Genomic DNA, 70869 nt, shown 5'->3' with positions numbered 1-70869 from the left:
TATAACAGATATTTTCTAACTAGATGTGGTTTATCAAAATGTATCTATTTAGAACTAAGCAAACTTGGAAATTTCTTGGTTTCCTAAACTGATTTTTACAAGAACTAGACCTGAACCTCTCTTTTATATTCATCATCATGGGTTGTGAATTCTAGGTCCCAATTCACCCATAAGCCTGAACAAACTTCATCTACCTCAAGCACGACCTTAGGATAGCTGGAAACATATTGCTAGAGGCTAGAAACATATTACTGCCCTGCTTTCTCCATATCATTGTAGAATCTCAAAAGACTGAGCCCTAAAATGTGCATTCTACCTCTTTAATTTCTAAATTCTCTAAAAGATTGGGGAATGGTGACAAGGGGAAAGGAAGGGAAAGGGAATTCCTAGAGTCATTTTACTTTTAAATGAAACAATTTTTAAAAATAGTTTCAATGATTATAAGTTTAAGAAAATAAGCAAATATTCTCTGACAACTTAAGTCTTATTTCTGTGTATATCCAATTTCCTACATTCCTAAACCTAAAAGCAAATTACACAGGCTATCGTTCACAGTGTTTTCTGTGAAACTTACAGACTGTTTTGAAATGGTTCATACCTACCACATTATTAATTAAATAAGGATAAACCAACGAATCTTATATGTAAATGAAGAAACTCTTAAGGAGGAATTATTGAAAAATAGAGGTAGTGTCCTTAATTTTCTTCTGTATCCCTTAGGTTCATTCTTCTTTTGAGCCCCTCCTGATTCCAATTCTCTGCAAGTTACTTGTTCTCTAATTTATCTTTCCTTTGCATTCTGGGCTTGTTGTTGTTACCTTTCTACTGTTTTTGTGCTACACCAAAATTCTACGGGGGACAAAGGTTTTGTTAAACAAACTTCCCCCAGCTCTGACCCATAAGCCCCCCGGGAGTGAAAAAGTAAATTCAGCCCAGAGAACTAGAGAAGGGATTCCAAGGAGAACTGGTGACCCATCCTCCTGTCCACCTGCCTAAGGTTAAAGGAAACCAGAAAGAGACCTGGCCAGTGTTTGGAGAAACTATAGAGGCTCTTGGGACGTTCAAATCTGCATCCTCAGACTGTGGCTTGAGTTTGTGCTTCTCTGGTCAACACCATCCTTTTGGAACAAAGTAAACACTCCACTCACCCAAAGGAATGACACTCCCTAAAGGGAGTACTTCAAATGCCCCAGTTCTTTTTAATTTGTCCTCTCTGTTACTAGAGTTCTACCTGCCACAGAAATTAAGCCCTGGAAATTTGTGATGTGTTGCCATCTTGATGGCAAAGAAAGGAATGTGGAAAATTCTGAAGCCAGCTAGGAAACAAAGCCAAGGGAAGTTCATTTTTTTTCTCCTATGTCAAAGTTCAGGGAAAGGCAGCCCAGCCCTCTAAATCATTTCGGATCTACAAAGTACTAGTTTAAAAAAAGGGTTTGAACCAATTTTAGATTTCCACAAGATGTTTTTCTCCACCTGCTAAAGTATTTAGTTTTATTGGAGGAAGTATTCAGAACCATAAAGCTCAAAAGTCGAGAAAACTTCCCCAGTCCCACAGGGTTCCTGGGGCCCCAGAGAGCTTCTTCACTCTCATGGCTCCTCCAGGAACAATAAATCCTCCAGGATCTTCGGGTTCCTTTCCTAAACCTCCCCATTACCAACTGTCCTAAGCATTAGTCCCCCAGTTCTCCCCACTGTTCCCCTCTCTTCCTTTATCCACTCCCCATCTTTGTGGAAACGTCATTTGTAGGAAAACTAGTCTTGTGTCATGGGTGTAATCAAACAAGAATTTCTTGACTCCCCCAAATATAAACTTTCCTCCACTACCAGTTTTGTTTCCTGATTATCTTATTGACTATTTGAAGAGGGGAAGAAAGAAAAGACCAGAGAGAGATGTGTATCCCACACCCGAACTTTCTTCTATTTAACTAGCAACTAGCAATCATCCGACATTAATTTATACGGTTTGCACAAATACCTAAGCTATTTAAAAGGCTGCTCTGGGTCGTGCGTGGCAGGGAACATCTATCTGGTGAATAGGCAGTGTCACACGGTAGCATGCTCCCTTGTCAAGGCCGATTGTGTTTTAGGCAAACATTTGCGCAAACATAAAGGCAAAGGTCAAGGACTGTTCAGTCCCAGTATGTGCTAATTCACCTAGCGAACCAATGGGGCAAAAGTTGCATTTTATATGCTCGCCCCGCCAGACCCAAGAGCAAGAGTCGCGCCTGCTAATGAACAAAATCGCCTCCGATCCGCGATCAGCTCTCTTGTCAACTTCTCTCTGGCTTCCTAAGTCAGTTTCTCTGGGCTTCCTCAGCAATAACTGGCAAAGATTTGTTTGCCAACAACTGGATCGGCTCTGCCCAACCTTTGGCGCAGCTCGCGTTTCTTCCACTCTGCTAAGTAGGGGAGAACTAAAACTGATTAAAATCTGGCTCATGGAAGACGCAAGCAGATTACTGTTCAGCGCGTCAATGAACGACCACTCAGCACGGATCCCTAAATATTCGTGTCATGAAATACACAGCAGACCAACAATATTATTCAAACCACAAATCCGAATCCCAGAGCCGCGAGTTCGCGACAGTAAAGTGCATACAAGTACGCATCTCCAACACATATCTGTGGAAATGTGTGTACGCGTGCTGGGAGCCGCTTTTCCAGTTTCTATGGGGCCACTTTTCTACAATTCAGCGAACATGGGGTATCGCTTTCCGGTGAGATGTGTCTCTCACACTAATACATGTCTACACCATCTCCCACAGATCACTCCTAGTTATTTTTCCCACCCCTGGAAAAAAAAAAAAAATACAAGCGATTTCGAGTGGAAGTCAGCGTAACCAATTCGGAAGTGGAAGACTTTTAGGGTTAAAGAAACGCGCCCGCGCTCCAACCCGTAGGGTTCACTTTGCATCAATAATCATCTGGGCGAGAACCAATGGCTGACTTTTTCGAAACCCTCCATTTAAGGGGAGAGTTTTTTCCCCTGATAAACCGGAGAGTCTCAGCTGTGCGCATCCACAGGCAAATAGTTTACACGTGCAAAATTCATTCCTGCGAAGCAAGTCCCTGGCTCAGCTGCGGAGCGGCGCGGCGCTCGCCCGGGGCTAGAGGCCAGGACTTGTTGCCTCTGCGGCCCTAGCGGCTCTCCAAACCCTTGACACCCTGGGCTCCGGGGCCTCTGGGACGTGATGACAGGGATCGGGAAGAAAACGCTTCCCTGTAAAACACCCGCAAAAACAGAGCAAAGTAGCAGGAGGCAGCCATCCCAGGAGGGAACCTGGAGTTAGTTTCTTTTCCCTAGAAACAACAGGAAAAACTCTCCCCGAAGTGCATTTTTACTGCTATGTAAAACCAAAGAGAACATAGGAGAGGGAAAAAAAAAAAAAGTAACTTACCCCGACCTGCCACAATACTACATTTTAGGCGTCCTTTTAACACTTTGATTCTTCTTTTAATGCTGCAGCATTTTCTTTCCTCTTGCCAGAAACCAACTTTCAAACTAGCTACAATGTAAAAAATAAAAAAACCAACAAAAACTAAATAAAACCGAGTTTCACCCTTCTCACATCTTGCCAGTTAGGATCTGCCTCAAGTACTTCTTCCTTCATTCTTTCTTTACCCAAATTTCCTAAACACCACCTGGGCAGCTTCACAAAGCTTAAAGTTTGTGTGGTTTGTGTGCGCAAATGTGCTAGTGTGTGTGTGTGTGTGTGTGTGTGTGTGTGTGTGTGCGCGCGCGCGCGCCCGCGCGGGTGTGGGAGTTAGTTGCTTTTAAAAAGACGTCGTTGTCATTCAGAGTAATAAAAGTGTGGCCCCCATCTTTGGGTGTGGGTTTTTACATGCACCTCTCATTTCAGTTAACTTTTTTCGAGCTGAGAAAAGCTGCTAGCTTACTTTTGGGAGACTTTGCTCGTTATTCATCTGTTTAGTCGCCTCAGAGGCACAAAAGCCGATCCGCGGCGTTATGAAAAATGGCCTGGGCGCGGAGAATGTCACAGTGGTCGGCGTATTATTTTAGCCTTCTTAAAAAAAAAAAAAAACCTCAGGGAAAGTTTGCTTTTGATGAATTCAATAAAAGCGAAGCTGCAACGGAAGAGATTTTCAGCTAAAATCATACAGCATGGGGCAGAGCTTAAAACAGCCAGATGGCCAAAGGTAGATAGACTCAGTTTCAAAACCCAGATCTGGAATTCCGCCGGCTGAGCTTCTTAGTTTATTTAATCCCGCATGTATCTTTCTTTCTTTTTTTTTTTTTTCAATTGATTTCCCTAGCTCTTTTTTTCACCTCACTTGTGGTCCCCCACCCCACTATCCACCCCAGAGCTGCTGGCGAGACCCCGTCTTGGGATTTGCAGAAGTCACTTTGCAGTTTCCCCTTTGATAATAGAGTTAAACTTTGCAGCGCACGCAGCCTGGAGAGAAGCTAACTCTGAAGGCGGTAGGCCCGCTGTTTGTGACCCATCGTCAGGTTCTTAGTTCAAATGCTGCGGCCTTTGACAGCTAAGGCCTTTGAATATAAGGAGAGCTGTGTTCATCCCACCCTGCCGGACAGCGCCCCTCCCCCATCCGCAACCGCGGAAAATCAGAAGAGTTCGGCTTACTCAGTTTTTCACCCTCATGGGTCCCTCCCATACGATCCCAGCCTGAACAGCGTTAGAGTCCCATGTAAATTTCTTAAGGGTCTCCTATAATATCCTTAGGAACTCCTATAATATCCTTAGGGTCTCCTATAATATCAAAGCGGAACAGACTGGAATGGCCACTGTCTTCATTCCGACTTGGAAGGGGAGTTGTGAGATTAACATATATCCTATTTAAACCTTGTTCTTGAAGTCTGATGTTGGCTAAGCAGAAAACTTGGGGAGGGGACAGTGAAAACGGATGACAGGACTTAACACCTGCGCCCCTCCTCTCAACATGTAAGGCAGGATCAGAAACCACCCAGGATCCCATTCCTCAGACTCGGCCTTCACAGGATTTAATTTGGTTTGCTGGTTTGACCACCGCCTCCAGGAAGGCCTCCAGATGAACTCTGTCCTAGAATCACTGAGACTCTCCAGGCTGAGGTGGGTGTGAAGAGGGCGGGTCTTCAGAAGGCATTGGCGAATTGGGCACCTCCTCTTCTAGTCTAAACCCAGAAAACACCCCCCCCTCGCCCACATACACATGGCAGCCGGTTAGGGGCACGGCTGGAAAAGTGGACAGGATCCAGAGGAACAAGGATTAGCACTGGAGATTCAACTGGATTAGCACTGGAGATCCTGCGGAGGCAGAGAAAGGGGAGGCACCCCCTGATGTGCCCCACCTCCCCAAGCCAAAGGGGAGATGCAGCCCAGGAAAGGAGAACCCTGGGTCCTTCAGGGACCCCCTGCTCCTAGTACCTGCTGTGCCACTTCATAAGGGTCCCTGAATAAAGTCTCAGCCCTCTGTTTCCTTGTGGCTCAGCTGGTAAAGAATCCACCTACAATGGGGCAGACCTAGGTTCGATCCCTGGTTTGGGAAGATACCCTGAAGAAGGGAAAGGCTACCCACTCCAGTATTCTGGCCTGGAGAATTTCATGGACTGTATAGTCCATGGGGTCGCAAAGAGTCAGACGCGACTAAACAACTTTCACTTCTGTTTCCTCATCTCTAAAATGGGCATAAAAGTAGACTCTGTTTCAAACCGGAGTTTTGGTTCGTTCGTTTTAAATAGGACTGAGAGTGCAAAGCGCAGTAGAGGAGCACAATAAACATTTACTGCCCTGTTGTCAGGGTTACTTCTGCTGTTTTTGATATAAATGCTGAGGTAGGCTTTGTCAGGACAGTACCTTGAAGCATAGGCTCCCAACAAGCGGGTCTCTGTACCCACGTTCTCCCTCTCCCGCTGGAAATCCAGGATCAGGTCCCTGGAAACTGACAGAAACCTCGACAATCCTGGGGTTGGACTGGCTGTCCCCTCCCGTGTCAACCTAGTTCTAGTGGCTGCCTGGCTGTCCCCCTCCTTTCCCTGCAGAAAGCCAGGGAAACCACATGCCTCTGGGAAGGCCTGGAGTGTCCCCCAACCTGGTCTCTCAACAGTGCCCAGACTCCAGAGAAAGCCTACAGCACGGATTGGAAAAGAGAGGCGTTTGCTTTCCTTTTGGAAGTGAAGGGAAACAAGTGGGAAAGGGGAACTGGTGGAAAGACGTAGGGGTGGCTGAGAGGCTCAGGCTAGGCACCCGCTCACTCCAGGTTAACACCTCGGAGCTTCCCTTGCAAGTGTTTTTTGCAGGGGATGCCTTTTTGCTTTCTTTCTTTTTTTCTTTTTTGCAGAGGGAGGAAACCTCTGCTGCGGGCCCCCCAGACCTGAGGGCAAGAGGGCGGAGAGGAGGGGGCTGGGCCATCCGGAATGAAAGTTGTAGCCCCCAACGGCTCCAGGACCATGGAGGAAAGCAGCAGATTGGAATCCAGACTTCATCTCTGAAATAACTATTATAATCAACGTCCCAGTCTTGTGGGACAAACCGAACTAAAAATCCACAAGACCTGAGGCTGGTTCACATCAACCAGCTTTAAGGGACACATAGGCAACAAGCCCCTTTACCTCCACTTGGAGTCCTCCACTCCTTTGTGGTGTTGAAAGTTGAGAAAGGTGATTCCTGGTCCCCACCTGGTCTGAAGAGGCAATGAGAACCAGAGTTACGTCAGTGTTTTCCCTACTTTGGGCATCTTGCACTTCAGACCTAAATTAGAGCACTCCCATGGGCCCTCAAGAGAAGGGGGTACTTAAAGAGGAGGGGTACCTCAAGAGAAGGGGATACAACAAAGTCCAACTGAGGCCTCGGGTTCTCGCTCCTACAGGGGAAGCTGACTCAAGCATCCCTGACTTTAGGGCGGGGTCTGCTCCCTCCTCTCCTCTCCTCGCTGCTGCCCCGTTCTTTCTCAGGCGGGTGACAGCGTTCCTGGTCACGCATCACCTCGAATATTTACACCCTCAAGAAGGACGGCGGGAGCGAGGGGGATTCCAGGACTGACTTCTGTGCCTAGGTTGCTCCGAAATGGGGGGAGTCTATTGGCTTACTTCTGAAGATTTCTGTAGTTTTCACTCAGAAAAACAAACTGCCTGTGGCCAATAGACATTTGTGGGGGTGGGGTGGAGCCGATTTACATAACTGTCCTAACACACCTCTGACCTCTGGGCTGAAGATTTCATATGATTGATGAACAGCCTCTGCTTTGTGCTTTACAATTATAATTACACCTGTCCATTTCTGACGTGATGAACCGTATGGTCTGTCCAAGGCACTTGCTTAACCTCAGCTTTTAGGGCACTCCATTCAGACAACACCACTGGGCCAATGTTTACTCACGACATATTTCACCTCCATTCCCTACCCGAAATATCCCTCTTTCTTTTATCCTGTCTCTCTCTCTCTCTCTCTCCCCCTCTCTCTCAATTCTCCATGTCTTCGGCTTTCTATGTCTGGCAAGTATCCATAGAAAGGAACTTGGGCGCAGGGTGGATGACTTTCCCACCGAAGTGGAGCTCTCGCATTAAATTGTCCCAATAAATTGAGATATAGTGTGCATAATGCAACGGAACAATATGGTTATAGTCCACGTGTATGACTTAATTAAGCTATTTGCAGCTTGATGCTGCAAGTCAACGGGTGTGCAAGTGGATTAACAATTGCCTGCTCCCTTATCCTCAGGATGGCGCATAATTACTTTACTAGCGGTACATATCAATTTTTGATGATTGCGGAAGCCATGCTCGCTTCACCAAGAAGCCGCTTAATAACTCTCCGTTGTGTATTAAAAAAGTAGTGTTTGGAAATATTTTGAAGTCGCTCCCAACGTTTTTATAGGTACTGATGGTGGCCTTTAATGGACTGCCGTTTTATTCCTGATGTATATTTTATAAAGGGGCAAAGGCTAAACTCCTAAGGCCCTGCACCGAGAGAGAATTGAAGTCCCCCTCCTTCTCTCCACCCAGCGGACGCCTCGCGCTTCGCTCCAAGCCGAGTTGGCTGATGGGTACGCTGCGGATCCCTATAAAGGCCGGGGCAGCGTCCTTTAAAATCTCTTTCAGATTCCCCGCGCGCTCTCTCTGTCACACACACACGCGCGCGCGCGCGCGCACAAACACACACACACACACACAATCTCTTTCTACTTAAAGATGATTCAGAGTGACTATGAGCTCCCTCTCCTTTCCGGAGCCTCATCTCAGCTCCACAAACACCTCTGTGTCCTGAAGGATGTATGCCCTCATGGGTAAGCCTAAGAAAAGCAAGGCGTCTGGTGGCCCAGCGGGGAAGTATGTATAACACGGGTTGATAAAATTTGCAAGAGGGCTAATAAAATTACACAACCTGATGACAGAGACATTGACATTTTGACTTCCTCAGTTCCTTGCCCTTTGTTTGGAGTAAGATGGCGCCAAAACCCCCCACCCCCACCCCTCACTTCCATCCTGGTGGCCTGCTGGTTGGGGATGGTGATGACGATGTGCATTTGTTTCCTGTGATTTACTATTTGAATCTTAAGTCAAGGCTGATCGTTTGACCTCTCTGGATTGAACTAAATTCATCACCTATAATTTTATTAAAAAGCCTCGTGGCCATCAATCATAATGAGAGCATTGAGAGCCAACGTTTTCCAGGGAAATGTGTCAACTTCACAGACACATGGCACTTACACCATCCCTTTCAAGCTGTCCTGAACTGAGCAGGCATGCACCTAGGGTTCCCTCTGAGGACACAAGGTTAATTTGGCTCCCATGGGTGATGACATTTGAAAAGAGGAGCTCTTTGCTTGCTTAAGACCAAAGCTGAGTGAGATGATGCCAAGATTTAGGCTGAGTTCTAAATGAGTCCCCTTCCTTTGGACTCAAGAGATGGTTTAGGAACTGTGCGCCCATCCTCAGTCCAAAGAAAATTTTAAAACATCCCCCAAATTCCTGTGAAATCAGGATCAGAGTTGATCTCCCTCATTCTTAATATTGCTGCTGTAAACCACTTTGAAACTACAGTCTATCTCAGCCCTACATCTTTTTGATTCTCCATGTTACTGCCTTCTAGTGAAACAACTGTTACATCAGTCTCTTTAAAACAGTTAAGAAGGGTAAAATTTCCAGTGGTCTTTAGACCCAACTCAACATTAATTCTTAAAACTAAGGTGACATAGCCCCTATTCTGGAGGTTTCTTGGTTGAAGTCTATTTGTTCTTCTACCTGAAGCAGGTGATGTTTCAGCAGAGACATCTGAATGACAGCAGGAGTGGAAGACAAATCTAATAAAGCCTAATAAAGCATGAGCATCGAAATGTCATTAAACTTACAAAGATGAGACTCAGAATCACCAAAAAGGTAAATGTCTTCATTAGTCTGATCTCTGAAGACTGTCGAACATTTCATTAATTTATAATTTATGATTGTTTGACAAATATTGAAAAGTATGTAAATATGAGCCGGGTAATGTCTTTTCTGCGGGAGATGAGGAAATGACCCAAACTGTACGTGCCTGCAAGATTACACACAGGACCCAGCTCTCTGTTATCAAACTGTGCCGCCCCTTTAGCCAACATATTGTGCAAGTGACAAGTGAAATAGTGCAGATAAACCAATGGTTTAAAACGTAATAAAGACAACAGCCATTTGCATTTTTTACATTTTATTACAAAGGTAATTTACTATGACACATTTCTGAATGTAATTTATGAAAACATGTTAAAGCAATTACTTCGCATATACAGCCCTCAGAGCTACAAAATTCAGATAAATAATATTATAGACCTTCAGAGACTTTCACTATTGAAAACATATCCTTTATTTCAAAAATGGGTTGTACAGAAGAAAATAATGGCATTAAATTTTTCAATTAAGAATAAAAGCTTAGAGAATAGAAAGTAAATGAATAATATTCTTTGCTGGAGTTGAAAAATTAAACCTTTATGATGACAATGTGTTTATTTCACAGGGTTTATTATCAAGTTTGTTTATTTGTTTGTTTTTTCCCTCTCCTTCCTGGAGTCAATGTTAAGTGCAAAGTATTAAAGGTTTTGGGGGAGAGAGCAACAAGAGGAATGTCTGTTTCCTCTTTCAAACTTCTGAGCTCATTCCTTCACCCCATTTCTCTTTTCCTAAGCACAGGACTGTGCCAGCTTTGAAAACTAAAGAAAAATCCATTCCCTGAAGGTCAGTACTGTCTGAGCTGATCCTTCAAGCAGATTTTCTACACTAGCCTGTCATGAGTTATCAGAATGGGAGAAGATTCTGTGGGGGAAAGGAAGAGGAAAGTTTATATACCAGAACAGGAAATAAAAATTGAAATTAACCAGGAAATGTTTAATTTCTGCTCCCATTTCCCAGACACTAATTTATTTCATAATAACTTCATATTATGTTTTAAATCTGGAATGCACAGTTAGATACTTAAGAATCAGCCTCCAACTATTCTTATCAACTTTGGCGGGGGAGGTGGGATCTGCCTTCCTTTTGTTTTTATAGGTAAAATGTTTTGCAAATGCGTTAGCTTTAAAACTCAATGATAAAAGCAAGCCTGAAACGGGCCCTTTACCTACCTGTGTGGGGAATGCCGTAGGTTTATTCTGCACCCTTGAGACTATCTGCAAGGCCTGTTGTATATTTCCTTGTTTTGCTTGGAAGATCCCTTAGGCAGTGTTATCTGCCATGATGGACTTATAGCCACAATTTCCCTCCCAGTCCTATTAAACCTTCAACTTGAAGGAAAAACAAAAAGACCTTGACACAACTCAAATCTGAATTTGGGGGCACTGAAAGCATATAAGAATTGTGCCCAGCCCTTTTTCAATTGGGAAATGTAACCGGCCTCCAAAATTTCCCCCATGCCTCCCTGTTGGACGGCTCAACACACTCAGGTGGATGCACAGCTACAAGGGTTCTTGAAGGGGGCCCACAGAGTGCTGTCCAGTTGCCACACGTGGACCGTCGCTGAATGTGGCACAGCACTTGAGGGGAGTGGGCAAGTGAGGCCCCTGTTTAGTGACCTGGACTCGAAAACTCTCTGCTCACGAACTTGTGCTCTGCCCCTCCCCCTACTATACAGAGCACGTGCCTGATGTTCCTTCCACCTTCAAGAAGATGGCATGGGGATGCTCCTCCGCCAAACATCCCACAGGCTGATGTCACTGATGAACAGACCAGCAATTATCCCCCTACCCTACCCTTTCAGTGCCCTGGGTCGCCCTTCTACCCGGCTTTGGAGAGAATTCTCACTTTAACGCCAGAAATCGCCCCCACCAGCGATCCCAAGTGCAGCCAAGGCTGAGGCCTAAGTCTGTTAGTCCCTGGCCCTAGCCGGGTCTCGGTACCCCTCTTTGGCTCCAGAGCTGGACAGGGCCAAGGGAGGTGGGCTGTGGGTTAGTTTTCACCAGGGTTAAGTCAGTCCTCGGTTCCAGCCTTTGTCTCTCTTGAAATGTTTAGGGGCTGCATATGCTTTCGTGTTGCAAACACCAAGCGGGGTCCCCAGGAGTCCCTAAGCCCATGCCTTGACGCGAGCACAGTTTCCCTGGACGACTGTGACTCGGTGGGCTTCCGGGTGATGGTCTTGAGCACGCACATTGCCACGCATATCCGAGCCAGGGCAGACAGGCGGCTCCCGCCGCTCGCGTACACACAGATAGTTCCTAACTAAGTAATTTAAGGATGAATTGCACTGAGGATGAACTCTCTGAATTCAGGGACTAGATGGAGGGCAATATAATCAGGGAGGGGATCAATAAAGAGAAGGGGCAGAGGGAAAAAAATACCTGCTGATGTGTCAACTGCAACGGGCAAACACTCTTCTAACAAATGAAACAATGAAAGGGCTGCATTGTTTCCTGTTAAGCGCTCCATCCATGACCCCGTTTCTATCTGCACAGCCGTGTTTTGATGACTTCGAGTATATGCAAAAACAAACTTTCCCGTGGCGTTATTTTTTTTCCCTCCTTCTACTCTGCTTGTCAAGCTTTTCTTTCCAAACAGTCAGATGATTTTAAAAAGAAGGCAAAGGAGAAGAAGCCGGGTGGGGAGGGAACTCCACCACCATCTCTACCCAAGAAATGATAAATAGCTTCGAATAGCTAATCGCTGGAGGGCGCGTTTACCAATTCATAATCATTTATTCTGGGTGATGTATGGCTCTTACTCTTAAATCTGAAAAGCTTCTATTTGAAGGTGTAAATAGCTTTTTTTCTTTCCTGCAGTAAACCTTCCTGCATTAGCAGTGATTGATCTCATGTACAATTCGTCCCAGAGTGCTATTTTACAGGGGGAACACTAGCTTTTGGAGATTAACTGGGGAGTCTGTTACATATTAATGAAGCCGGGAGATATACTAACGTTTTGGTAATTTAGTTATTTGTGTCTATAGCTATCGTCGTTATTTTCTTTTAGACCCCTGCGGTTGTTATCCATCGAATTAAAAAGTGGTCCTTAGAATTATTTTTTTTTCCACTGGCGACTAAACGCCATTTAATGTGAAAAACAAATGTTGACTTCTCTCTTGAAGGAAGTGTGTTTCTTGGCAAGACATCAAAGTGTTTTAAACTGTATTAGTGGATGATGTTAGTTTTTTTACTCCGCGGAGCCTGCGCTGAAGTAATAGCTAGCTAGAGGAAAAAGAAGTCTTGGCTTGTCTCTGTCTTAGAAAAATTATTTGATCTTCTAGGAGAGGGGGAGGTTAAAACTCTAGGATAAATGCGTTCCTGGCAAAGGGTCCCCCAAAACATTTGGAAATCCAAATCAGTGTTGGGAATGAAGGTGGGGGAGGAGGGGCGGAGATTGCTCATTGATTTACAACTTGATAATTAATATCCCATCAAATGAGACATCAACGTCATTAATGCCTGTGTATTCCCAGAGAGAGACTTAGTGAATTGCAAACCCGAATAAAAGCCACGTTCAGCAAAGAAATTGCTTCATGGCCCGGGATAAAATAGCACTACTTCTGTTTTCTTGTAGGGTTTTTATGGGGAAGTATGTTTCCTAAAATGCTCTGGATTCCCACCGAAGATCTGGGGGAATGTCTTCGGGCAGGAAGTCTCTCCTGACACACCCCAACTTCCCAGGGTCTGTTGGAAACGCGGGACCACTGCCGACTGCGGAAGCAGGGATAGGAGAGAAGAAAAACGGTTGCGGAAAGCTTTGGAGAGAGCGAGCGAATCGGTTTTGCATAGGAAAAAGTGGATCATCCATGTCCACTTCCGGGAATTGCCTGCTGAGTTCAGGAGCGGCCAGGAAGTGGCATAACATCCCCAAGGGACACAACTGACCCCTGGGTCCTGACCGTTTGAATCTTAGCCCCTTGGCCCTTGGGATCGCCTGCCACTGACCGGTGCGTCTCCCCTACCCCAAAGGGAGTCCCCTCTACATTCCCTTGGCGTAACCCCTAGCCACTCTCCTTCCAGAAGCCCGGATCTGGAGCTCTAGATGATTGGGGCCTTCCAGCGCATCGTTTGCAGTGAGGGTAGCTTCTAGACGCAACAAACTTTCTAGAACCGCGAAACACTGAAGCGTGATGGCGCCAGTTGGCCGGGACGCGCCCCTTTTGTTTTCGGGGGGCGATTTATGTTCTTTATAAAAATGTGGTTTGGAAAAATAGAAAGGGCCTTGAAAACGTTGTTACAATGAAAAAGAACAAATTAGAAGACATTTTCCGTGATCAAAGGCGGGAGGGTGAGCGCGCATGGACATTCACAAAGCTTGACTTATTCACTCCCCTCTTTTGCAAGCCGGGGCAACAAGCGTGTCCCCCATTGACAAGGCGCCCTATTCAGACTGCAGGTGCGAAGTGGGCCGGCGCGCCCGGCCACATTATGTCAAGGTTGTTGGAGATTAGTGTTCGGCCTTAATAACTAAAGCGCTTGATTTACATTGGAAAAAAGCCCCCTCAGCCGTGAAAACAAAATCGTTGAACGCGTGATCATTGCGAGGGCGGCTGATATCCTAATACTCGCATTGTTCTCAGCTGGGCCCAGGCCTCCCTGGCCTCCTCAGGAAGGGCAGAGCCCAAGTTTCTGGCCTTGGACCAGGTCTCCCAATAATACTGTCTGGGTTCTGGAAGAAAAGGCGATGGATAGGAGTTTTACAGGGGCCCATGGGAGACAGAGTGGGGGAGTCCCTAGGAGTCCAGATTTGGGCCCCCAATTTTGGCAAAACCTGGGATGGAAGAATCCTGGGGGATTGACGGCTTCAGGCCCAATGGTGAGGTGTCTTAAGGCTGAAGGGCCTCCAGTGTAACTTTAGTGGGACAGCCAGGGGTGTCATAGGCAAGAACAGTCTTACTCCAAGGTGAGGATTCTTTGGAAGTGACTAGAGAGCTGAAGGAACTTAGGAAGGACTAAGACACGCCCACCAATTTGGACTGCTCCAGGCTAAGTGACTGAACTTAGCTGAGTTGAACTCAATTGAGGAAGGCCAAAGTGTTCAGGCCAAATCACTTCTTCAAAGGAGAGCCCACTTCCAAGACATCCAGAACTGGTTGGAGGCCCTACCTTGCTTTTCCTGCACTTTCCTTATTTTCCCACACTTTCCTTGTTTTAGTTTCCCAGAGATGGAGGGGAGGGGAGCCGTGTCCACCTTGGCCTTGGTCCTGCTTCCTCCTGTGTGGATATTTTAGGGCAGATTCTCTCCTCACCCTCATATACTACTATATTTGGGCCTCCTAAACTTCCCCCTCCCCCACCCATGAAAAGGAATGCAGAAAACAAGAGATAAGTGGTTGGGCCCTGAGATATGGATATGTATCTATTCTAATTGCAGTATCTTTTTTAGAAGTCTAGCTACTTAAGGCAGTTTCCCTAAGATCTGTGCTAGAAGAATAGGTTTGGTGGGGACAAGGTGAGAAAGCTGTTAACTATTGTCTGACCCTGAAAAGGTCGTAAGTCAGCGCCTTGGTAGCTGACCTGTCAGAGGAAGGTATAAAGGCCTTATTCATGCAGTCGCTGCAATGTTCTCAGCTCTCACAAAAGTGTTTTTTATGATTCGATTCTCTTACCTCCTTTCTTAATTAAAAAGCTGAACCATTAGAATAGCACCTGCATCATGTCCTGATGGGGCCTGCATACTAATTCCAGAGCCTTTACAACACGTAATTATAACATAAAATCAGAGATTGAATAAAACAGAAGGATTTTGCTCCCAAAGCCCTGCTAATCCCCTTTTAAAAGGGTCTGGTGAAATAATTCAGAACAGTATCCGGAAGTTGGATTACTGCTCCTTTATTTTTTTTACCTTTATACAATGAAATGATATTTCACATTTAAAGGAAGTTCTGTTTGTCTATAACAGTTTGTGTGTGTGTGTGTGTGTGTGTAAGAAAGTTGGCAGGTTCTTTGAATGATACAAAGCATTTGACTATGGATTCCTTGCTTACTAAATGCAGTGCCAGAAAATGTAGAGGAAATTTGTAGCGACAGGTTTGAAACACATTTTCTCAGGTGAAAGTGGCTGCAATGTGATTGAGAATTGCATATGTGCATCAGGCAATTGTTCTCCCTTCTCTCAGAGGAAATAAGCGAATCTTTTGGGGTGATATGCTTGTTTTTTGTGACTCAGAATATGCACATTTCAGGCAAAACACTTTTCACTAAGATACTGGGCGTAGTTTTTTATAACGCTTAATGAATACATCCTTGAGTTCACAAAAGCTATATGCCTCCATTAAACCCTGAGCAAGACCTTGCTGTGGCATAAGCCAAGGACCTTGAGCTATCTGCAGTTTCTCCCCAGTTCTGGCAAAGAACATTATCCTCATCTGGCTAATCTGATCTTTCATGGGCCAGTCGTCAGTTGCAGACAAGAGAAAACTGGTTATCCTTCTGATTTTCTGTATGAATCATCTGATAATATTGTGTTTGGGGTTTCCCCCTTTCTTCTTCCCATTATTCTACAATCACGTGGCACAGACAAAACCATAGAAATTTACCCAATTTGGGTTTCTTTTCTCTGCACAGACATTTCTCAAGCCTGCCCATTTATTATTGAGGTTCAAAAGCATGCAGAGCCTGCTTGACTTGTTTTGAATTGATGAATATTTTTGCCCTGCATGTTGGCTCACACAGAGTCTAAATTGGATCTAAAGAAGCCAAAAACGCAAGACAGGTTTCAAGTTCATCTCCCTGGTCCTATTTATATTTTATCAACTTACATCCTGAAGTAATTTTTTTTCTTCCGTTCTCTCTCTCATTTCTTTTCTTCCGTTCTCTCTCTCATTTCTTTTCTTACACAGCTGTTTTGGATGTTTGGAAAACCACTGGAAGGTTCAGAGGCAAACGCCAAGAACTCTCTTTGTTGTCTAATGAGATTCTCTTTTTCTTAAATAATGTTGGGGTCTGGACTTGGTAATGTTCCTAGAAAACTCTCAGGCATTTTCCTCATTGAAGATATTTGGCTAAAAAGGCAATGCTGTCCTGATGCCCAGACAGGAAGTTGGTGACAAGTAGAACATGTTATTGTGGGATTCTCAGTCACTTGGTGACAAAGATGTTATTAATTTTCTCAGAACAAGAATGAGACTTCAGCATGAAAAGTGATTCAGCATTTCAATGAAGATTCAGCATTTTAAACAACTATGATTATTTTTTTAAAAAGGTTCTGATGCCTTCCTGGAAAGAATGTGCCTTTGTGTGACTTTTGCCCCAAACTGCTCTGTCCTAGGTTGCTCACTTTTACCCCCCACTTGCACATTCCCGCCCTGCACACCTGGGCCATGAAAAGGCCACCATCTGGATTCAAAGTAACCGCAGAATTATGGTTAAAAAAAATAAATCAACATCTGGGCCGGCTGCAGTGTTAGTGTCTTAACAAGTCATGGGAGTGACATTAAGACGATCGGGTTTCTCCTGCTTAGTTTTGCACAGAAATAAACTCGATTCCCTCTCATTTTTCTTGAGCTTTTAAAAACAAATGGTGTCTCTGCCTCTGTGCTCTCCTCCCTCCCCCACTGCACTAGCATCTAGAACTCTCAGAGTACAGACACTCATGCTGTTTCAGGACCCTCAGCTAGCCTAGGTGCTGCCTGGAAAGACACACCCTGCTCTGGAGCTTGAGACCTTTGCAAGTGCCTCCCTTTCTAGGAGGGTCTGGAGACCTAATTCAAGGAGGAGCTAAGTGATGTGTCTGAAAGATGGAGTCTTGTAAGTGGGCCTAATAACAACAATGTTTACAACAAGCACTTGACACCTACACTCTAAATGGTTTCAAGGATTATCCTATTTACTGCTCCAGGCAAACTTGTGAAGACAATTCTTGGAAATTCTCTTTCAGCAGACGAGGAAACTGAAGCACAGGGCCACGGGTGGACAAGCCTAGCCAGTCTTCCCCTCTTACTCGCACTTTCCAGTTGGTGCTCGCATTGGAAGTAGCGAAGAGGCTAAGGCGTCCCCAATCTTCTTTCGAGGCACCCAGTGTAGGATAGGAGGTGGGCAACTTCCCTCAAGATTTTCTCTAGGGTGAACTAGCCAGGGGCACTCGGGCACCAGTGACCACCCACCCCTCTGCCAAAGGTCACACCATTCAACTTTTCTGCCAAAAATAACTTTTCTCCCAAGGAAACCCGAGCACTCTTAGGGGCAGCGGCACGCAGGTGCCCCAGCACACTTGGCCTTGTCCTCTCCTTCCCTCTCGAACCTGGCCGGTTCAATCTCGGGTTTTCCGCCAGAGACCCGCGTGGAGGGGTGGGGGAGATGGGGGCAAGGGCAGCTGCCCTCTCCACATCTCCTCTCGGCTCCGAGGGAAGGCTGGGCTACGACTCCCCCGGCGACCCCGCGGGCACAGCGTGGTCCGGGGCGGGATTAGGGAGGCGTAGCTGGAAGGTCCGTGGTCTCCTCTGGCGGCCGTGGGGAATCCAGGCAGGGGACCAGGCCCAGGGTGCCCCGGGCCTTTCTCATACTCACTTGTTCCCCCAACAAGGATTCCGTCGGTGAACCGGTTTTACTGAGTGCCCTCTCCCACAGGGGCAGGGTTCAGAGATCCAAACAGCTGGAGAGGCTTTACCTCGGCCCAGAGCCGGAGGAGGGGGACCTTTCCGCGAGAAGGACGGGAGGGGGCGCTCACCCCAGGACTAAAGTCCAGGAACCTCTTCCCCTGCGTCGCCCACTGACTGCGACGTGTCGCGGCTGTTCCAGGCGCCGTTCCCTCGGGGCTGTCTTTCCACACTCGCGTGTCGCCCTGGCACCTTTGCGCGCCGGGGTCCCTCCCGCAACCTTCTCTGCAGGCCTGCCACCCTAGCCCTACGAGTTGGTTCTCTCAAGGTGTTCTCGAAGGGAACAGCCAGACCCCAAGAGCCGTTGTCGTCCCACTCACTAAGCTCATCTCAAGCCCCAGCCAGGCCCGCGAAACCTAATTTCTCTTTCATCAGGAAGGGGTCCGACGGATGCTGTGCTTGCGCGTTAGGAGGGAAGGAGCAAGGCACGCGGGTGACCAGAGGTTCCGTGACCGCAGGGGAGGGAGGAAGAAGGCTCTGGTGGTTCAGATGGTACTGATATATCTGAAATAATTTATCCAGTGGCCGGACGGGATAGTAGCTTCTCCATCAGATGCTAAAACTCAGTGAATCCCAACCTCCCAATTGGGGATCAGAGAAGAGTCCTGTGGGCTGTAGCCACACAATCTTCGGGGAGGTGAACGGTCTGAGCGCCGGCTACTCTCAGGGGAATGACGTCCGCTGGGAAGACTCCTGCGGGCAACTGTACTCGAAGTACCCTCGCAAGGGTTTATGTTCTGTGCTGCGCTGCTTAGTTACTCGGTCGTGTCCAGCTTTGCGACCCCCGTGGACTGTAGCCCGCTAGGCTCCTCTGTTCATGGGATTTCCCAAGCAAGAATACTCGATTGTGTTACCATCCCATCCTCCAGGGGATCTTCTCAACCCAGGGATCGAACCCACTTCTCCCGCATTGCAGGAGGATTCTTTACCGTCTGAGCCACCAGGGAAGCCCCATCGGGGCTTAAGGAAGACTTGGAGGCAGCCTGCCCTCTCTTTTTCTTTGTTTTATTCCTGCCAGGTACCAGTCATCTCTCTAGGAAGTTAGAGGTGGTTTGTGAGAAGTTGTGGTACAATTGCAAGACAGCCCCTGCCAGGAACACACTGAAAGCATCGGCCTACCTTTTCCCCTTCCGCGATGGGAACCAGTTAATGAGTGCCAATGTTACTGGGGTGAAATTGGGGGCGAGAGAAGTCTTCTTTAAGAAGGGCTGCTTTGGTGGGTCCTTCTGTTTTTGCTGCTCCGAACGACAAGACTTTGGAGATGTATCTGGAAGTCGTGACGGATGGCAGGGAAAAGGAGGGATGCTGCTGGGCGGGCCCCAAATCTCCCCAAGACGACGAAGCAATAACAGGACACTCGAATTTCAAAGGGAAAGGGGAACATCACATCGTTTATTTCCAAAGAAAATAGGGAAGTGTATCTCCATGTACACAAAAATCTTTGGAGGGAAAAGGAATCACGGGTTTAATTCATTTTTACATATTTACAGCAGATTAAACCACAGGTTTCAACTATATTTTCATTCAACAATCACTTTCAGTGAAATACATAACAACTTTTTTCCTTTCAAGTTAGTTCATAATTTAAGGATGCTAAGGGGACAGATGATAAATCACTAACAGTGTGGGTAGAGAGGGTACCAAATAGTCTAAGGTTTCAGCCAGGCTTTCTTGCGTGAGTAAATTACGATCACAAAACATTTGCCTGTCTGTATAATTCACATTCATTACAATCATTACATTTTCCCATAAATTAGCAATATAAACAAACATGTGGGGACCTTCAGTAAACAAATAAAAATCAATATAAGAGACAACATTTTGTAGCAACTATAATAACAGCATGGGTTACAGCTTGGGGAAACTTCTTTACAAACCATTTAGTCAGCACACACGGGGGTAGGGAGGCTGGAACATCCTCCTTTTTGTAAAACACCTTTAAAACCACATGAAAATGTCTGCGGAAAGCTGGACTGGGTAAAAGTTTCTCTCTTTTTCCTGGGCACAATATGAAATGAAGGACTGCACATGTGGATGGGGGAGCGGGACGTTTGCATGCACTTTGGGGTCCACGACCTTCTGAACTCCAATTGCCAAGATGCTGAAGAAAACAGGAAATTATAAAAATGTCTCTCTCCCTCAAGCCCCTCTTCTTTCTACTAATGGCAGAAAGGGCTTGCTGATAGCTGCTAGTGGAAGAAACACACAATGGGTCTATTTTTAGCTGAGATTGTCTTTGAAGGAGCAGGAAATATGAACAATTGCTCCGCTGCAGCTTTAGGTTCCAAGGACAGGGAACAAGAATAGTGGGAGCTTGAGGGGTCCCCAGGTGACCTGACTTGGACTGATTGAGTGCAGAGCAGCAAAGAGAGAAGCAGACCCACAGTGTGGGCTTAGGGTGTCTACCCTCTGCCTGCACTGTCTCTGCATTCTTTCCCTCGTGTCCCAGAGCCTGGGCAAAGAGCCCCCTCAACATCTGCACACCTCCACAGGCTCTGGACCTGATGTCGCTGCAATGCTTTTGTTTTCCCTTTGGCAGGACTTAGCCCTAAGTTACCAGTTAGTGTAGTGTGCATGTATTTTTTTTTTTAAAGAAGTTAGATTTTATCTCTTTAGAAACGGTTTGAAACTAACGGGGGCAGAGGGAGTTTGACAGAGAGGAGAACAAATCGCTGACAAAGAACCTTTTACGTTTCATCAGCGTTGTTAGGACGACAAGGAGGAATGTCTCAGATAATAACTCCCACTTCAAAGATTTCTCAGCTGAATAGAAAGCGGACCATCCTTTTTATTCAGCCACAAGGACTGGCACTAAAGAAGACTCCACTGTTTGATTTTTTTTTTCCACCGTGTTTATTTTTCCCCTATTCACTGGGGTACTTGGATAAAATAAACAACAAGACAATTAAGAGAACATGGACTTCTAACTTTCCTTCCATCTTCCCTATCCCCTTGGCCTTGGGCTCTTGAATCTGTGCCCAGGCCAGCCAGGCCTGAGGGGTTCCCTACCACCCACCCTGGGGAGAAACAAGTTTGGGTGTGTGTGAGAAACTTCTCGGACAGAGAGGCCGAATCAGCTGTGCTGGGGGCCAGGGTGAAATGTCCCAAAGGCACAGTCTGAACTCCCCAGACTCATCCAGGGCGGTTCCTGCTCCTTCCCCCAAGTCCCATTTAAATTCAGGCCTCCAACCTGCTCTAGAGGCGGAGAGCTGCTTGGCACAAAACCGAGCTGGGGATGCTCATTTGTTAAGCTTCCGAGCTAGCCCTAAAGTTATTTACTCCTGACCCTGGAGCCTCTTCAGGGCGCAGTCAAGATGCACGGAGTCCGGCTCCTCCCTTTCCTGAAAGCGTCCCTGGTGTCAAGCGCCCCTCCCCCGCATCAGAGTGCAAGGTGAACCCCTAAACGCTGGCGAGGCAGGTCCTAAGGAGGAAGTATATACTGGAGAGCACAGTGACAGTATTAAATGGCGTGAAAGCAAAGGTCAGCGCAAATGTATCTTAATAGAGTGTCTGCAGTGAAGTGTGCCGCCTTTGAAGCGGCCGCTCCCCGCGCGTATTTCCATGGCGAGCCTAACGCAGCATGCTGATGCATCGTCAAACTCACACTTTCAACCCCAAAACCCGACTCTTTGAACAACCCGAGTTTGATTAGACCTTTCTCCTTTTCTTTCCCCTCTTACAAACCATTTCCTCGCCTTTAGAAACTCGCCATCAAACCCAAATGCGCCCTCTGATCACCGCAGAAAGCAGAAACAAAGGGGGCTGAGCGGCGATTCAAGCGGCCCTTTTCTTCCCTCACATTATTATCCATTTTTATTATGATCGGGAACAAGTGCCCATTCGCGTGGGTTTTGTTTACCGGAAATTAAATGAAAATGATTTAGTCCGCGTCAAACAAAAATATATACTTGTATACACAAGAAAAAAGGCCTGTTAGACGTAAATATTATGTCCTTAATGAAAAGCCTGGACGGGCTCCAGGCTCGGCCTTTCAGGATTTCAGTGCGACTTGCCCATTGCCATAGAAATCCTAACTTACCATGAAGATGCACCGTGGCGAAGAAACATTGCTTTGTGCGCGGCCCCTTTGATGTCGCAGGCGCGAGATGCGGGCGCTCAGCTGCGCCGGGCGAGATTACCTTGCGAGCAACGCGGTGGACATCTGTAACAAGCAAATGAAAAATTAAAGGCGATTAGTGATCGACTACGCATTTTTTATTTTATTTCATTATTTTGCATGGGGGTGGAAGGAAAAATGGGGCCTAGAAAAGCAAGAGAAAGAAAGGAGTCCTCTTTGGAGACTGGGACATTTTTTAACATCTTCAGAAGAAGCAAGTTCCCCAGATGTCCCCTGCACCTTGGCGGCGGGGCGGGAATTGCTGGATGGGAGAGAACCCTTTGCAGCCGACCTCCAGCCCTTGGCCAGACGGCCTCTGGGCCCTGTTGTAGTGGGGGCAGGGTGGGAAGAGGACTGCAGAGCCCCTTCCACAAGGGCGGATTCACTAGAGATGTATTTGGAAGATTCTGGTTTTTATTAGAGCTAATGAAAACAGTCCCTCTCCAGTTAGGACGTTATTTATCTGATGGACGTGTATGGCGATGGGGCAGGAGTGACAATCTTCCAATGGTGTCTGAAGAGGAACAACAGAAGAAAAGCCAACAGAGTGGGAGAATCTGGGCTGGTTTGCTGTGTCCAGCTTTTTAACTGAGCTCTTTGGGGGTTCCCCATAGGTAGGAGTATCACACCTCTACTTATCTCCAAATTCTTAAGGGCCTGGGATGGGTCTACCAAAACTTTTCCCTGTCTTTTTTATCTGCCCCTCCCCCCAAATCTTGGCAAGAATTTTGAGGCAGCACCATCCTTCCCTTCAGAGGGTAACTGATTGGGAACCAGGCCCTGATCTTTCCTCCCCCTTGGCAACAATTGCAGACTTTTCCTTTTCCCTGCCCCCAACATCTGGTTCTTTTTCAGGGGATTTGGTACCCAGCACATCAAATACACATTCAATCTAGACCCATTGGGTGTTTGCCTTCAAAATATTTATTCTTGCAGTTTGTCTCTTGTCCCACGCGTCCCCTCCCGCCCCTTTTTAAACAAAACCAACATTGTGTGATTTTTGACAAAGACCATCACAGAATTGCCGCGATTCACCCAGACACTGTCGCCTAGGCGGGATCCCTTTGCTGTGGAGGCCTAGGCTCAGTGACGTCATTGGTCCACTCTGCATCCCAAACCGCCAAGCACCCACAAGATTCCACAGGCAGCTCCTGGACCAAGGTGGGACGTGAGGACAGCGTGACTGGTCTGTGGAGTCCTCAGAGCATTGAATCCCAAAGCCCCTTTAGCACACTTTCTTTTGTATTTCCTGTGTTGGGACTTCTTTCCTACCCCCGGTATATAATGCATACCGCAGCCGCAGACAAGTCCGCAGACAGTGTGCCTGGGCCAGTCTTTGGAGGAGGGGCATATAGTCCGCAGGGAAGGTGCTTAACCTCCCCCTCCCACACCCCTACCCCCCACTTCCCTATCGTGTCCTTTACAGAAGTGGTTGGAAAATTTTCGATCTGGGACTTGAACAGCAGGGGGAGGGGAAGTGTAGGGAGGCAAAAGAGGAAGAAAACAGGAGGGAAGATAATGGCTCATGAGTTTCCTCTGCCATCTTCCCGCGTAGGAATTCCGAGGAGGCTCCGACTGGAAACTGGGAAGGGAGAAAGGGTCGCAGTTGGAGAGGCCCAGGCCTCGAGGAAAACATTTCCCATTCTGTGAACCACACAGGGCTTACTTTTGCCACCTGCAGTTGCCAAGATTGCGCAGAAACTCTCCTAAGATGTTTGTTTGTTTAACCTTCTGCCTCTTTCTCTATTTACCTTACCCCAACCCTGGCTTCACGCAACACAGTCGAGGGCATCTGGGTGGGTGGGTAGGGTGCTGGATGTGACTGCAGAATCCATGTGGGTACCATATAGATATTTTGAGACAATGTACATTATTTCGGCAGATTCGGTGAGCTCTACCCCCTATTAATGGTGACCTTCTTCCCTTCCTGCTTCCCTCGCTGACTTCCTCACTCTCTCTTCAAGCCCCAGTAACCCAACCTGCACCTGCCAGTCAGTGGACGCGGAAGCAGCACCCACAGCAGCAACCTTAGCACAGGCGGCGGCGGCGGCGATAGCGGCGGGGCCAAGCGGTGGCGCGGGGCTTGGGGGAGCCGCGGGGGCAGCCGCTGCGGGGCCCGAGCCCTGACACACGTACCATTCGCTCAGGTCGGCGCCCCGCGCCGCCACCGCCGCCGAGGAGGCCGCCGGGGGCTCGCGACCGAAGTCCGACGAGGGCGACACGAGGGCAGACGGCGTGGCCGAGTCGTAGCCAGAGCTGGGCGGCGGCGGCGAGCGCCCGTGCACTTTCATGTGCTTGCGCAGCGAGCTGGGGTGCGTGTAGCACTTGTCGCAGCCGCGCACTTTGCACGTGTAGGGCTTGTCACTCGTGTGAACGTGCGAGTGCTTCTTGCGGTCGCTGCTGTTGGCAAAGCGCCGTTCGCAGCCCTCGAACTCGCACCTGAAGGGCTTCTCCCCTGGTGGAGACAACAGAGACATTAGTGCGCGTGGGTAACATCGTTACCCTTTCCCAGTTTCTCTTCCATTTTGGGGAAGAGGGCCACACCAAAAAATTCAGAAACCTTTTTCCCCAGTGCAGCAGGCCCGGCACCCCCTTCCCCCCACTCGGAGCGCGCCCCCTGAGCTCTCCTGCAAGCCTCCAGCCCTCCCCCTCTCCTGCCTGGGCCTGGGGGGAGGGGAGGGAGGAGGAGCGACAAAGGCTCCATCTTAGTCGAGTTGCCTTCCTTGGAACATCCCGATCCACTCCGGTTGTTTTCCTCCAAATTTTCTCTACTCGGAGCCAGAAGCACCTTTGCCCGGAGAATAGAGTTGACTGAGGAGCTCGCATCTGCTCAATTTAAAGTTGTTGTTCCAGCCAAGCGTCTCTGCTCGCCCCCTGCTCCCCGCCCAGTGGTCCACCCCGCACACATCCAGTTCTGGCCCACATTGTTTCCTAAAGTAGGTTTTGTGCAAACGCCAAGACGATGGAATAATTTCAGGATGCGCAGCTGATGCACACGGCGTGTGCCTAATGTGGACTCGTGTTGCAGGGAAAGGTATTCTGAGAAATGATTCACTTCAGACGCGATTTTTACGGGAAATGGAGCCCCCTCCCCCTTCCCCTTTACCCCCCGAGGGCAAACATTTAGCAGCATTCTTCAAATCTTGCCTAAACTGTCCCGGATCCCTCCAGATACGCGCGCAGGCAATAATATTTTATTACGCTGCTCCAGCGGCCTCCTGGAGACTGTGCCTCGGGCAGCCGTCTCTCCCAGTCCAAACTGACTGTGAGAGGTCGAGCAGCCTCCACAGACCACCCACGGCCCACGGTCCGGTCTCCCGGGCCTGAGCAGAGAAACCAGCAAGGCAGATTCTGCGCGGGCCAAGCAGGATCTATGGCCTCTCCAGTAATCCCACCCTTGGTCGCGGCGGCTTCAGGATGAGCGCAGCTGCTGCGGTCAGGCCAGGCCTGGCTTGGTGGACCGGAGGGCAAGCGGGCAGCCACGGTAGACCCGGGAGGGCTCAGCCTGCTCCGCGGTGCGATGCCCTGTAGAGCCGCGGGAAGGCGCGAGAGCGCGTTAGGGTGGAAATACTGGCCGCGAATCGAGCCCCAGTCTGGGAGCTCACAGCCCGCTGGATTCGCTAGCGTCTGGGGGAGGAAAGGACCCCAAGAATCCGGAAGCCCAGGTTTCTGCTGGAGCTGCAGATGCTGCGGGAAGGAGGGGAAGAAATGTCCGGGCGCTTTAAACAAATAGAGGCTGTCGGGCTCCCTGGGTTGAGGGAGAGGCTACCAAGCGTCTGGCTAAGGAGGAAGAGATGCACGGCTGGAGGACTGTTTGCCTTTGTGGTCCTTCTCCCGCCGCTTCCAGGAGAGATGAGTGTTTTGGGGCAGGTTTGAATAAACAAAGCCCCTGTTCCCGAATCCCGTGGGCTTAGGCTGAACCAGAGGTTTGCGTACAACCCTCGCCTCCGCCAGGCAGCGGGTTAGAAGCCCAGGGCCCCCTCACCGCGCGGCCGCTGTGAGTTCACACTGCAGGAGTATTGTTAGTTCAGTGGAAACACTGGAAAGTGCTGGCGTCTGCCGTTTCTCGGCACACTTGTATAATTTTATTTTTTTTTAAAGTAGAACGATGCAGAATAAACCAGTGTCCCGATATGCCTCTCCTTTTCTCCCTTCTGCTCCCTGTTAGCATCTGCAAAACTAAAACTTTTCTTCCTCCCTTTCTTCCATCTTTTCCTTCTAAGATCACTTACAAAAACCATGTAATTCAGAGCCTGCAAAAGAAAGCAAGATTTGCTAAGACAACAGAGGAGAAATAGAATTTGAGGTTGATTGCAACCCCCAATATTGCTTCCCTCCCCAGCCCATCTTGTGAGCACTTTGTTGAACATTCACGTAAAACAGAAACAATGATTTCGTCCCAGACGAGGTACTGAGGCGAAAAAAGCAGGGCACTGAAGGTGATACGGGCAGGCTGGTAGTTCGCAGGCCCAGGGGAGGCCAGGTGAGGCCGCGCCCCGGCGTCCTCCCGGCCTCTCCCCAGCAGCAGGAGGAGCCCCGGACTCCTCGCCTAACTCTGCACACCCCATCCTACCCCGCCCCTACACCCAACACGCAGCCTCCCGCCCTCTCCCTCCCACCAGATCTGGGCGCTGCGCCCTGGGTGGGTGGGTGGATAGATGTGGGGAAGCACGGTTGGGCCGGGGTCCTGCAGCCCGCCCAGAGCAGCCTGGGCCTGAGGCTGAGTCCTGAAAGGCCGGCAGTCTCCTCCCAGAGGCTCAGCCGCCGAGACAGCCCTCCTTCCCCGGCCCGGCGCCAGGCCCGCCGACAAAGTTGGGCAGCGGCGGGGCTGTTCGGCTCGCGCCATTTTCTCGCATTTGTGGCTGGCCGGCCTGTCCGAGCATCAGCCCCGGCGTGGTCTCTTCTCTGCCTTGGATCCCAGCCCTGCCTCCCTCTACCGTTAGCCTGGGAAAGTAGGGCGAGCCACCGGCCCAGGGATCCGGGGAAGGGCGCCGGGCAGCCGGCCCGAGTCTCCCTCGCGGCAGCACCATTGTTCCGAGATCGCTGTGACCACCGCGAAGAGAAAGCTTTCGGAGTGGGCTCGGAGCCGCTGCTTCTGAAGCCGGGCCCGGCATTCGGATCCGAGAAAATCTCAACTCCCAAGAAAGCGGCTCCTGATTGCCGCTTCCGCGACTCAAGGAAATGAAACGCCATTAATATTTGAAAAGGCAATTATTTTCCTGTTGAATCGAGAACTGTCTTCATGAATAATTTGTAGTGAGGTCTATTGCCATTTCAGAAACATTTTGGTGTTGTTGTTGTTTCTCCTCTTTTCATTACTTAGGAGGAGGGTTTGAGGGAAACGCCAAGGCAGAAGCTCTGTAAAGAAAAAAATTTTTAACTCTTTGATAATGAATCAGGACTGCCAGTAGAAAGGGAAAGGATGCACTTAGAATTGTGTTCTGAATAGACGCAAACCTGAGCCAGCTCGGGCGCACTGAACTTGCTTCTCTGCTGTAGGTCGATTGCACTGAGAATTTAACCATTTTCTGCTTCACGGACTTCAAACAGTAGGCCGGCAAAGAGCAGTAAAAGTTTGTTTGTTTAAAACCCCCTGTCATTAAAAATGAGTTCCTTCTCTGGCTCAGGACTCGAGTCTACCTTCCCGGTGCGGGTCGCCAGCTCCAAGAATAGCTAGCCTGAGGGCGGCGATCTGGGTCTCACTTCTCTCCTTCTTCCCCTGGATAAAAATCGGAGGGGGCGGGGAACAAACTCTTGCACGAGATTGTGGCGAGGGGTGGATCCTGGAAACGGCTCGGATAAACCGTACGTTTCCGGAAATAAAGTAGGAGACTAACAGTGGACTTTTCTTGCCTCCGAGTGTGCCAGTGTCCTGACGAAGACCTTCCCCAAAGCTGCAGGGTTTGGGGGGAGAAAGTGGGATCTTAGCAAGCTTTTTTTCCTGGGTAGTGCCAGCTTGGGGGAATTCTTTGATAATTGCTGATGTTTCCACCAAGAATAGAGGTAAGTCAGAGTGCCAGGGAGTAGAAAGGGGCACTAAGCTGAAACTTATTTCATCCTTTCTGTCTCTCCCATACGTGCCTTTCTCCGGCCCCCAAAATGGAGGAGGGTAGATGTTGACTTCATAAACTTTGAGGAAGCAGGAGAAGAAAACCCTAGCTAAGGAGAGCGAAAACACTGGCTGCTAAACTAATTAATATAACTTCACAGGCTTTTCTGGGAAGTGTGAAAACTTTCTCCTTGCAATTGCATTAATTAGAGATGCTTCTGGCCAGTGGAGTTCAACTTTTCAGGCTCTTGAGCTCGCTCCTTTTCTTTCTGTTAACTAGAACTAACAGATGTTGTTGACACATGTCCCCATCTCACTTAACAGCTCAGTAAATGACATTTAAGGCAGATGAGTCTCCTTGGGTCTCTGCTAAAGCAAAAGGGTCTGTGAAACACCCGGAGTATGGGTGGCCAAGGCTTCAAAATAGAGGCAAAGTTAGCCCATGAGACTCCCAAATCCTAAAGAAGGCACCAAGGGCCTGGTGAGCTTTCAGTCCAGGTGGCAGTCAGGTTGTCAGGCTGACCACTGGAGAGTACTCCCCACACAATTCCAAAGGGACCAGGAAAACAAATTGTTCCTAAGTCTTTACGACTCTGATGAACAGTGCCCTTCAAAGTACCTTAATATAAAACTCGATAAGCAGGGACCACACATTTGCACACACAGAAACTCAAGCACCCTCCCCCCCCCCCCCCACCCCCGGCCCAGCAGAAATCTCACACTATCCTTCCCACACACAGCCTCGGGAAACTTCTGCGATTCTAATAGAAGGGCATAATTAATATTTTATGAACGTGGCTCATGGAAACACCAAAATATTCCTCCTCCCCCCAGGTGGAACTTGAGGAAATCCAGCTCGAAGGCCCCTTTTCCCCCAGAAGGTCCGCACGAAACAGACAGTGCCGAATACTGACCTGTGTGAGTTCTTTTGTGTATTTTGAGATTTTCTGATCTAGCAAAGACTTTCCCACACCCCGGGAAAGGACAGGGGAAGGGCTTCTCGCCCGTGTGCACGCGGATGTGATTTACAAGTTTGTATTTGGCTTTAAAGGGCTTGCCCTGGCGCGGACACTCCTCCCAGAAGCAGATGTGGTTGGCCTGCTCAGGGCCTCCGACGTGCTCCACGGTGACGTGCGTGACCAACTCGTGCATGGTGCTGAAAGTTTTGGAGCAAAGGCGCGGGGGCATGGGGCCGTCGGCCGCCAGCCACTTGCAGATGAGCTCCTGTTTGATGGGCTGGCGCATGTAGCGGAAGAAGGCGCCGGGACCGTGCGGCGCGGCGAGGTTCATGGTCAGGTTCATGCCCCCGTAGCTGTGCAGGGCTGCGGCAGCTGCCAGGGCGTCGCTGCGGGACACAGGTCCCGGCGGGAAGGGTTCAGGTCGCGCGTACATGTCTCCGGGGAGCCCCAGACGCAGGAGTCCATTCAGAGCGCCGCTAGGGGAGGCCTGGGGAGGCTGCTCGTGAAGGCCCGGGAACATCGAGGGGCTGGAGGCGGCAGCGAGCTGGGGGCCATGGTGTCCGGAACTGCTACCTGTTGTTGAGACAAATAGTGCGAATGAGAACGTGTGGCGTGGGCTGAGCGTTCTACCGGGCCCCAGGGGGCAGGCCCAGCCCAGCCACACCACGGCCTCTGCGGTCAACGCCGGGACCGAGAGTCAGATGGCAGCGGTTGCGACCTGGGTGGACAACGCGGGGCAAGCGCCGCCACCGCGGTTCGGCTGGGCGGCTGTTTCGTAGAGCCCCCTGCGGCTTCACGAGCAGGAGAGTGATTGTGGCGGCGGGGTAGATGGACGGGGTAGTGGGGTGCGCAAAGCTGAGTCTGTGGGTTGCTGGGGGTCCCCGGGCTCTGCTCCAAAGGGGTCCGACCGGCCGCTCCGAGTGCGCTTTGGCGGTCAGCTCCCCGGGGGAGTGGAGGTGGGAGAAGTGGCGATGTTGTAAGTGGCGGTGGTGCCCAAGCGCCCCGGCCATATATACGGATTTTAGCGCCCAGATCGGCTGAGAGAAGGAGGCTTGCTGCATCCCGGCCGGGGCTCCCTGGAGCTCCTTGGGTCGGGGCACTCACGCCACCGTCACCTAAAAGCGCGGAGGGGAGAGAACAATCACAAACAACTTCTGCAGAGTTCTCCCCCCCGCCCCCCGCCCCTCAAGTTTTGGGTTGTGACTTTTTTTTTTTCCTTCCTCTCTCTTTCGGTCTTTAATGTCTACTTGAAATCCCTTACACTACAGAGGCAGCAGCGGGGCGCGTGAGGAAGTGAATAGAGATTCGGGGCCGTGGCCCGGGCCCGCCGAGAGGAACAATCGCCTAGGTCGCCCATTGGCCCGCGGCCCGGTCCGACGTCAGCGATGACAGGTCTCTCCGCACGGGGGACTCACACACAGACACACACGTACAGAGTCACAACTGCTGGCGCTCCCCTCCCCACCCCCCATCTCGCGCCCCTACTGCTCATGCGCTTTGACCCGGGCACGGATTCTTTTCTCTATTCGCGAACCCCCTCCCCCTTCGCTCCCGAAAGCTAGGCAGATCTGCTCGGCCTCCGCGCTCTCGGAAGCGAACGAGGCTGGGTTTTGCCTCTAGTCACCAAGATTTCGGGGAGGGGGCGTTGCGACGTGCGTCATGTCCTCCTGGCGGCCCGGAGCCCCCAACTCTGCCACCGCCGGCGCGCGGGGACTGCGGCCTGCTTCGGCAGCTGGTCCCAGGTGTCGGGAGGAGGCGAGGGCCAGGGATCCTGGGAGGAAAGGCGGCTGCAGATTAGGAGGCCGAGAGCAGGGGAGCTCCCGGGCTAGCAGCCCTTGCCCCTAATTTTGTTTTCTCGCTTTCTCCGAATTTGCTCGTGTCGCTCAGCTTTCTCTCTCTAGCTCTTTCTCCAGCTCTCGCTCTCAATTCCACGAGCCTTCTGACCACACTTCGCCTTCCTACTTAGATCCTTTCTTCTCCGTTCCTCCTCTCTCTTCACTCCACTCCATATTTTTCCCGTTTAGCCTTGTCGGCCCCTCTTCCCGGGTGCCTGGAACGCTTAGAGACGGGCGGACTCTAGAATCGGGCCCGGAACCGAGCCCCAGGAATGGGCCAGAGACGGTGATGACCTAGGAGAGGCTGGTTTCGAACCCACGCCGCCCTCCGGAGAGGGCCTAAGGATCCTTCCTCCCCGAAGCAAATCACAGCGAGCCGCGGGTCAATGGGCCACAAAGACAAAGGCGAGGGGAGCGCAGCGAAGAGGGCGGGTCCTCGACCGCAGGTCTCTTCCCTCGGTTCGTTTGCGGTCCTGAACTAGGTACCCAGCCGCCAGACGGAGCCCCTGGGAAAGGAGACTTAAGAATCACTTCCACTCTGAGCGCCCTCAGGCCACTTGTTGCCCGCGGTCGGAGTCTGTCCTCTACTAGCTTTCCTAGAGCCAAGGGCACGTTTTCCGGCCGGGCTGTGAGAGCCACGGCCGGCCACGGCCTCCTCTCCCCGGACGCCCTCCCGGGCTGCGGGTTCCGCTGTCTTGGGGTGGGAAGTCGGCGGTGGAAGAAGCCTTCAGTCTTCATTCCCTGCCCAGCCGAGTGAGGCCTCAACGGGGGCGGAGGGAGGGTGGGGAGCGGTTCTTTGTTTGTGCCGACCGGTTGGGGCCGGCTGCAGCACCCGGCGATTTAAAGGGCCGCTTGCCTTCAAGCCGGCCTTGCACTCAGTAGCCGAAAATGCCAACCTAAGTTCTCTCGGGCCTCCCCGGCGGCCACAGAAAGCGTCCTCAAAGCAGTGAAAGACTTAAGAGAAGTTTTAAGGATTGGGTAAAATACCCGGCTCGCCTAGGAGGGGGTGAGGAGTTTGGACATGTTACAGGGGACCCTGATGGAGTTGACTGAGTTGTCTCAGCCAACCTCAGCAGCAAGGACTATTCTTAAACATTTCCTGGTCAGTCAAGAAGGATTTCTTTTAAATTTTTTAAAATAATTAACTTATGAATAATGGTTGGCAGAGTCTTTGAGACTTTATTCATTTAATGCATTGTTCCTTGCTTAGGGCCGCAATTTGGTGAGGGATTAACTTCCACAACGATTTCCCTCGGCTTTGACAAGTCCAGGTCTTTCTGCTACTCTGGCCGGAAGAGCTTAAGCAAGCTACCAATAGATGCTGCGTTAGCATTACAAAAAAAAGAAGAAGCTGAAGGAGAGCGTTTGACAGCCGGACCCCTTCTGCTCTGAAACCAAGGGCTTCCACCCAGTAGTGCTGAGGCTAGACTCGGACGATTTGTCTCCTTTCCCGAGATTTCACCCTCTCCCACACTCTCCCTTGCCGGATTTTATCCCCTCTGCCCACAGGTGCCTCCTTTCCGTATGCCCGCCCCCCATTTTCCCTTCCACAAAGAGCTGGTTTCAAGGCGTCCCACCGAGAAGGTGTCTTTTGAATGGTACAGTGGTCTAGGCAAACCCACGAACCCATGACGGGTTCTGAAAACATAGTCCAAAAACAAAACCAGTGTTTTCCTTTTTGGGACCTCTGGCCCAAAGGCTCTTTCTCCTAATAACCATTTATCACCATAGAACTTAGATCATCCTGTAGCATTCAGGCCTAAGTGTAGGGGCACTGCTGCAGTAGTCCAGCAATTAAATAATTAGATTTTCTTTCCCATCCAAAAGTAGGTGATCTACAACCTAATGTTCAGGTTGTCTGTCAAACTAACCATCTACTTTGGCTTCCATTAAAACTGATTTGCACAAAGAGGAACCACTTAGTATAGGCGCTGTGACCCCATCTGTGTCAAAAGCTTTGAATAACAGCACAGAACAGGAGTATTCAGGTTGGTCTTTGGTTGTGGACTCTTTTGGAAACCTGGTGAAGCTAGTGGACTTTAATAATCCTGTGTTTGTTGCCCACACTCATAGCATATAACATTCCATTAGAAGGTGGTGAAAATAAAGATGCTTTTTTTTTTTTTCCCCCTTTTGACCATCTGAGTTTGTGGATACTTCTTCCCCTGGAATTCTAAGCACTTCCACAGAAGCCAGGGATAAGAAGCCAGGTTTTACATACATTGACTGTAACTATACCACACAGTGTCTCTTAATAATTTTACCCTTGAAAAGCTTTGAACATGTGTATGACTTTTTGTGCCAACAGTGAAAGGGCAGATGCATTTGATTCAGCCAAATTCATGGACAGTAACTCGGTCCCATGGAGCTCCTTCCCAGATGCAGCCTTCTCTTGAAGCACTGAAAACATCTGGATGCATCCTGGGTAGATGCTTCTTGAGAAGTCAGGGGTCAGTTGACCTAAGGTCACTAAGGTTGCTTAATCTTTGCAAGTGCCTTGGTTCACACTTTGATTGGCTAAACACAGAATGGGACCATGCATTCTCCCAGAGGGACATTTCCCCAGGAATAGATATAGGGAGGGAAAAAATCCATTTTACTCACTATTATTTATAAAGAGGGACATTTGGGGTGATTACATAAGGGTCTTCAGGGTGATTCTCTGAAATAAACCCCAAAGCAGTATCCAGCTAGTCATAGATGACAGATGGGGCACCGAAATCAGGGAGGCATATTTTAGTTTTCAATTCTCTTTCTCTGAGTCTTTCAGAACCCAGGAAGCAAGGATTCCAGGTTCCATTGACTATTGATTGGGCAGGTTGAGTAGTGGTGTCCCTCAGTAATGCTCAGAATTTTTCTTTCAGAAAGTTATCTCACCACACTTACCCCAAATACCAAATGCTTGACTGGAGCAGTCTACTAACCATGCTGGGGAGTATAGCATTGTTGAGTCCACATTTCTGCTTAATATACAGAAGGAAAAAAGATACATTCTGCAGCTCAGAGGTCTTCAGCAGAGTTTCAAGAAGCACTGGGGATTTTCATAGGAGCCTGTTCGGAGCAAGTTCCACCACCAGACTCCAAACATCCTTCCAGACCTCAGAATCATGCCCTAAGCATGGTTTACTCCAGCCATGATAAAGCAACATCATATTAAAGTGATTTTCTAGTCCTGCTGGATAGAAACATATTTGGTGACCCTACCATCTGCCATAGCTCCTCACATCACTGGCTTAAGTGGGCAAAGGTCTAATTTCTCTTCCTTAGAGAGAAAAAAAAAGAGAGAGAGATGTACAGTCAATAGCTGGGCTATTTTTTCTATTTTGATCTTTTCATCAATGCTAAGTGATGATCTCTTGCAGGTTATGTTGAAAGCCAGGATCCCCAAACCTGAGGGCCACTGCACAGAGCCTGGCCAAAGCATTAACTTTGTTGGCTGAATATTCTGCATCTCGGTCTGCAGAGTCACTGGTTTAATCTTTTCTTCTCTGTTTCTAGCTAGGGTCACACCCAAAGCAGGAGGGCAAATCCTTTCATAGGTTATTCACAGACAGAATTCAAGATTCCTAGAGTGAGAAGCTGTCTCTAGTCTTAAGGGTGGGAAAAATACCTTAAGCCCCTGAAGCCTTCTATGGGTCCATGATCACAGTATAAGAGGAGGTGAGATCTATCAGGATTGTGAAGATAAAGGAAGATACTCCTCCCCTCTGCTATGGAAGTTTGGGGTTTAATTATCATTAGTGGAAGTGCCTATGAAAGAAAACATGCTTGGATAAAATTTAATTTCCAAACAAACCATCTTTTGACAAATGATTAGTAAACATGGTTAAAGGATCTTCCAGAACAGCACTGAGGAATTAAAACAACGGAATTTACATAATAACCACATTTCTCTAGAGAATTCTGCCATCAAATCCTCCCAAAATAATAGAAGAGAGTCATTTCGTAAGTTGTCCATTTAGCTTTTGTTAAGAAGGTTGCTTTTCCTACCAACAAGGCAGCTGTTGGTATTGGAAGAAACCTCAGCTGGTAGTGTAGTTGAAATGAGGCAGACTAGATGCCTGAAAGGGGAAACTCTCAACCCTAAATCATATGCTTATTCTAAATGGAATATTAAATTAAATTCTTCACAATGAAGGTATTCCTGACAGAGCGGCTGTCAGTCACTTCCCGTTCAGACACCACATTGTGGGAACATCGTGGCTGCCACATTGCAGAAGGCTGGTGTCCCTGGTAAAGATGATGCATATCATGTAAACCCCATCACCAAGATCAAAGTCTGCTCCTTTCATGGAAGCCAATACATGTCAAACCTCATTCCAATCAAATCGTCCGGAAATGAATTCAAGATGAATATGTCATAGAATAATGTGACAGTGGAACTGCAGAAGGTCAGGGGTTGTTGTTTCAATGAGAGAGTCATCAAATATTAATTCTAGAACGTCCAGATGAGTAGACATTGAGGGGGATTAGCTGGTTGCTGGTGGAAAGTTGTGTTGTTGATTTGTATGCAAATGCATCAAACACTAAGGTGGTGTTTTAAGTTTCACTGAAACTCAAGAAACACCCCAAACTCACAACCAGCATAACCAAAAATCAACAACAAAAACACACAAAAGTAACCTACTTCCGACTTAAAAAATAACTTCAGCACACTAATATTCAAATGAGGATACTAACTTACTCGACTCTTTCAGGGCGTTTCGGTAAAGCCGTATTCGTTTCCTCATCACCAAAGAAGTCTTGGATCTCATTTTCTGACTTTGAGCCTGTTTGGGAAGAAAAGACAGTCACTAGTTAAATGATTTCCTAACACATTTGTATGGCAAGGCTGTGTGGACTGAATGTATGAGTGAAAGAAAGTGCTGGTCTGAAGAGCTTTTCATTGTTTCTTTGAATATTTTCAAATTTGGAAGTGAAAGAATTCTGCTGAGAACTATCCCTCTTTACAGCAAAATAATATATCCTGGGTGATGAAAAATATTAAGAAAACATCATTTTCCAACTAGATTTTTATATGTAACTTATTTGTGGGTCTCTTTGCAAATAGAGTTACGCACCCTTTCCATCAGCCAATGTTCAAACATGTCTCATGCCAGAAACTGAAATTTTTTAAATCTGAGAAGCCCCCATCATTTTCTTTAAACTTATTAATTAATTAAGTTTAGCGAGAAGGCAGGCTGGGTGTCCTTTGGGAGGTGAGCAGGTTAAAATTGAGTTGTAAGTGTTGAAACTGATAGGAGAGGGAGTTTTTTGCAGGTGCGTAGCTCCTGTTATGCCCAAGGTGATGTGGAATCCCTAAACCGCATATGGCTTGCACCTCCTCACCCATTTGGAAGCCGTAGCTGTTGGTTTTTCAAAGTTCATGTAAAATTCATCGGATTTCGGGGAGATGTTTTCTATCATTTGGTCCTGGCTGTCCACATTTTTTACTCAAGAAGCTCAGAAATAACCCACCCCACCCCCAAAATATTCGCATTCCTTATCAGATTCACTTTGTGGATACAGCTACCCAGTCTTTGGCCATCTTAAAGACTTAAACCCATCCTGGGGAATCTTTGCATCTGTCAGGCAAGGCTGAAAGCAGTGGAGCAGCCAAACAGGCGATTCACCCAGCCCCAACCCTCAATTTGGACTAGAAAGACAAACAGTCATTGAAAAGTTCTCAGGCTGGACAAACACAGCAAGCTCTCTGTCAATGAGGACGTCTGCCTGTCTTGACACTCCAGCCCACAGAACAAGCAGTTGTTTAACTTGTTGAACCACAGGCCAAATCCAAGTGGGGCTCTGCTATCTCAAAGGCTTTCCAGTTCTCTGTCCTCAAAGATCTCTTTCTCTAGCCTTCAGTCCCCAACCCGGGCTTGAACTGGCTTAGGTGTTTTCACCCTTCCCTCTCCCTTCTTTTCTAGGTTCAAGTCTGAGGGGTGGGGGTAGGGGGTTAGACTCACCTTTTCCCAGAGTGTTTTATTTATTTTCAATTCTTTCTAACCAAAAGGCATCTGTCCCCAAAGGTAATAAGCTCCTTCCCGCACAGATCAGGAAAGAAAGGAAGCCCAACTTCGCATTCCTACAGAAGGGCGGCATGCTGGGAGTCCTTGCTCTAAAATTTCCTCATGGCAGGATGTCTGGCACAGGAAAAGTCCTGGTTGGTTGGAACTAATAGAATTTACTTTTTTGCTTCAGAGGGAAATGGGTGTGAGTTTCCCTAGAGACCTCTGTCCACCCACAATGCTGCCCAAGCCCTCCCTTTGAGAGGCTTGGGTCACTTCTACCCCCAGTCCTGGCGGTCCTTTGTGCATTATAAACTCAAAGGCATGCAAACAAATGTTTCAGAGGCTGGACTTCAGGCAGGCAACTGGGACCGACCTTAGGCTGCTCCTGTAGCAGCTCCATGACCAGCCTGTGCACCGAACCCGGGTGAATATCTTCTCCTTTGGTTCAAACTCTGACCCCACTTAGCAAGCCAGTCATCTCACTGAAGGAGGGGTAAGAGAATCTAGGAGCTGTCCCTGGGCCCCTAGACCTCAGATTCTTGCCAACCCTGGGATCTAAAAGCCCTGAAAATTCTCGGCTTGGTTTCCTCCAAATGGTTGCTCCTGACTTGTCTCCTTACCCCAGCCTGGGCACTGAATCTCCAGCCGGGAGCACAACCTGGAAACTTATTAGAATCTGCCTTTCTTCTCTTGAGACAAGGAAGGGGTGCCAATGAGCATCGGTAATTCATCGTGTTAGTGGAGAGCCACGAAAGTGGGGCCAGTGGGTACGGGCAAAAGGCATCATTTTTCTTTGCGGGGGAACACAAAGGCTGCACGTTGTGGGGTCGTGAAATCCAAAGGGAGTTTCCTGCCCAAGGTCAGAGGTCGTCTTCAGCCTGCTTCCCAAGCCAGCGACCTCAGTCTCGGAGCCTTCCCCGCTGCTCCACTCTGATTACCCCGCAGGCACTCCGGCAAAGGGATGCCCGCCTCTCGGCCACAGCTCAGCCAGCGGGGCAGGTGCAGAGCAGGGGGCGGAGCGGGGGGGGGGGGGCGCGGGTTGGCTGCAGGATGCCTAGGAGCGTCCCGGCTAAAGGCGAAACGGCTCCCGGCCTCTGCCCGCGGTCTGCGCTCGCCAGCTGCACCCGGCACCTCCCGGGCTCCCCTCCGTCGGGCCCTCAGGCGCCAGGAAGTTGGGCTGCGAGGCTGAGTTGTGCGACGGCCTTGGCTCATTCTTCTGTTTCCTAGAGGGAAAAGCTAGGGTTCTTCCAGCTGGGGGCTGAAGCCTGGGCGACCTCCGTGTGCCCAGAATAGAATCTGCGTTAGTGGGTCCCTTAAAGGACCAGCCTGGACATTGAACCTTCCCTTTGAATCGCCCCCCGCCTCCAAGCTGCCGGCGGCTAAAGTGGAAGGGTACGTGGTGCCTCTTCGCAGGTCGCTCTGAGGCCATTGCTGTCGGAAAAGGGGTAGAAATATGACCTTAAAGTCCAAAGGGAGTTTCCTGCAGACGGTGCAGGCCAAGTTGCGGCCCCTCCAACGCCCCTTCTCCATTCCTAAGACCTCGCTGGCTCCCAGCTGTCCCCACGGACTATTCATCAACTCCAAACTTTCCTATTAAACCTTTGGAACGGTGCTAGATTTCTTTCACAGTCTGACTGTTCCCGCCCCACTGGTCCCTAATTTCTAGGGCCTCTAGATGTCTAGGGTAGTGCCGAGAACCCCAGATAGCTGCGGCCTTCTCCCTTGGGAGCTAGTCCTAGTCCTGGTTCGCATCCGGGAGAAAGAAAGCCAAGTCCCCATTCCACGGGAGGCCGCGCGCAGAAAGTGGATCTCAGCGGTCAGCGTCCCGAGGCAGGACCAGACCGCACAAGGGCGAGGATGCGGGCCCCGCAGCTGACCCAGCCGGCATCTCCCGGCAGGTTGGGTCGGAGAGGCTCCATCATCTTGCAGCCAGCCGGCCTAACTCGGCTCCTTTGACCCCGGAGAGGGGAAGCCAAGTCCTTCCCCACCGTCCTGGGTGGAGGTGGAGGGGGCAGGACGGAGAAGCTGCTTACAGGGTCCCCCCTCCTGCGCCGGCCTGGGGTCGAGGGAAGCTCAGGGCCATGACTCCCCTTCTGGTGCCAACGGTGGGGCACTCAGGCGATTTACAAAGAAGGGAGGGAAGGCGGGCAGGCAACGATCTGATCTTGGTCCGAGTGCCAGTGGGAGCCCCATTCAACCCCCTTGCCCACCCCACTCTGAGAAGAAGGGATGGACTCATCCCCAGCGTAGCCTCTCCGCGGAAGGGCCCCCTCCTCCCCTCAATGTCAGTGGGGTGGGGCCTATACCCACAGTTGGGGGGCTAAGGTGCGGGGGATGGGGAAAAACGTCTAGCTGGGCCTTTTACCCCAGAGGGGTTTGGGTGCCAATGGCCGAGATAAGGGTGCGTTCTACCCCGCGGCTGGGGGTACAGGTCCGGTCAGCTTGCCCCCCGGACTCACGCACTTACCCTGCTCCACCTGTTGCCGGGATCGCCTCATTTCTGCACATCACTTTGGGGTGGCGGAGGGGGGACCACAGAACCCTCCAAGCCTCTCTTTTGTGGTTCCAGCGAGGCGGTCATCTTTCATTTCTCCTTTTCCAGCTTTCGGGGAGCAGTTAGGGAATGTATGATGAAGCAGAAATGAGCCGTCAGGATGATATTTTAATGGCTTATATGTCACGTTGGTGCATGTGGCTTTGAACTGGAGCCGCTTGCGTTTCCTGCAGAGAGCGCCGCAAATCCCACTTGATAACTTCTACAACCCACAACTTTTTTTTTTCTCTCTCACATTCACTCTTACTCTGTATATTTGGACGCGTTTCCTAAAAATACCCTCTTGTCAACGTCCCCCTTGGATATTCCACGGACTGGAGAGGAGAGGACTGACTTTTCTTTTTTGAAGAATTATTTTCGCTCTTCCCCCCTCCCAACCGCTACCCTTCTCTCCTCAGTTCCCCTCCCTTGTTTTTTCTTTTCTTTCTTTTTTTTTTTTTTTTGAAAGGCAAGCGAGGTGGGTTCAATATTTGTTCTCCCTGGTGAAAGCAGTACAGCCTCTAGAGAAAACTTCACCTTGCAGATAAGATTTTTATGACTACCGTGAGGCAGGATCCAAATTCCCCTTACAGGAAACAGAAAAGACTCTGAGTGGCTCCACTATATCTTTTTTGAACAAAGTGTATGGCAGTTAAAACAAACAAACCCTCAATCCCTTTGCCTCCATTCCGTATCCCAGTTCTACTCAAAGTTGGCAGGGGATTCGGGGGCTGCTGCACTCAGACTTGTTGCTGGGGACTGAATATTTGATTTTTTTTCTTTCTTTCTCAAATTTCTGTTTCCCAGCACAACAAGCTCAAATGCTCAGCCAGGTTCCCTCAGACACCAGGAAATCATCCCAACTAACAGAAGTACAGTTTTGAGGAGGGAGAACCCAGGAAAAGAGCAGCTCAGCTCACCAACCCCAAGCAGGAGTCTAGTTGGTGAAAAGACCAGAAAACCAGAAAGGAGGAGAGGCCGACTCTGACCCTGCCTTCCTGCAGCCAGTGCAGCCTGAGCAGACGGCTGGGCAAAAATATTCATTTTCATTTTCCTCTAGCCCAGGCACTGGTGAGTTTCCTAACCGGGCCGCCTGTGAAAGGATGAGTTGAGGTCTCTTTGTCTGAGAAAAGAGTTTAGGGCTCTGATTCAGCTGCAAAGAAGCCAAATGAAGTTAGAAACAAAGGGCAAATTGAAGGATTCCGACTCTTGGCTTTTTGTGTTTTCCTTACTAGAAAATAATTAGACCTAATGAATATGCAGACGCTTCTGCTAAACCCTCGGCCCGGGCTGCTGGGTTTTAAACAGAGCTGCGGAGAAATGCAACCTTCATCCCCCAACCCCCGTAACTGCATGCATTTTTTGAAATGCATAAATGTTGCTCGCCTTAATTGATTGAGTCACAGGGATTTTTTCCCCCTGCTTTTAAGTGCCATACTCCTCTACCTTTCAACAATCATTTTAATATATAGTCAATGGCTCTTTGTGGACGGGACAAAAAGCAACTACGCACAGTTGTTGAATAGACTTTGCGCTGGGCAAAGACAGGTTAATCGAGGGCCGCATCGCGAAAACAAGCGAGTGTTGTATGTTTGCACTGAATCCAAATGTCTGCATTTTCCTAACTAAATCAAAGGGAGTGTTATTTCTTTTTCTGCTCACTCATCTGAAGGTAAGTAAATTTTCTCTGGCGATCAAAAGCCTGGTCGGCAACAAAGACCGCGCCCGCTTTTTCCACCGTCCTGGTGTGGCGAGTTGGGGAATTTCAATAACTGTGACAAGGGTGACTGATTTGTGAACTAGAAAAGGTTTGAATGTCACAAAATTTACATTGGTCCTATCTATCGGAGATTTAAATACCAAAAAAAGTATTCGGGGATTTCTAGGGAGCTCTGGGCAATCCTGAAGAACAATGGCACATTGGGAAATTTACAGTTTTACCTGAATGAAAGGGGCCCGGGTTGGGAACACGAGTGCAGAGGGAGGGGTTAGCGGGAGGGGCAGACAAGGGAGACTAGGGGAAAGGGAGAAAAGAAAAGAACACAGGAAAGGAAAATCGGCAATAATGTTTTTAATTTGCTTAAAACAAAAACAAAAATCAGACATCAACCAGGAAAGTTAGAGCTCTGATCCACCTGAGGTTTTTATTTTTCGGGGGGGGGGGTGGTGGTGGTGGTGGGTAGGGCACAAAAAGCCCGATTGATTTAATAACAGTGAGAAAAATCGAGGCAACCGCTCATCCTGAGAAATAACATTTCTTGTGAAGAGAGAGTGGAGTGTCTGTGTGCTCCCGCGATCTTAAATTATAAGCAGGAGGGGGACGAAGCAAGAGGGAAGCAAACTTCAAAAGGACCAAATAACAAAAGCCTCCTTTGCTTCTCTTCAAGGCGGGGACAGGGGAAAAGAAAGAAAAGAAAGTTGCTGAATCGGGACATTCTGGAAGTGCCTTAGCTGTGTTTACCAGCCCCATCCCCGCCTCTTGTTCTCGGAGACGCCCGAAGTCGCTAATCGCTCAGCTAAGAGCAGGTTTGCAGAAGGACAAGATAAAGAGAGAGGTGGAGAGCGAGAGGGGTACGAATAAAAACAGAGAGAATGAATATGAGCGCGAAAAGAAAAAGAAATAGTGGCAAAATTTTTTTTGCATGAGAAGAGGGAAAAATTTGGCTAAAAAAAAAAAAAAAAGTTGCTACTCCTGGCAGCCCTGTTTGTCAAAAGGGGATGTCAAGCGCTTTACAATACCTGGGATTGATGAGGCGGGCGGGCCAATGAACGGCGCGCGGCGCCTCGGCGCGCCCTCCGTTGGCGCGGCGGCTGCGGGCGGGGGGAGTGCCGGCACACCAATGGGCGCCCGCGTCAGCAGCACGTGATGCCTCCCCCTGCTCCCATTCATCAAGGGGGGGACGGTGTCGTCCTTTCAATTCATTTATCTGCAGGAATGATTGCTGCTATCAGTCTCGCGCTCACCGCCCGGCTGAGGAGGTGAAAGTTTCTCCCCAGGAAGATAAACCGCAAAAGACAATATTGTGCATGATTTGCGCCTTTTCTTTGGCTTTTTCTTTCTTTCTTTTTTCTCCCCCTCCCCCCCTTTTTTTTTTGCAAAAAGCAGAGGGGGAAAAAGGAGAGTGAAGGAGCGAGGAGGCGAGCCTGAGAGAAAGGAGAGAGAGAGAAAAGAAAGGGCGAGGGGCTAGTGGAGAAGTGAGGAGGGGCGTACGGAGCGAGGCGGAGAGAGAGCGAGCAGTCGCGGCTCCGGCGCTCACATTCCTCTATGCTACAAATCCGGGAGGAAGTTTTTTTGGGGGGCTGAGATGCTCCATGCCTTTCCCCGGGCAGCCTTGACGCGGGGTCCTCTCGGCAGAAACTGAGCGACGAGAAAGTGAGAGCCGGGCCGGCGGGGTCCGCTCGGCGGGCGCCGGAGCCCGCTTTGCTCGCGGCCCGCAGCCGTCCGGCTTCCCTGCGCTTGGCCAGGCGGGCGCCCCGGCGCGCCGCGCCGCTGCCTGCGGGCTAGGACTTCGCGAGGTGGGTCGACTCCTCCTCCCTCCTCTTCTTCTTCCTCCTCTTCCTCCGCCTCCGGTTCCTCCTCCTCCTCCACCACCACCTCCTCCTCCTCCTAATTTTCCCTCCTCGGCGGGCGAGGGTGGGGGGGGCGGGGGAGGCCGGGGCTCGCCCCGAGCAGCCACGATGCTCCTGGACGCCGGCCCCCAGTACCCCGCGATCGGCGTGACCACTTTTGGCGCGTCCCGCCACCACTCGGCGGGCGACGTGGCCGAGAGAGACGTGGGCCTGGGCATCAACCCGTTCGCCGACGGCATGGGTGCCTTCAAGCTCAACCCCAGCTCGCACGAGCTGGCCTCCGCGGGCCAGACAGCCTTCACATCCCAGGCTCCCGGCTACGCGGCTGCGGCGGCCCTGGGACATCACCACCACCCGGGCCACGTCGGCTCCTATTCGAGCGCAGCCTTCAACTCCACGCGGGACTTTCTGTTCCGCAACCGGGGCTTTGGCGACGCGGCGGCTGCAGCCAGCGCGCAACACAGTCTGTTCGCGGCTTCGGCCGGGAGCTTCGGGGGCCCACACGGCCACACGGACGCCGCGGGCCACCTCCTCTTCCCCGGCCTTCACGAGCAGGCGGCGGGCCATGCATCGCCCAATGTGGTCAACGGGCAGATGAGGCTTGGCTTCTCGGGGGACATGTACCCGCGGCCCGAGCAGTACGGCCAGGTGACCAGTCCGCGTTCAGAGCACTATGCCGCGCCGCAGCTGCACGGCTACGGGCCTATGAACGTGAACATGGCCGCTCACCACGGCGCTGGCGCCTTCTTCCGCTACATGCGCCAGCCCATCAAACAGGAGCTCATCTGCAAGTGGATCGAGCCTGAGCAGCTGGCCAACCCCAAAAAGTCGTGCAACAAAACTTTCAGCACCATGCACGAGCTGGTCACGCACGTCACTGTGGAGCACGTCGGCGGACCGGAGCAGAGTAACCACATCTGCTTCTGGGAGGAGTGTCCGCGCGAGGGCAAGCCTTTCAAAGCCAAATACAAACTGGTCAACCACATCCGCGTGCACACGGGAGAGAAGCCCTTCCCCTGCCCCTTCCCTGGCTGCGGCAAGGTCTTCGCCCGTTCTGAGAACTTAAAGATCCACAAAAGGACGCACACAGGTACGGAAACGGCTGTCCCAGACAGCCCTCGGTTCCCTATCCCGGCCCTGAGACCCGCAATTCACAAGTCAGCGGCGGGGGCGCGCAAACCCGGCCTCGGTTGGGTCTGGAAGTCAGATTTCAGCAGACAGCGAAAGTGTGCTCTGGGTTTTAGTTTGAGGCTTGAAAGTCTAATAAAGTATAGAGAAGGTTGGAGGAGAAGAATCTGGGCATATAGATTTTTAAATAAGACCTAAAAAAGGCTGGGAGAGCTAAGAGACAAACCGGCTTTGGGGAGTCCTTGGTGCGCGAGAAGACAGGAGAGGTGGCTGGCTCCCGGCGGCGGTGGAGGCGGAGGCGCCAACCGCTTCAGCTGCAGGCAAATCTAAACGTTTGCTTCCAGCCAACATCCCCTCTCTACGCACCTTAGTGAGGACTTTGCCAAAGGGAGGAATTGAGGAAACTGGAGGAGATCGGATGAAAGGGCATAGAAACAAAAAGAGACAGAATAGAGGGGGTGGCGTTGGTGAAAGCAAGTCAGTCGGGCCTGTGGAGGCTTTTGGAGGTTTATGCATATTTAAAGAGCCCCGAATTTAATAATGACTTGTTTGTAAGTAGATTCGAGGAGTCGGGAGAATCGGCAAAAGGCGGAGAATTCCTTTTTGTCAATTAGATTCTGTGAGGACGTTTTCAAAACACCGAATACCTTGAGATGGTCTTTAAAAATAAAGAGACCAGTCGGGAGCAGTTAAAAGAAAAGTTCGCAGCGAGCTTAGGGCTGCAATCTGGGTCGGGCAGGCCGTTCTGGGCTTCTTGGGCCAACAAAGCCGGGAATGCTGCTTCATGGTTCTGGTGGGCCTGGGTGATTTCTGAGAATCGCGTTTGGAACTTGGCGTTTAACGCCTGAGTCAGAGAGGAACTTGCAGTGCTGAACTCTCGGCCCAGATTATCCTATAAAATGTGTGTATAGGAGGTGGGGTGGGGTGGGGGCGGCGACGGCGACGAGGAGGGTGCGGAGCGTTGAGGAGGGGGTAAGGGGAGGAGAGAAGAGCCAAACCGTAGGAGAATCAGCCCGGAATGTGAAAATTAGAAACCGAGACCTAGGTAGAAGCTTTCCGGAGTCGTCTGTATAGCCCCGGGCCTAAAAACCTGCAGCCAGACCTGCTGCCACTCTGGGATCTAAAAAACTACCACCACCACCACCAATAATAATAATAAAATAGTAAAATCTGGATCTAATTGGATTGAGTTAAAATATTTCAGATGTTTATAATTCCAACGCAGATATATGATTTCATAAACGACCCGGGTTTTGAGCTTGAAAAGTGCTAACCCTGAGCCGCTGCTTTTTTTCATTTTTGTCTTTACTTTTTTTTTTTTTTTTTTAAGAGCCGCGGGGTTTGTTCTAATCAGACCTGTCTGTTTCTCGCCTTTTGCACCAGGGGAGAAGCCCTTCAAGTGCGAGTTCGAGGGCTGCGACCGACGCTTTGCCAACAGCAGCGATCGCAAGAAGCACATGCACGTGCATACGAGCGACAAGCCCTATCTTTGCAAGATGTGCGACAAGTCCTACACGCACCCCAGCTCGCTGCGCAAACACATGAAGGTAATCGCCGCGCTCTCGCCGCCCGCCTTGGAGCCAGGAGCCCTCGCAGCTCTTCGGCCGGGGTCGGGCGGCGAGTGGCAGCTGGGCGGTGGCAGGAGCCGGCAGAGGCGGAAAGGCCACGATTCCTTTCTGCAGACTTCGCAGAAAGCGCGGGGGCTGGAAAAGGGGATGTGGGTACCCAAAGCCCTTCTAAATTTACTGTTTAATAATGAGAGTCAAAAGAAGGGAGCAGCGGCTGCAACTGAGGGGGAGCCAGGACAGTCCCGGCGGGATGATGCTGCCGAAGCTGCGGCCTCGGCGGCTTGGCTGGCAGCGCCTGCACGGAGTTGGGGTCTTGCACGCGAGCCTGAGCGCTGGCTCACCTAACCCTGAGCCAGCAAATTTCAGCGGCTGCTGGGGAGCGTGTGTGTGTGGGGGTGGACACCATCTCGGGCTCTGGCCTCACATCCAGCCTCCTGCTTCCCAGATCTCTCTTCTTTTGTGAGTCGGGGGTGTGGGGGGCACTGTCCTTTTCCAGAGCTGGGTCTCTGCAGCGCCGAGGCGGGGCAACCAAGCCTAAGTCCCACGGGTCGGGCCTCCCTGGAGTTCAAGGGGATCCAGGGCTCCGGAGTAGGGGGTTGGGGGACGGCAGGCAGCGCTCAGCCTTCATGCTCCCTAAACGGCCGCCGTGGCGGCTCTTTATCTCCGTAAAAACGCGACTTTATTCCCGCAGGTCCATGAATCCTCCTCGCAGGGGTCGCAACCTTCGCCTGCCGCCAGCTCGGGCTACGAGTCCTCCACGCCGCCCACCATCGTGTCTCCCTCCACAGACAACCCGACCACCAGCTCCCTGTCGCCCTCATCCTCCGCGGTCCACCACACAGCCGGCCACAGCGCGCTCTCTTCCAATTTTAACGAATGGTACGTTTAAAATCAGAAACAAAACACCGAACAAAACCCTATTTAAGAGACTGAGCACACACGCGTATACAACACATAACTGAAAGAACCCTGAGCATCAAAACAGCATCCCCACCCACCCCCCAATCCTGTTTTTTTCTAAACCTGCCGGTAGAACCAGGACCGAGTGAGAGAAAGCACCAAACCTTTACTTTTTTTTCTTTTCTTTTTTGGCAAAGGCTTGGTAGCCAACGGGTGGGAGGGTGGGCATGGAGAAGGCGGCCGCCTGACCAAATGCCGCCAACCCCGAAGGCCGGTTTCTCCTGGGAATCGGAACAGGCTCTCTGGGATTCGGCCTTTTTTTTTTTTTTTTTTTGCTTTGCATTCTTGTAAATACAGAATTATTAGCTTAAAACTGTACTGTTGGATTCTGTATATAGTTATATCTCGGTTGGAACGGGCGGGTGGGATCGTGGCGTTGTGGTCTTTGCATTGGGGGAGGGGGGAGGGGCCGGGCGGGAGCGGGAGGGGGAGGGGAAGGGGGGTTGGGAGGCCGAAAGCCAACTGTTTGTACTGAATGGCAAGAATGTTCTAGTAAATGTGTACCAAAATGTGAATTACTTTGTACGATTACAGTCTCCACGTCGACCTAACAGAATATTATTGGTATTAATGTGCTTTTTTTGTATAAAGTGCAAACATTTCGTCCCAAAGTCTAAGTACCTTAGTGCAGTAAAATGTTGTTTCACGTCCTGTCAAGAATTCGTATAGTACGAGCCTGGATTTGCGTGTCAAACTGTTCCATTTGTTTATGTAAAGTGATATTAAAAAAAGATATAAACTATAACTGTCCAGTTGCTTTTGGCAAAAGATACAACCACATAATGTATATAATTCCTAGTTTCCATATTTATCCGCATGTAAAGGGCCGGTTTATTCATGTTACAGCTATTCAATATTTATGGCTAGAAGAACTCGTATGTACACTTTAGTTTCCAGACTGTTTGGTAACCTTTCGTACCTTATTAAAGATTCTGAAATCTCAGTGATTGTGGTAGGAATTTCTTCTTCACTCCCAGCAACCTGCTGCCTCTTCTACCAGCCTTAGTGGGTCTCGGGAAAAGCTCACCAGTCTTCCCTTTCTGTCATCGCAGGTCCTATAAACATGATAAATGAAAGCTACCCTGCTGGCTCTCCGAGAGGGTGTAATTAGTATTTATATCAAAATTTATGAAACAAATTTTCGGCCGCAGTATAATTTAAATGACCTTTGCAGACGTAGAATAACAACCATAAAAATAACAGAAATAGATTGCACAGGCGACATCAATATTAATGTAGGTGAACTGTCAGAAGCTCAGGGGCTGGATCTGCAGCTTTGCAAATGAACTTGCAGCCTAGGGTTCTGCTGTCCCCCAAATTAAATTCCCCCAGCTGAAACCAAGTTGCAGATTTACAATATCATATTTTAAATTGCCATCTTCAATTAAACCATTTATGGCCATAACTAATTTTCAGGATGTCGATGCATGTTTTTCCAGGCCTGCCTTCTTTGTGCAAAAGTAAATGTCCATAAAGCGTTTTACTTATATTTCTTCAAACGTGATGCTAATTTAAATTAATTACCTCCTATGATATGTTATTATTCCTATAATTTTGCCACTGTTATTAGTTCTCTCAAAAATACATCTAGGGAAGAGAATTATTTTATGTAATTTGATTATCTCTATCTCTTTTATTTATTTCTCATTTAAGAAATTCGTTCCATTGGCTGGCATTGATACAGTAAATTTGTAAATGAGGAGACAGTATAAAAAATCTAAATTACTTGTGCTTAATGACTGTAGCAGAACGCCTTTTCTCTAAATCAGATTGTCTTTCTTGCAGTTTAGTTTGATAGATTTGCAAGCTATGCTGCTCCCTAGAAGTTAGCTGCACTGGTAGGAACGCAAGCTTCTTTGTCTCTGGTTGTAGCTTGCATGATCGCCCCATTAAGCAGACAGCGTAGCCGGAGATCACAAATCAGGGTCTTGGCTGTAGCTGCAAGGGTGTAGCTGGATGGGTCAGAGCTGGAAGCAGAAACTGACCTCACTGAAGGCCAGGAGGAACCCAGACTTGGTTGTTTAATATGTTGTGTGTATTCAGGAAGTCACAGGCCATACTGATTCTGAGAATGAAAGCAAGAGAGGAAAACAAGAACCCCTTAAAATACATCTGTTCCAAAGTATACCTTCAACCCTTTACAAAGTCAAAATGTTAAATTCTTTTAAATTTGGGGGGGGGGGGCTTGTCCTTTTGTTGCTTGCTCTTTGTATTTGTCACTTTAAGTTAACAAAATTTTATTGGGTAAGGAGGGGATTTGCTACACTTTCTGCCGCACATCAGAAACCTAGAGCTGGTGGTGTTTAACTTAAAAAAAGTGTTATTGTGATCTATAAGAGTAGATACCAACCTTTCATGAAAAGAGCGCCACCTTGCAAGGTTTGGTGAGATTTAAGGAAGTTGGAACACCTAAGCAGGAATTGCTGCTGGTTCTGAAATTTTGTGAGAGTAGAAGCTGCCTCCCAATGGCTTTGGAGGTTTAAAACTAACAGCATAGTGTTTGAGGTGACTCCAGACATTAGGCCCAATAATTAATAAACCTAGAAAGAACAATAAAAATAGCTCAACTTTCTAGGAAGGAAAAGTAAGCACCTCAAAAAATAATCCTTTCCTTTAGAGATCGGAATTTCTGGGAGCCTGATATAATATTCATAATAACAGTAGCTTTGTAACTTTGTTAGGATGTTAACATTTAGGAAGATACTCAATGAGTGCATTTTTTCTTTGACTATTCTGAAAGCAGTTTACCTCAAATTTTGAAATATAAATGTCTCATGATTTGTTATATACCTGATACTTTTAAACTTTAATAACATAGTGTAATAATGAAATATCATACTGTGATATAAGAGTTAAATAGGATATTTTAAAGATAAATTTTAGGGATAAATATTTACTTCACAACTAGTTCATAGTGTAAAAATTTTTTTTAGACATTGAAGGTCAAATAATTTTTTTAAAAAACCCACAAAACCATTTGAGGAGTACTGTGTGTGAATAATCACACTCACCAGAAAGGAATTTTTCTAGTAGCAGCCAATATTTATGTCAATTCCTCTTATGCATTCTCTTTTCTAACACTTACAACAAAGAAAAAGTCATTAATGATGTAGGTTGCCTAAAATAATGCTTCATACTTAAATGTAGTCTATTATTTTGCTGGTACCTTTAATGTCTGCTTGTTGAGATGTATTCTTCATACTTTTCTTCATGGGCTATTAGGTTTTGAAATACATGAATGTGAACATCGAAATATATTGTTAGACCCTATTTAGCAGGAGCTGAAGATGCTGCAAATGGCTGGTTTCTGTGTGTAGTTGTGGATATTGATTTAGGCAGAAAGTTGTCCTGGTTCATATTTTGACTGCATTGTATTCTGTTACTATCAAATGATAAGAACAGCTAACAAGTTATTAAAAAGTTATATTGTGTCAACAAAAAATGCCTGAGTACAAGCAATCATATTTGAGAAATGAGAAATGAGTTGTGGTATGTGTGTGTGTACATTTATAGAGTAAGCATGTAAATATACAAGCACCATTTATGTGGGGGCTAAGTAATTTTCAAACATTTCAGGTCCTTTGTTTTCTTTTTCAAAAGCTACCCCCAACTGCTTTAAGCATTTGCAGCTGATGATTTTGATTTTTTAAAGTCAAGCATTCAAGTTAACCTTTAAGAAGCAAACCACCTCCAAAAGAAAGATGTAACCTTTCAATTGCCCCATATGCTTATCATTTTTTTTCTTTTTCCTTTTTTTTTTTTTTTTTGCTTTAGCTGACAATGAAAATAACACTAACCTTCTTTGCTGATGGGCCTGGCATTTAGATGTTTTTATTTGTTGATGGGGAAGTTTTCTCAGAACTTTTAAAGGCTGGCAACAGAACTAAATTCCCTAAATACCTTACCCAGCCTAGAAACCCTCCCGATGTTCCCTTTTTGAGGTCAAATTGTGATCAGTGTCCTGGAACCCTTGTTGAATCAGTGCTGGTGGAGTTGGTACCTGAGCATACTGCTTTTCAGGAAGCAGCTTGGGGAAGGCCATGGTCCTTAAAGAGCATCAACTTATGATGGGTTGGGGAGGAACTCACTATATGTGGTTTGGCAAAATCAAAATGAAGGCACTGAGCTTGTGCCTTTGATTAATTGTGAGCTAGGTATGATGTCAGCAGATTACCAACTCACCTTTCTTTCTTTTTTCCAATTCAAAATACTAATTGCAAATTTATCTTCTCCTGTCTAGGTATAGAGTTCTTGTTCCTAGCATCAAATGTAGTTCTTAGAACTATGTGTTCATATAAGGAAAACAAAGTCTTTGTTGTTTTCATAAAATTTGCCACAGTTGATATCACTGTCTGGTTTTAGAATTCTTGAAAATAGAGTGGCAATGGAAAGATTTATGTCATCTATGCCAGGCAAACCACTAAAGGTTCATATTAGGTTTTTTTTCAACTTTTTACCAACCCATTCACATCAGTAATATGTATCCATTTAAACTGGTTATATAAACAGAATGTAAGATTTTATGGGGGTAATATAGAGCAATCTCTTTTTTCAAATAGTAATCACTAGTTTGGGGTTAGAAATAAAAAAAATGTTGACAACTTCCTATAGCATGTCACATCTGAGCCTTTCCCTCAAAAATTTTTTGCAACTATAATGGCATAATATTCAAAAATAAGGGAAGTGTTCTCTATTTATCTATGCAAGGCTAGTTCACTCCAGAATGTCTTACCAAGCAAGAGGAAACATGATCAGGCCAAACAAACCAGGGGCTATTTTTACCATGCAAACTGAATTCTGGCATTAGTTCTTAACGTTTATTTCCACTTTAGAGCAAGGACCTAAAACAGTATGAAGTTTCCAATTGATGCTATACCGGAGGTGGGTTTTTCAAGAATAAGAAACTGACTTTAGCTATTTAGTATGGAAAGAAACATTGCTGGGCAATACTACTAGAGACTTACCATTGTCTGTCAGTTGTCCACAAAATTTTGGCTGTCCCTGACATAGCGGGTGTACTTTGTAAGTCTATGAGTAAGAATTCGTGGGTTGTGAGACTTACACAGTGATATTTTTACCTACAGCATACACAAGAATCAATTATTAAGCGTGGATATAAACAGATGGGAATGCTATCTTAAAAAAAAAAAGACGTTCAAAGGCCAGCGACTTTAGCAAACTTTAAAAAAGTATGATTATTTTGCATCTACTTTTGTGTAAAAATCCCCATTAAGCTACAGAAAACAAGGAGAAAAAGAAGCTGAGAGAAGCTCACATCCTAACCCCTTTAAATTTTTTTTTCTGTCTATCCGGGAAAATCCTAGCCTCTGGCAAAGAAAACTGAAAGTTGTGGAGGAAGGTAAAACCACGGAAAAGGATCGATCGGGGTGGGTGAGTCTGTGAGTCAAGAAGATTTTTGTCCTGGAGAATTTCTTGAAAACATATAGACAGAGGCTTTGGAGGTGAGTTTGTGGTGGTGGGATGGAACACCAAGGCTTCCCCACAGCACCTTCATCAAAGGTCTGGCGGTCAGCGTTTGATGGGCCCCCTATGCCACCCTGCACCCCAGCGAGGTGCTTTCCAAGTCACTGCCGCGGGCTGGGGCTGGGGCTGGGAGAGTAGTACGCATGCGTGGCCCTAGGCCCGCGATTCCACGTGCTGATGAATATGCATGAGGCGTCCCCCGCCCACGCGGGCCGCGGAGGAAACAGCTCTGAGGCTTCGGCCTGCGAAAGCCTGTGGCCTGGCTGCCAAAATAGTGCGGCGAGGAAGCTGCACGTGTTTGTTTTGAAACCTCGTGGGATTAAGTGAGATCAGCAAGCCAGGCAGACAGCGTAGGCTCCAGCAATCTGGTGGGCCCTGCAATTTCCCCTTCCTTAAAGACCGCCCCGGTGGACCACAAACTATGCCGCTTAGAAGCGGTCCTCCTCCTGTCCCCTTCCAGGGAGCTGGCATCATGGCTGTTCTAGTCACCTGGCCCCTCTCCAGTCACAGACCCCACGCCTGAGATGGTGGGCAGGGTACTAAGGGTTTTCCTATCACCCACCCTCTTTCTTTGCTCTGATACAGGCCTGTCTTTGTCTTTCTCCTCCTTTTCCTTTTTCTCTCCGGGTTCCCAGTCCTGTTTCTGTGTCCCCCAGTACCTACCTACTTATCTGGTGGACTGTCAGCCCCTTGTTTGAACAACTGCTCTAAGGTTTTAACTCGACCCATCCCAAACGTTTTATAAACGTCCGCTGACGCACGTGTAAGAGCTGGTGTAGTTCTATATAAGCTCAAAAGTAGCCACTGGGGGAGGAACTACTCTGTCCAGGAGACCTGGAAAGTGTAGGGTTTGGGGAGAAAAGCCCAGAGTTCAGGTGCTGGGCTATTGCTTTGCCTTCCTGGTGACGTTCCTTGGGTTCTGCACTTTGCATGATATTTTGTGGCCAATGTGCTGACATTTCAGAGCGAGTGCATAAATTGTCTAGTGGAGTGACTAACACTTGCAAGCAAAGGGGAGGGGTCGTGGAGCGCCCCTGGGTTACTTCATCCTCACACCAGTGTCCATGGAGTTAGGCTTTTGAGTGTTTCGGTCAAAAATCCTAGGTTCCATAACATCAGAAAATGGCTCCCAGACAGGTCCCAATCCTCCTCTGAATTTTACTTTCAAGTAGAGGCAGACCCATTCCATGGGGCCCACCCCTGTTGCTCCCCTCACTGCCAACAGGAGAGGCCTTTTGTCACCGCCCGGTTCTCAGTGCAGCTAACCATGAGCCAGCTTCACTCCTGCCAGTTCTGAGATCCCGGCGCCATAGCATCAGTTCACCTGGCAGCCATCACTAGCCAAGTCTTCAGCTTTGAAACGGAGGTGCAGCAGAGGCGTTTTGGAAACGTTCCTGCTAGGAAAAGGCCTACCCGGAGGCTCAGAGCTAAATAACAGGGATGGCTGGATTAGAGCTGCCGGGGACCTGGGCCTGGGGAGGCCTGGCAGAAGTCAACCAACCTGGGATCGGTCCCAAGGACTCGGTGGAAAGGGGTTGGCGCATCAGAGTTCTCTTGTTCGAGGTCCCGGGAGGACAGTGCACCCCGCGTCTAATTAGAGGAGACGAGGCCCTAGATCCACCGAACCTCCGTTATAAGGGCCACCCCACAGGAAACTCGCTCCGATTTGGGTCCCTTTGTATTTTAGTATGTTGGGAAGCGGGGGGGGGGGGTGCAATTTTAACTCTTAACTCCACGCTAATTATGAAGACCTGAGTCGGCTCATTTTAAGCAGAAAGCTCTAACTCAGCGTGGGTTCCTGCGTTCTTGCCCCAAAGGCCAAGGCCCAAAAAACCCTTTTCATTTGGCTTGGGGCTCGAGGGGAGGGAGGGGCGGGAACGGGAGCGGGCCGGGGTCCGCGAGCCGGCGGCCCTGCGTGGCGGACAGGCCCGGCTTCCCCGCTTGGCCGCCAGCGTCCGTGCGGGCGACGCGGTTGCCCTCTCCGGGCCAGAGAGTTGGGGACGCCCCTTCCCCGCCCCCGGCGCCCCCAGCGCCCCCGGGGTCGGCGCCAGAGACCTGGCGGCCCGGAGGCTCTGACTTGAGGCGGCGAGGCGGGCTCTGGGGCCTCCCCGAGCCAGGACGAGTTTAGTCTGAGGAAGCGACGGCGGGGGACGCGGGCCAGGGCCAAGGAACCGGGGACCCCACACCGGACAGGCGCTTTATTCCCCTCCCCCTCCCTCCGCCCCACTCCCAGCCCCTGCCCAAGTTGCCTGTCTCCGGTAGGACTGACCGTCTGCCCGGCCTTACTCTGCTGCCAACCTTGCCCGAAACCTAGACCCCAGATCCGGTAAGTCGCGTTCTCCCCTCACCCCGCCCGCCACCTTTCTAGCGGACTCCGCGGGCGGCTGCGTGTGCGCGCGAGCCGCCGGAGGCGCGCGCCGAGAACTTGGGCCCCTGCGGCTGGTGTGTGTGAACACAGAGTACCCGAAGTAGTCAGAGGTGTCGTGGGGCTCCCCTGTGAGGAGGGAGCGGAGCGGGGTGGTCCAGCCTCGCTCCTCTGGATCCTCCGTCCCTGTGGACACCCACTAAAGCTATCTTTTAAGAATAAGCTTTCTGCTGGTCTCTTGTGTGTGTGTGTTTTGGGTGAGGGAAGCAGGGGGAGGAGAATTGCCCCTTCCCCTAAGCAGTTTCTAATTCCTGAGGTCCCCAACAAAGTTTACTCATGATTTCCATTCGAATGCTGTGAAGTTATTATCATTACTATTTCAAGTGAAGATTTCTGAGAGTCGCAGCTTCTCAGATATACGTGCCTCTGGAGGGCATTTCGACAATTACCTTGTCCACTAACTCCTCTCCCTTCCCACTGGAAAAAAAATAAACTTAATTTTTCAGTAGTTGCCTTAGGACACGTCGTTTACAAGTCCCTAATGTGAGGGAAGAAGGGAAGAAAGAAAAACAACCTTGGCATTTCTCGTTGGGACTCTGCGTGCTCTGTTATTGAAATGTGAAAGATGGATTTTTGGGGGGGAGGGGGAGGCAGAGCGCTGGAAGAGTGCTTTTGAACCGCGCTGCCCTGTTGCACGGGGCTGACCTTTGGCTGACACGGCCACGGAGCGGGCCGTTCGTTAACGAGGATTTGATACATTAGACATTCGAGCTGGGCGTGTAAACCCACACTCTGAATCCAGATTTCGCTCAAATTAGTGTACGAGGAAATGATCTTTTTAAGTCCTGAGGCTTAACCAAGTGTCAGGAGGGCCGATTGCTGCCTGAAAAGGGCAGGGAAAGACACTGTGTAAAAGGCACATTCACTGCTCCTTAAAAAACAAACAAAATCAACCCCCCAAATCATCTTTGAAAAATTTCCGAAATCCTCCCAAGTCGCTCCTTTTAAGTGATGCTTATAAATAAGGCTAATCATCTCGTTCTAGTGAATTCGGTTGTATTAATTCCTAACACGAGGAAAAGCTGTGAAGACAGTGTCACAGTTATGGATATATATGTGTGTGCATGGAAATATATACACATATATATATATGTAATACACAATTATATAATTTTTTTCTCATTAATCGCTGGAGATGTTAGAATGTGACAGTTCATTTCTGCCAGGCAGTGGGGGCACATATGGAGGGGAAAGTCACAGATTTCAAAACCGTTTCAAAGTTGACGCGTCTCGATTTAATTTGGTTCGACTCGTGTCCAGACTTCGGAGCCCATCAAGGGAAGGCAGGCTGGCCACGGGGAGCCCGGCCTGGCGCGAGGGGTCGGAACATGCAGCTCGCCAGCCTCACGGATGAGACTGAAGTTGGGGACTTGGCTGTGACAGTGGAATAGGAAGCCAGTTGGAGGCCGCAGCGGCTCCCGCAGTATTTACTGACTTTGGAAAGGTGTGATTTTATTTAAGTTGACAATAGAGCTCCAACTTAAAAAAACATAAAATAAAATAAGCACCTCTAGAAAATGTTTTTCTCCTCCTTCTCCCAAAAGCAGAGCCCGCGAAATGTTCTGAATTGGAGAGGGGGGAGAAATTCGCTCCTGCACGAGTTGCCAGCCATTCTTAGGGTGGAAAGGGGAGGAGGTATCTGTGCCCTGCAGCCCTGTAAAGGCCGATTGCCCTCAACTACCATCCTGGGGGAGGGTCTCAGCGGCCGTGGCAGTTTTCTACACCTGAGTGTTGGATTCTGCCTCAGGGTTTCGCTGGGGCTGCACTGGGGCGGTTTCTGGGACCAGAGTTTATTAGGCGAAGCAATTTTTGGCCTTAAATTTTGCTCTGGGAGTCTGCCTCCAATCCCCTCTTGTCCTCTGAGTGTGGATAAAAAGATGGAAAATTAACTATCATGAAAAGAAAGAGACAGTTTAAAAACAAGGATGCTAAGAGAGAGAAGTGATTCTCCCAGACCTATGATGAAGAAATTCATACAGGGCCCAGGAGAGGTACAGGATTCATTCCAGACAGAGCTCTGTAGACCCAGTCCCACTCACAGACTGACAGGCTCGCGTGTCCCCGACCTTTCGGATCAGGGCAGCTGAGCGGGCGGAACACTTTTCTGGATTCAGGCTCTGACCCCCTTTCGAAAAATCACACCTCTGCACAATTTTGACAACAAACGCCCAAGGTTTGGGAGGGTTACAAAAGCTGGCCTAACGGTGAACAGGAGAGTAGGGGAAGAAGGAAAGGTTGGGAGTGGAGAGAGCAGAGTTTGCTGCCAGTCCTCTTCAAGATCGAGTTCATTTTTCCCTGGTAGCGGGTCCCGGGTTTGTAGCATCAGCAACCATGCTTGGGGGAGAAACTCTCCGGATCACCAACTGCCAAGTTGTGTCAAGTTTGAGGTAGAAAAACGGTGGGTCTGTTTCATTTTAAGGTCCACTTCTGGAGTCAGTGGAAACCATCTAACGTTGACTTTTATAAAGAGTGGAAGGAAGGAAGCCCCCGCAGTTTGCAGACCAGTCTGGAGTTTCTTTGGCCCTCTTGTCTAGACCGCCCACCCACGTCCAGCCCCGGGAGTCTCCACAAGCGCTGTGGCCTCCGCACGCGGTCTGGAGTCTGGGTGCCCGCTTGTGCTCGGAAGCCGCGGACGCTGTGGTTCTGACTTCCGCAGGACTTTCTGGCGGGCTCCAGGGCTGCGCCTTTCGCCGCTTGGGGGTTTCCTCCGGCCCTGACCCGGGCTTCCTCCCCGCAGCCCCCCACAGCCCTAGGCCTGGCCACCCCAGGGACTGCCCTGGACCTGACATAGGCAGAGCGGCCGCTGACGTCAGGGGCTCCCAGTGACCCGAACTCCAGCCCCGGCCAGGAGGCGCGCGGCGCGGGCATCATTAATTACCAGACGCTAAATGTTACAAGGGAAGCTCAAGGTTTTTCAGGAGGCAGCTGATTTTGAGAGTTATATGTCTGTGTGTATATATATATATATATTGGTGTGGGGAGCGAGAAAAGAAGGTGGGGGGGAGGGAATGGAATGAGAAACAGTGATTCGGTTTCTCAAAGCATAGTAACTTCTCACCCTCCAGTGTCCAGGTCCGCCCCCTATGTGCACCCTTCCGTAGGTGTGGGCTCCTCACTTTGTAGCTGGTTTGGCAGATTTTCGGAGGAAGCGCTAGTATTTGTTCCTACGGGACTCGCATCGACAACTTCCCTGAGGAGTCAAGTTTGAGGAGTTTAATTATCTCCAGAACCCAAGGGGGTGAGATAGGGTGGGCATTGCGTCCTAAAAATAGATCTAGGATGTTGGTATCACCCTTTGTATTTGGTTAGATCTTTAGCCAGAGATCTGATATTATTATGGTTGTTGTTGAGTAAAAAGAGGAGGGAAAACCCCACGTACACCAATAGGGTCAAGATAAATGAATAGTGAAATTCGGTATTAGCAACGAAACCTTTCACTGGTAATGTCAAAAGCAGCTTTCCTTTTTTCTTTTGTTTTAAAAGGAATTAGGCATGCAATATCTAGCTCAAAATAGAATTTTAAGCTGTAATAACTTCTTCAAAATCACACCAATTATTGGTTCTAGCCCTAATACATTTTCAAAAATCCTTTCTCCGAGGATCACTGCCGAGTAAACACAGGCAGGGTCACTGTGAGGCATATTCTCTCTTGGGCCCTTCTCTGCAAAGGGAACAAAAATCGTGCAATATGATAAATTCCACAGGTGATAGTGAAGTGACTTTCTGGAAAACAAAAAAAAAGAACAAAGTGAACTTAGAGTTAAACTAAAACCCCCCTAAATTAAATTTTTTATGTAAATGGAAACAATAATCCACAAATTCAAACATCTTAAATATTATATTATTTGCCATAAATAATTTCCTTGAAACTGGCTAGTTGAATTAGCCATTTGGAAAATCCTGAATATAAAAATAAAACTCACATATATCACTGCATATCATCAATAAATAGCAGCTCTCACAAATATAAAATTATCTTCATACATGTGAATACAGAATGCATCTGATAGTACCCAGAGTCAGAACACAAAGCCTCTCTGGTTATATCTATAGGAGGTAGAAATATCCTGAGAAGTACTTTAAATAGCAGGTAATTTGTTAGAGTTTCACTGACAGAATAAGAATGAACTGAACTTTAATTTTTCTTTTGAAACTTTTAGAACCCTGTAGGCAGTTTTTGATTCAGATCTATGATGATGACCATTTTATTCTGAAATCAGTAATTTATTTTGAACCAATAATTATAAACATTTAACAAGTATATACTGATTTCTCAGAAGAGATCTAGTTCATAAAATATGAGGAAAAATGGAGCCCATGCTTAATACCAAGTGTAAATATATTTGTAGTATAGAAATTCTATGGAGAATTTTAAAAAGCTTAAAAGGTCATATTAATACCTGTATTGAATACAAAATTCCAGAAACACACACCAATAAAAATTTCCAGGAATTGTGTTAAAAGTATTTGAAAAGAGATATTTGCATACCAAGAGGGAAAAAAGGAACCTCAGGGTAAATAAAACAAAGGTCCAAGTTCCAACCTTTTTTTCTTTAATTATTATTATCTGTTTTCATGGCTTGTACCTAGATTTTTACTTTGAATTCCAAAAATGTGTGTTAACTGTAATAAGAAATATTTGAAGTTGAGGACAACAGTTAGTCGGCATCCAGCAACTTCAGTGCTACTTTACTTACTACTACTTTTATATACTATAAATATTCCCAGAGAGTTCTGCTCTTTTTTGGTGCAACAGGTTGAAATTTATGGGTCTGAGATATTTTCCAGACTATATGTGTTACACTCTGGCTGAGAAAAACCTTGAGATATTCATTAGATTAAAAAAGTCAGCTAATATTGGTATAGTTTCTGAATCAATTAATTATTTATAGATTTAAGGCAATAATTGAAGTGCCAAATTTCAAGGTCATTATGTATGTATGTGTATCTCCACATAAGTAATCTGTACAATTTGGATAGTATCCTATGGGCCTTATGTGATTTTTGGTGTTGCCTAGTCAAGATTTCACTTGCTGACCAGGTAAAGTTAGTTGATATCCTTGACTCAGCTTTTTTAATGTAAAATTAGTGCCCTAGATAAGATGCTCACTGAATTTTTATATAGTTCTTAAAGCAATGGTCTTGGTTACTCTTACTTATAGATTGACATTTTAAAAACGTTTAAAGATAGAATTTTATTTGTGAAAAAATTAAATCAGGAAAATTTACTTAACTGATTGGATATAAATGTAATCAGCAATTCCTATCGTAAAACTCATCGTTAAGATTTTTCTTTTGTGTGTGTGTACTTAAGAGAGAGAGTCCTGTTTTAGAAATATGCAGTCTATTAAACAAGGGGTGGGGGATACAGGAAATCTATCTTTCTCTTTTTCTGAGTTTGAAAAGGAAATAACATACATTCCTAATGTTTTGTTTATGTGAATTACAAGGACCTGGGGCAGAGAGTACTTAGGAGATGGAAGCATTATTAAATTCAGTGGTTTAAGGGCATCCATTTGGGAATTATGAACTTCAAGTTCTGGTTGTATGCAAATATATGTAAAATATGTTTGCAGTACATATTAATTCACTGAATTTACAGATCCCACTAAGTCAAATAACAAAAATAAGAAGAAAACACAATTCTGCACACTCATTCCTGGATCAGTGTGAAGGGCTAAATATATTGAGTATATTATTCAGTTCTACAGGTTTTGCAGCTGTTGCTTGTTACTTACCTATAAGCTGACTACACTTGACTGGACCAATTAATTAATTGAATTGATTGATTAATTAAATCAACAAACATTAAAGTCAAGTATGGTAGTTGTTATTGAGAGTGTGGCATTTCAAAAAAATTTCCAAATGCTTTCTTCCTACAGGAATACAATGGGAGAGACACATAGAATTAAACAGAATTTAAGGTAAAATATGATATTTGTCAAAAGGGAGGCATGAACAAAATATGGTTGGACAATGTTTGACTTTTTGATCACCTGCTGATTTACAAAATCAGAACAAAATACTGCATCACAAACTTTTCTTTCTCTCTCCTTCATACTCTCCTTTTCTCCATTCCCTCCCTTGCTCTCCTCCCTTTTCTCTTCCCCTCTCCCTGACTCTGGAACCTAAGGCAATATGACATTTGCAAAAGACCTTTCCAGGGTGGTGGTGGTGGGTTTGTGAGCTTGCTGCTTGAGTCCTCCCCAGGCCTTTGTCTTTGGGGGGCAGTTTTGTCTGAGTGCCCATCTACAGCCAGCTAGCCTGGGCTCCCATGGATGAGCTTAAACTCTGTGAATGTGGGGCCTTAGAGCTGGGTCAGAGCTTTTCAGGTACCAGAGTGTCCATTTTTCTGGTTGAAGTGGGTCAGGGCAAGCAGAGACCAAATTCTAACAACTCCAGGCAAATACTTGAAAAGAGAACACTGATTGCTTGCAAGGACGTTACAGTTTGCAGAACTGTGCAGGATTTCTCTCTCCTCTGTTACAGGTTCTTTGTCACTAATAAGTAAGCCTTTCTTGTTTTTATGATGGTTCACTTGTTCATTTCTATTCAATTTTAAATTTATTTACTATAATTGTTTCATAAATTTTCGATCTGTTCTGTAATGTTAAGCTGTTGAGCTGTTTTTCCTTTCCCTGAGGCTGACCTGATTTTCTGGCAGTATTTTCCTGGGAAATTTTATGTCTTGCTTATAATATTTGATAGTTATGCCATGAAACCAAGAAATAATTAATTTTCTCCAAAATAGGTTGCATTCAAGTGTTTTAGAAGCTCCAAGGAGGACTAACTTGTAACTAACCAAAGAAGTAGAAATAATTGGTCAGGTTATATATTATTCAGATTCCTCTTTTCTTTTTCTTTGTTGCTGTTCTTTGGGTTGATTGGAAAGTGGCACAGCCCAGACCAGTCTGATTAGTACTTACTGGCTGTTTGGGTGAGTAGATTCAGGCAGGAGGGGTTGCAAAGTGTGTTTGAGGACTTTGTTTTATCATTTTTGTGTGATTCCTATCCTCTTTATAAAATAAAGTTTTCATTCTGAGCGATTCTAACATACACAAGCAATAAATCTCCATTACCCTACATCAACATTTATCAACTCATAGCCAATTTAATTTTGTCTATATTTCCATCTACCATTCTCTCCCAGGATTATTTTGAAGCATATTCCAGGCATTATATTATTTAATATGTAAATATTTATTATTTAACTATATATAGTTAATGTTTGCTATAAAGCAAAGTAGGTTTTTAAAAGCAGCTAGTGTGTTTTTCTGAAACACAGCCTGGTTTGAGCTTTTAGGTTGCTGTACTTGATCCTTTTAACAGTTTTACTTCTAATAACAGAGCCTTTATTAGCCACTGGAATCAAGGAGCTCTGTAGTTCTCAAGAGGAAAAGAATAGTTCAGTTGATTATCTTCATAATCAATGAAGATGGAAGCTTCAAGTGGGAAATCTCACAATTCCCAGAGTCTAATAGTCACAGTGGAATCAGAATAATTTACTCAGAAGTTTCTGAGTTTGGAAAAATGTGATGACTATAAATTCTTTTTATAAGAAATAAGATGAACATGTAGTGATTTGGAAAAACCATTGTACTTAAAAAACTATCACCTATATGCCTTGAATTTCAACTTCATACTACTCAAGGCAACCCCCCACCAATTATTCATACATTAATAAATATGAATTCATGCACTGAGATTTATGTATAATGTTTTCTTATCTTATTAAATTGTATGAAGCCATATGTTGTGGTTAATTTTTAAAAAGAGAGTACTGATCCTTTAGAGTTCTATGCCAAACTGTTTATGGATGAGGTAATAACAATGTTTAGAATTTGCTTCAATAACCTTGGGGGAGGGGTGGTGAGTGAATGAAAGAAGAATCAAGATTTTTATTGCTGGGTGATAGGTACTTGATGATATTCTCGCTACTTCTATAAATAATTTTTTTCTTAATAAAATAGTAAAAAAAAAAAAGCCAGGAAAAAATATCCCACTAAACTGTCTATCACTTTAAAAGTGTCAGCAGAGAAGTCAAAAGTTAGAATGGAAATGTTTGGAATTTAAAATTAAAAAGGAGGAGGTTTATTTCCTTCATCTTGGAATACCTATGTGTATACTTGAAAAGGCCAATGAATCTCTTTCAATTTGCATTTTCATACATATAAAATGCTCCATCTGCTTTAAATAAATCCCAGTATTTTTCCATATACCCCTATATGTTAGATATAAATTCCTAATGTGATTGAAAGTAGGATCCAGCTGCTCGCCACTCAAAAGTCTATAAGGAGGCCAGGTTAATGGAAAGGAAAGTTTGCTTTATTTTGGAAGTTGGTAACCTTGGACGGGGTGGTGGTGAGGATGGGGTGGGATGGGCGGGGATGCCTATCCAAAGGCCAAATTTCCCTGGTGACAATCAGGGGGCAAGAGCTTTTATAGACAGAGTAAGGGGGCTACATGGCGAAATAGTATAGTCAGCTCTGACAGTCCTCTTGAAATTGGTCATGCCGTAGTCTAATCTGCATCATCTTGATTGTTTTTAGGTACAGTTAATCTTCAGTTCTAGGGTTGGTTTTTTTCCATTTCTTTGAGGTCGGTTCTCAGAATTGTGGCCCCTTATGATATGGCTAGTCTGGTCATCATGTAGTTAACTTCCCCACCTGGAGTTTTACTAACTGTAAGACAGCTTGCAGGATATGAATCAGAATATTATCTATGGCCCTTGAGAATGAACTGAAGGTCTTTGACTATGCTTAATGACTAAAGTATTATTTGGTCTCCTTTGACTATTTTCCTTTGTTTCTGCATCTTCTCAATTCTCTGATTAAACTTGTTCTTTGGCTAAAGTTTTTCCACAGACAAAAGGCAGGCTGAGGACATGGATGGCAAGACCATAGAGTCCTGCTCTGTTTTGCTAACACCTTGCTAGCGAAAATGTTGCTTAATAATTTAAACTTGCAGTTACTTGAATGTTTGCTGTCTGGTTGTTCTGGGATCTCTGGAAAGACCTAGTTGTTACTTTCTGTTTGTACTTGTTTTGTGCAATGATTACAATAAAACCGTTCTTAGTATGTGAGGAAAATAATGATAGCTGTAGATTTTAGAATGAGATTATTGCTAGAGCATAATGCTGGGCCGTCCACTTTCCTGGTGGAGAATGGAGACTCTTGAAGTTAAGGGTTAACCCCTGCCTCATTGTTTCTTCCTTTATACCGTATCTGCCCTTCAGACTCTCTGGGCCATTCCTGCTGGAGAGAGAATATAGCATCCTCAGCTGTAATTCATTGTGGAACTTGGAGCTGAATCATGGTTTTCAGACTTGGGTTTTCATAACATATCTCTATTTTTAGATTATGTTGCCCTTCCTAATTTTCTAGCCTGGTCTGGAATATTAGGGACGAGGACAAATAAGCCCTTCAAAGTGGTGAGTTTACCTTCCTCCTGACTGATCGTCCCATAGATTGGGATTCTACATGTGTTGGCTGTGCCAGGTTTTCCTGCCTTGAACTCACATCTCCCCTAGGGTACAAAACAGCTCTAGACCTGAGATTGAGCCCTGGACCAACATTAGAAGCAGTCTAGCCCTTTCCTTTCTGGGGCTAGATCCTGGTCCATTCATCTCCAGTAGCAGTGGTTATTCTGACCACACTCAAAAATGGTGACTTTTCTTATCACTGAGCTATGCCTGCTATGACAGACTTCTGGTACCAAAGCCTATTTGAACATGCCAAGCTTTGGATGCCATGCATTGAACTGACTAACCTTCCCTGGTCCAACCTTTATAGTCAAGTTAAACTCTCTGGGGCCACCATTTTCTAGAGGGTTGGCATCAAAATCATTTGGAGGATGTTTGTAAAAATTCATATTCCTTGCCTTTACTCCAGGTCTAATGAATCAGGATGTCTGGGTTAGGATGCTCATCAGGACTATGAATTTTTTTTTTTTAATTTTTATTTTTACTTTACAATACTGTATTGGTTTTGCCATACATTGACTTGAATCCACCACGGGTGTACATGCGTTCCCAAACATGAACCCCCCTCTCACCTCCCTCCCCATAACATCTCTCTGGGTCATCACCATGCACCAGCCCCAAGCATGCTGTGTCCTGTGTCGGACATAGATTGGCGATTCGATTCTTACATGATAGTATACCTGTTTCAATGCCATTCTCTCAAATCATCCCACCCTCTCCCTCTCCCTCTGAGTCCAAAAGTCCGTTATACACATCTGTGTCTTTTTTCCTGTCTTGCATACAGGGTCGTCATTGCCATCTTTCGAAATTCCATATATATGTGTTAGTATACTGTATTGGTGTTTTTCTTTCTGGCTTACTTCACTCTGTATAATCGGCTCCAGTTTCATCCATCTCATCAGAACTGATTCAAATGTATTCTTTTTAATGGCTGAGTAATACTCCTTTGTGTATATGTACCACGGCTTTCTTATCCATTCATCTGCTAATGGACATCTAGGTTGTTTCCATGTCCTGGCTATTATAAACAGTGCTGCGATGAACATTGGGGTACATGTGTCTCTTTCAATTCTGGTTTCCTCGGTGTGTATGCCCAGCAGTGGGATTGCTGGGTCATAACGCAGTTCTATTTGCAATTTTTAAGGAATCTCCACACTGTTCTCCATAGTGGCTGTACTAGTTTGCATTCCCACCAACAGTGTAGGAGGGTTCCCTTTTCTCCACACCCTCTCCAGCATTTATTGCTTGCAGATTTTTGGATCGCAGACATTCTGACTGGTGTGAAGTGGTACCTCATTGTGGTTTTGATTTGCATTTCTCTAATAATGAGTGATGTTGAGCATCTTTTCATGTGTTTGTTAGCCATCCATATGTCTTCTTTGGAGAAATGTCTATTTAGTTCTTTGGCCCATTTTTTGATTGGGTCGTTTATTTTTCTGGAATTGAGCTGCAGAAGTTGCTTGTATATTTTTGAGATTAGTTGTTTGTCAGTTGCTTCATTTGCTATTATTTTCTCCCATTCAGAAGGCTGTCTTTTCACCTTGCTTTTATTTTCCTTTGTTGTGCAGAAGCTTTTAATTTTAATTAGATCCCATTTGTTCATTTTTGCTTTTATTTCCAGAATTCTGGGAGGTGGATCATAGAGGATCCTGCTGTGATTTATGTCGGAGAGTGTTTTGCCTATGTTCTCCTCTAGGAGTTTTATAGTTTCTGGTCTTACATTTAGATCTTTAATCCATTTTGAGTTTATTTTCGTGTGCGGTGTTAGAAAGTGATCTAGTTTCATTCTTTTACAAGTGGTTGACCAGTTTTCCCAGCACCACTTGTTAAAGAGATTGTCTTTACTCCATTGTATATTCTTGCCTCCTTTGTCAAAGATAAGGTAGGACTGTGAATTTTATTTTATTTTTTATTTCTTTGGCTGTGCCGTGCGGCTTGTGAGATCTTAGTTCCTCCACCAGAGACTGAACCACACCCTTGGCGGTGAAATCACGAAGTCTTAACCACTGGACTGCCAGGGAATACCCAGGAAAGCACATTTTAATTAAATGAAGCTTAAAAATCACTAACTAAAGCCATAGACTTTGCCCTTGGATTTGAGTTTTTTTCTGAGCCCAGGTTTTCTCTTCTTTCTCTGATTTCCATTGCTATGATTTTAAATTTGCCTGATTACTGCACTTGCTAGTATCTTGACTTTAGTAGAAATGTAGAAAAACATAAACAAGACTGGTTCTTGGCGTGCAAAAGTGGTTGTCTCAAACATACTACTACCAGTCCCCTTGCTGCAATTCACTGTCTTCTTCTTGATCTAGTATTAGAGTAAGAATAAGTACACTATGTTAGTAATAATAATGCACATGAAAGTGCCTTTCATGAAGTTTAAAACACTATATAAGTGCAATGTATTATTTAACAAACAGTTAATGAACTCATAGTCATTTGGGGGCACTGTATAACTTGCCCCCTGAACATAGTACAAAGAAAATGAAGGACATATTTTCTGCCCAAGGGAAGTCTATAATGAGGATAACAGGCACACATAATGTTACATGAAAATGATTGGAAAGCAACATAGCTGATTCATACCCCAAATATTCTCTTTAGTGATGCAAATCTGAGTTCCCTGGATGATACTGGGTAACCTTGTGTTTATGTACCAACCATTTTATCTGTTGATGTATCTATGAATTTAAGTAGTCATCTTTCTCAAATACCTGGTATTTATCATATCTATATTTTTCTGCTTTTAAAGTGGATGTGAGGTAATTAGAATCTAAGCTCCATGGGGGTGAACATTTTACTCTGTTTTCTTTACTGATGTGTTCTCACTACACAGATTATGTCAGCTCCATAATGTTTGTTCAATAAATATCTGTTGTCTGATTATCATTATGGTTGACTAAATGAAGTTAATCAGAAAAGATTTCCAAAAGGTGATGAGTGTAAGGGAGATCTCACAGGTGCCCATAGGTTGGTAGGAAATGGTTTTAGGTGGAGGCTATGGGATTGTAAGATAAATTGTCTTAGAGGGTTAAATGTCTTCACGATTGACAGCTTTAGTCTGCCTCCTATGGGCTAATCCAGTTACTGATCTCTTGAGTGGTTATAATTGTGATTTTCTGGCTCTGGGGAGGAAACTGCACCCCCCTTTTAGATCTGAGACTGTTACAAAGTGGAATTTAATTCTATTTGGGAAAGTAGGCACGGGAAGGTGCTTTTTGGAATTAGAAAATTTTCTTTCTTTAGGAATTCTGTCTGTTTGCCTGTAGAAATATATTGAATGGTGAAATACATGTAGCAAGTCTGACTGGTTGTGGTTTTATTATAGCAACACCTCCTTTGCAATTTTAGTTTCCAGTCCATATGAGGAAAGAAAGGAAGATTTTCTCTTGGAAACTGTAAGTGCAGCTAGTCAAAGGTGAACCAACTACTGACCATGTACTGCTTGTACCCAACCAGGATTTTAAATCCATCTGAAATATAATTTGGCAATCTTTTGATGTATATCATATGTGATATTTTAATTGTTAAAAAATTACTTGTGCTTATAGCAGTTTAGTTTGTTGTTTGAATCCCAGTACTGAAGAACAGTAATAGTGTGTGTGGGCATATATTTTAAAACTGCAGTTTTCAACCTTTCATTCACTCACTTAACAAATATTTATTGGCTGCCTCTTAAGAGTCAGGCCCTCTTCTAGTTTTAGAGACAGTTGATGAACCAGTCAAAGTTCCCTGTGGAAGTTACACTTCAGTGAGTAGACATGTGATGATGATAAACATGGAAAAAACACATATAAACAGAAACTTTGGATAGACTTAAGGGCTGTGTTAAACCAAAATAAGGTGACAGGTTAGAGAAGATATTGACGGATGGAGAGTCTAGTGTAATCAGTGGCCTTTCTGAGGAGCCAGTGATTGAGCTGAGACCCAAATGCTGTACAGGAATTAGCCATGAGAAGAATTAAGGGGTGGGAGATTTTGGCTGAGAAAAGAAAGTATAAAGGCCCTGGGACAGGAACATCTTAATGTGTTCATTACACCATCCATTTATCCTCTCCGCAAGTATTTGCTCAGTGCCTATTTTGTGCCAGGTACAACATACTCTAAAGTACTAGGGAAATGGTGATGAGCAAAACAGACAAGTTGGGTTCCAGTTCTCATAGAACTATGTTCCAGTGGGAAAGACAAAGCAAAAGCTAACGAGAAAAGTATCGGATGATAGTGAATTAATACTCAGTGAGAAAGAATACCATGATAGAAACTTTTTTGGTGGAGCCAGAGAATGCCTTTCTGAGTAAGTGACCTGTGTATTAAGAAAGTGCAATGTGAAGTACACATTTGTGTCACCTATTCCCTTCGGCTATTTCAAACGATGGACCGGGCCCTAGTAATACAGGCTGAAGATAATGTGTGGCTCCTGTGGATTTACTAGTAAACCCGACACTTTCTCTTCCACTGTTGAATGCATGTGGGAATGCAAGGAACTCCAGCTGTGTGAGTTTATAAAAAAGGGAAATAGTTTGTAAATTTATGTACTTTATTAGTAGTAGCAAATTACATACAACTCTTCTCACCAAGGGCTTGGGATATTTAGCCGCAAAACAGCTGTTTTAATGGATGGGAATGTATGGCAGAATTAAGGAGCTTTTGCTGAATAAATGTTAAATAATAGCTTTAATAGCGATCAAACTTAAATAATGAGGGCATGCAAATTAATGTGAATATGAGCAATCCTGCAAAGGCAAGAATCAGACTTGGTTTTTGCCTTCTTATACTTTTTAAAATTAAAAGCAGTGGATTCAGCATTGAGAACCTTTTTTTGTATTTTATATATTTTTTGAAGTGTTGGAATATTGTTTTAGTTTGTACCATGGAAAATATAGTGGATATTTAAGTTAAGAGTCTAACATTGTAAGGAATCCAATTCTGTTTAAAGTAATTCATGATAAATGGTGTTATTGTTAGGAAAGAGCATGAGTAATGAAACAGAGCTTAGAAATGTGGATGGCACTGAAAAGTGGAAGACCAAATGTCTCTCTGTCTCTATACATCTGCACCATCTATTCTGTTCTTTCTTCTCATAAGCTTTCTTTCCTTAATTATGTGTTTTTTTTTTCTGTCTAAAAATTCACTTTACATATGGTGTTGGTTGATAATGGTCTCAGGCTCTACATGGTCTATAGTTTCAGTCTTCACAGTTCTCTGACTGACTTAATCTCTCCACATCTCTATTCCAAATTCCTGGGAGAGATGATCTGATTTATTTCCAACCTTGAATTAGTTATATACTCTAGTCCAGTTGGCTTCCCTACTGGTTTAGTGGTTAAGAATCTGCCTGCCATTGCAGGAGATGCAGATTCTATCCTGAAGATCCCCTGGAGGAGGGCATGGCAACCCACTCCAGTGTTCTTGCCTGGAGAACCCTATGGACAGAGGAGCCTGACAGGCTACAGTACACAGGGTTGTAAAAGAGTCAGATATGACTTATCCACTAAATAATAACAATTGATCCAATCAGATGTAGCTGGAGTATGGGAACAGCAGATAGGGGCTACATAGTAGTATCTGTGATACATTAGGTAATTATTAACAAATAATCCCCCATTACATAAAAATTAATGACTATATCACACTTAAAAGCTTAGAATAGTCCTTATAAAGATAAAGTACCATATTTGTAGACTTTTCAACCACAGCAATCCTGAGCCCATTCACCAACCCTCCCACCCCACCACTGCTCTCCCTAGAACTAAACTAGGTTTGGAGATATGCGCTTCTCATGGGGTGATGAAGAATCCATCTGCAAATGCAGAAGACTCAAGAGATGCAGATTTGATCCCTGGGTTGGGAAGATCCTAGAGGAGGAAATGGCAACCACTCCATTCACTCCATTATTCCTGCCTGGAAAATTCCATGGACAGAGGAGCCTGGTAGACCACAGCCCATGGGGTCGCAAAGAGTCAGATGTGATTGAGCACACACATACACAGAGTTGTGCATGGGGGATTTAGCATTGAATGAAATGGATAAAAAAATAAAATGAATAAAAAAATTCATGCCTGCATGGAGTTTACCTTCTAGGGTATGCAGAGATAAAACTAAGTGTTATATTTGATAAGATCATAATTGCTGTCCAAAAAAAAAAAAAAATCCTGAAGATAAGTAGGAAACAAATACAGTGGTCAGAGAAGAAATCCAACTGAGGTGAGCTTTGAGCCAAGACTCGTAAGAGGTCATCTAGAGAAAGGACATTCTAAGCAGAGGGAACATCAAGTGACATGCATGTTCAAAAAACACGAAGAGGTTCTGTGTCTGAAGCAGACTGAGGAGAGAGTGGGAGCAGTCAGGGTGACTGAGAAATCCTGGGAGCTGGGGGAAGGAGGTGGGTGACTGATCCTTCAGGTTATCACTAACAAGTTAAAGGCCTTTGGCTCTTATTCTCTGTGAAGTAAAAGACACTGTAAGGTTTTGGGCAGAGTAACTGATCTGACATTAAAAAATAATTTATTTTTTAATGTGCCAGGTCTTAGTGTGGCATGCTGGACCTTTTTGCTGCAGCGTGAGCTCTGAATTGCAGCAGGTGGGATTTAGTTCCCTGACCAGGCTGGGCACCCTGCATTGGGAGCACAGAGTCTTAGCCACTGGACCGCCAGGGAAACCCCTGATCTGACACATTTTCTGTGGATCATTATGGTTTCTGTGTTGAGACCAGACTGAAGGAGACTGGCAGTGGTTGGATGTTAGGAAGCTGTTGCTATGATCCAGGCAAGAGCTCACAGTGACTTTGACAAA

At 46.9% G+C, this 70869-nt stretch overlaps 2 protein-coding genes across 2 annotated transcripts; one reads left to right on the top strand and one right to left on the bottom strand.

Moving 5' to 3' along the window:
• Nucleotides 1-19337: 19337 nt before the first annotated feature.
• ZIC4 (Zic family member 4) lies at nt 19338-37077 on the bottom strand. The gene is given in 6 exon segments (XM_027959518.3): nt 19338-22137; nt 24229-24547; nt 29056-29673; nt 35620-35704; nt 36884-36904; nt 36906-37077. Coding segments are annotated over 6 exon segments (1158 nt in total). The 5' UTR covers nt 37020-37077; the 3' UTR covers nt 19338-22136.
• Nucleotides 37078-42377: 5300 nt separating this feature from the next.
• On the top strand, nt 42378-50129 carry ZIC1 (Zic family member 1). Its single transcript, XM_027959508.3, has 3 exons — nt 42378-44121; nt 45543-45706; nt 46419-50129. The coding sequence occupies exons 1-3, from the start codon at nt 43140-43142 to the stop codon at nt 46614-46616; spliced, it is 1344 nt and encodes a 447-aa protein (XP_027815309.1). The 5' UTR covers nt 42378-43139; the 3' UTR covers nt 46617-50129.
• The last annotated feature ends 20740 nt before the right edge of the window (nt 50130-70869 follow it).

The sequence above is a fragment of the Ovis aries genome, chromosome 1 (genome assembly GCF_016772045.2).
Source record: "Ovis aries strain OAR_USU_Benz2616 breed Rambouillet chromosome 1, ARS-UI_Ramb_v3.0, whole genome shotgun sequence".
Classification (NCBI taxonomy): Eukaryota; Metazoa; Chordata; class Mammalia; order Artiodactyla; family Bovidae; genus Ovis; species Ovis aries.
This window is presented reverse-complemented; position numbering and strand designations above follow the sequence as displayed.

What these genes read in the sequence shown, in the direction of transcription:
- ZIC1 (XM_027959508.3), top strand. Translation starts at nt 43,140, where the DNA reads ATGCTCCTGGACGCCGGCCCCCAGTACCCCGCGATCGGCGTGACCACT. An exon ending in CCACAAAAGGACGCACACAG is followed by an intron (nt 44,122 to 45,542) that starts GTACGGAAACGG and finishes CTTTTGCACCAG; the next exon opens with GGGAGAAGCCCTTCAAGTGC. An exon ending in CGCTGCGCAAACACATGAAG is followed by an intron (nt 45,707 to 46,418) that starts GTAATCGCCGCG and finishes TTATTCCCGCAG; the next exon opens with GTCCATGAATCCTCCTCGCA.